General features: G+C 39.5%; 2 protein-coding genes across 3 annotated transcripts in view; one reads left to right on the forward strand and one right to left on the reverse strand.

Moving 5' to 3' along the window:
• EIF2S3 (eukaryotic translation initiation factor 2 subunit gamma) overlaps positions 1–8,496 on the reverse strand; it is a 17,866-nt gene extending 9,370 nt beyond the window's left edge. Inside the window, exons 1-7 of the mRNA XM_019433529.2 lie at positions 8,373–8,496; positions 7,773–7,836; positions 5,769–5,896; positions 5,560–5,681; positions 4,068–4,162; positions 2,623–2,781; positions 1,057–1,191 (exon numbers count right to left, since the gene is read on the reverse strand). Of these exons, the coding sequence (XP_019289074.1) occupies positions 1,057–1,191; positions 2,623–2,781; positions 4,068–4,162; positions 5,560–5,681; positions 5,769–5,896; positions 7,773–7,836; positions 8,373–8,441 (772 nt within the window). The 5' untranslated portion in view covers positions 8,442–8,496. The remainder of the gene's footprint in view (positions 1–1,056; positions 1,192–2,622; positions 2,782–4,067; positions 4,163–5,559; positions 5,682–5,768; positions 5,897–7,772; positions 7,837–8,372) is intronic.
• A 13,055-nt stretch (positions 8,497–21,551) lies between these two features.
• Positions 21,552–57,442, forward strand: KLHL15 (kelch like family member 15). Of its 2 annotated transcripts, XM_019433528.2 has the most exons (4): positions 21,552–21,969; positions 34,429–35,140; positions 52,282–53,373; positions 53,684–57,442. In XM_019433528.2, exons 2-4 carry the CDS (start codon positions 34,436–34,438, stop codon positions 53,693–53,695), a joined length of 1,809 nt encoding a protein of 602 aa, XP_019289073.1. In that variant the 5' UTR covers positions 21,552–21,969; positions 34,429–34,435; the 3' UTR covers positions 53,696–57,442. The 2 variants fall into 2 exon arrangements, with proteins under 2 accessions (XP_019289073.1, XP_019289071.1); XM_019433526.2 differs by having other exon boundaries at positions 21,858–21,969; positions 52,282–57,442.
• Positions 57,443–60,948: the final 3,506 nt, after the last annotated feature.

The following is a 60,948-nucleotide window of genomic DNA, read 5'->3' on the forward strand; positions in this document are numbered from 1 at the left end:
AAAACAAATTAAAGCCAATTCTGCTCGTTTTAACTTTAAAGGAAATGTTCTTTTCTAAGTTAACTTCTACAACAGCAGCCACAGGGATGCCTGGGTGGCTCAGTCACTTAAGCCACCGACTTTAGCTTAGGTCAGGATCTCACCATATATGAGTTCAAGCCCCGCCTCCGGCTCTGTGCTGACAGCTCAGAGCCTGGAGCCTGCTTTGGATTCTGTCTCCCTTTCTCTGCCCCTCCCCCCCCCATTCGCACTCTGCCTCTCTTTCTCAAAAATAAATAAATCTTAAAGAAAAAAAATTAAAAAATAAATAAAACAGCAGCCACATAATTCTTATACACACAGGGGTGACTTTATACAAAATCTATTATTATTACTCCTACATTTATTGCAGCCTTACTTATGATGAAAAAAGGGGAAATAAGTTAAAAGTTAATTGATAGGGGGCATATGATGGTACACCCATACTATGGAATATCACGCAGTTATTAAAAAAAACAATGTTTAAGGAGCTCCTGGGCAGCTCCGTCAGTTAAGCGTCCAACTCTTGATTCTGGCTCAGGTTCTGAGATCCCACGGTTCATGGAATCTAGTTCCATGTTGGGCTCTGTGCTGACAGCGCAGAGCCTGCTTGGGATTCTCTCTCCCCCTCTCTGCTCCTCCCCACTCACGCTCATATTCTCTCTCAAAATAAACTTAAAAAAATTTTTTTATAAGGATGGTAATTTATTATCACCTCTGTAGAAAGAAAAAGTATTAATAAACACCCTTAGAGGAAAATCACTAATGTGAAAAAGATCAAATTAAGAGTTAAAGACAGGGGTGCCTGGGTGGCTGAGTCAGTTAAAGTGTCCGACTTCGGCTCAGTTCATGATCTCACGGTTCATGGGTTCGAGCTTCATGTGGGGATCTGTGCTGACAGCTCAGAGCCTGGAGCCTGCTTCCGATTCTGTGTCTCCCTCTCTGCCTCGCCCTCTTCCGCTGCTCATGCTTTGTCTCTCTCTCTAAAATGAATAAACATCAAAAAAAATAAAAATAAAGACAAATACTGTCACTTACCAATGAGTCGGGGTTCTGAAGTAAAGTCTCTTGGGGGTACTGGAATTTTCTTCACTATGTACTCACAGACAACTTCAATATTGTATTTCAGCTGAGCAGAAATTGGAATAATAGGAGCTCCTTCTGCTACTGTACCTATAGGAAATTCAGATTAAGATTCTTTAGTTTAATAGAACTTCATCTGTGTTACATGAAACACTTAAGATTGCTCAAACAAATGCCTAAACATCCCCCCACAAATGCCAGCAACAGGATAAAAGTGATAATTCTGTTTAGAAAGGTGGCAGTATTGTTTGTTCTATTCCTGAAAATGAACACTAGTTCCTTTACAGAAAAAAACTGCTAAAATATATTAACATATATATTTAATATACTAAAAATGATAACACTGTCTAAAGGAATAAAATACTAACACTCCTGGGAAAGAGCACTTTACTAGTTGAAAGATTTCTAATAATATGTAATTAACCTCCCAATAAATGTCAAAGTAAAATTACAGACTCGGTGCTAATCAAAGACTACTGGCTCATATAATATTTCCTCCTTGTTAATTATATGTCAAACAGGCTGGGCAAAGAAATGAACCAAACATAATTAGATTTTCATCAAAAGGACTTATTCTTTTTCATAACAACAGAACTGAGTTCACAGGAACTCAACCTTTCCACCAACAAGGCTAAGAGAGAATTGTCAACAACATGCATCATGTCTGCTGTGAAATGAAAAACACCATGCTGTTAGAGAAATAGACACTATAAAGGCTAAATAAATCATTGTCAGTTCCAATGATCAAAGTAACTACCTGGTAAGAATAAATAGTATAAGACCTAAGTATAAAAAAAAATGCTTTTGTTCTTTAAAGTGAGTTATTATTTTTTTTAAATCTGATAGTTTCCAGGATACAAACTTCAGCTCTAACTTTCAGTCAGCAGAAATATACTTTGGTTTATCCTTCCAATTATAAAATAAAAAATCACTGGGATGAAATGTACAGCATGGGGAATGTAGTCAGTAATAATGTAAGAACTGTGCGCGAAGACAGTTGGTGACTCCACTTACTACGTGGAGCATTGCATAATGTATAAAATTGTCGAAACTGTTGAATCACTATGTTGTATGCTTGAAACTAATGTAATAGGAGGTCAACTATACTTCAATAAAAAAAATTTTCAGGGGCGCCTGGGTGACGCAGTCAGCTAAGCATCCAACTTCGGCTCAGGTCATGATCTCATGGTTCGTAAGTTCGAGCCCCACATGAGGCTCTCTACTGTCAGCACAGAGTCTGCTTCAGATCCTCTCCTTTTCTCCCTGCCCCTCTCCCGTGCTCACTCGCTTGCTCTCTCTCAAAAATAAACATTAAAACCAAGTTTATTAAATTCAGAAACAAAGATTTCACTAGTTGTGTTAGGTGGCTAACAAATACTAGGGAGAGAAAGAAGGCTTAAAATCCATAAATGTATTCTATTTCAGATAGTCTATTATAGTAAAAGGTAATTTAACATCTGTATCTGGACTATATACGTGTCTAAACAATTCACAGATTTATTAAGTATCACGGCTTCTTACCTTGTACAAATGCAAGGATCTGTTCATACTGCTCTTTAGCCTGACTTTCTTTTACCAAATCAATTTTATTTTGTAGAATCAAAATATGCTTCAGTTTCATGATTTCTATGGCAGCCAGGTGTTCAGATGTCTGAGGTTGAGGACAAGACTCATTACCAGCTAGATGACAAAGAATCAGAAAGATGCCATGAGAATCAGCTGGAAATATTAAGACCAGGCAAATCCACAGGGACAGAAAGCAGATAAATGGTTGCCAGGAGCTAGAGGGAGGGATATGGTACACAGTGACTGTTTAACGGGCATGTGGTTTTCCTTTTGGGGCAATGAAAATATTCTGGAACTAGAAGATGGTGATGCTCATCTAACACTGTGAATGTACTTAATGTCACTGAGTTGTACAGTTTAAACAGCTAAAATGGTAAATTTTATTTTATGTCTATTTTACTACCAAAAAAATTTTTACCTGGCATCTAATAAAGAAAATTTGTCCAGGTCTTATCCTTACTCAAGGCAAAAGTCCTATTATTGCCAGGCGTCCACCTTTTGCCCTTGCTTCACTCTCTGTGCTTGCATTCATTACAGCCTCCAAATCATTTGGCTCTCATCCCTGATCCTAAGCAAGAAGCTTGGAATCAACAAGTTTGGCATTTAGGGTCTGCCCTTAGCTTTTGTTCAAGGGTAAGTCATAGCCCTCTGGCTCTATTCAGTCTTAGAGATGTTTTGGCCCAGTCCAGCTCCTGAGGGGCAGAGAGTAATTCAGAAGGGAAGACGCTTATTACATTCTGTGAATTTCAACTACCATCAAAGGGTACTCTCTAACAAAGGGAGGGAAGAACACTAAATGTGAAGATAACCAACAGTGTATCACATAGAAATGAGCACGTTTTGTTGTGCACTCCAATGATCATTTTCCCTAAGCAGTGATGTTCAGATGTCCTGTACTGTATATACGTGGCATGCTTTTAAAAATTATGTTCCATGTCAATGAAATCTCTTAAGAGCTCACATAAGAAACCCTAGCTTTGAAAACCCCAATGAGGTCTACACTTTAGCACTTATTAGGAGATCTGCATCTAAATAAAACCACTATGTGTCAATGTTGCAGTGGACGACGCACAGACCAAAAAAAAAAAAAAAAAGGCACATTTATAACTAAATTTAAAACTAAAATAAGAAATCATTTCACGTGATCTAGACGGGAAAAACGCACTATCAACTTTTTCAAAATATATACTACTGTAAGGATTCACCTGTCAGCCCCAGATCTTGTTTACTATCGTGTGACAGCTGGTAGGCAGGGATGTCATCCTAGTTGACATGTTACCTCCCGTCGGTGTCACCCTTAGGTAAGGGAAATGGCCCTTAATGGCCTTGGTTCTCGTTTCAATATCCCACCCTGGATTCGTTCCACACTGATCTGTCCAAGGCAGCTTTGATGTATTTACCTATCAGCAGAAGGGCTGCATCCATCACTGCTGCACCGTTCAGCATAGTCGCCATCAAAATATCGTGGCCGGGGCAATCAACAAAGGACACGTGTCTAATAATTAAGAAGTAACAATGAGTCCTAAGATCAATCTGTATTTCCGCAGACAGAAATTCCCAAATCCAATCAAAAGGAATAGGGTATAGAGTATGGTACAGAGTATATGCTGGAAATGTCATTGATTTGAAAGCTAAAACAGTGTTAACAGAACAGGCACTGCCATCTGAAAGAATAACTTGCCAAAAATTCCTCTAACACCTTGAAAAGCTGGAACTGCTAATGTGAAGTAGAGACAGCAGTACTATTTTAATAAAACTATACTACTCATTCAGAATCACTATATCCAAAAAGTGTAGGCTCACAATGACATGATCTCAAACAGAGGTTAGCCGACTAAGGCCCTTAGGCCAAACCTGGCCCATACCCACTCAAGCACATATTATTTGTATTTGCTTTCATAACACAAGAGCAGAGATGAGTAGCCTCTTCACAGAGAACCTATGGTCTGCAAAGCTGTAAATATTTACAATTTGGCCATTTAAAAAAAAACGTGATCTCTGATCAAGGACCAGAACTAGGGTAAGGCCAAGGGAGGAATCTGCCTCAGGTGCAAAGTTTAAGACGGTGCCAAAAAAACCCGCTAATCAAAATAAATAATATTTAAATTTAAGAGTGTTAAAACAAAATTAATGCAAAAAAGTCCATGATGAGCAAAGTATCAAAATTAATAATGCCACAATGAGCCAAAAACAGTGATAATGAAGAGAAAAAAATCTGTAATTGTCTAATTTAAACAAACAACATTCTATTTATTAAGATTTCTTTGCATTAATTTCAAAAAGCACTGTCTCAAAATACTATTTACCCTGATTACTGAGGTGTTCGGGGGGATATTCCCCCTTATATTTGGGGCCCAAAGCAAGAGCCTCACTCTCATCTCTCCTTAGTTCCAGCTTTGCCCCAATCTAAAATTTCTTTGTGGGCCATTCCCAATCCCACATTAACACCACTAGGCAAAAGTCTGTATCCTCTGATAAAAAACTAGGATATGAATCATATTCAGAAAACAGATGGGTAACAAGACCATGTATTTAAGAGAGGTAATTAAATATTGCTTTGTTCATCCACTATCTAAAAAACAGAAACAACATTGTTTAAAAGAAATTTAGGAAGCCTGGCAAAAAGCATCCCCTAAATCCAAACAGCTGTGTTTCCACCTGCTTGCGTGATACCTTTCCTTTGAAGAATTTGCACTCAAGTATCTAAATGGAGGTTGAAATACTTGACTTTTCAAATTACTGTCATAATAGACAACCAAAACAATAAAAAATATAAAAACAAAAACATTCAGCAGTTTCATTATTTAATATCTCAGTTAAATACTTCAAAAAGGATAATTAGAAGACAACAGAATATGACATATAAAGTGTTTTTAGCATGAAAGAGCTCACCTGACTAATTTGAAGTTCCCTTTGGTCCCTGGAATGTCTGTAGGAAACTCATCGGGCGTACTACTTCCACAGGATCTATAACATTCTGGCCGAGGACAACTTGGGTCATCAAGTTTATAAATCTAAAAGTTCCAACAAAAAAAAGATTCAAATTTGTTACGTGCACATTCAACAAAGTTATTTCTAGTTCCACAGTATACACAGCTCACCTTAGCATTAGCATATCCAAGCTTGATCGTAATATTTCTTTCTAGTTCATTTTTGAACCTGACAGTGTGAACTCCAGAAATAGCTTTTACAACTGTGGATTTCCCATGAGCTACGTGACCAATTGTACCTACAGACAAAGTACAAGAAATTAATTCATATGCATTCAATTATACCAAATACTTTTTCAAATAGCATCAGAGGAGAAAACCCAAAGCTGTAACTCCCTATAAATATCAATGTAAAACCAACTGTGACTTCAGTTTTTCCTCCTTCATATTCTTTTCTACCCAAACCTTATGCTGATACAGGTCTGAAGTGAACCTTCCATGTAAAGACAATCTTGTTCAAAAACTACAGTCAGTATAGTAAAAGCTATTCATTTTATGTTTCTAATCACATGAAAGACTGCCTTCATCTGAAATAAACACTCTGGGAATGCAAGCTGGTGCAGCCACTGTGGAAAACAGTACGAAAGTTCCTCAAAAAACTAAAAATAGCACTACCCTACGACCCAGCAATGGCACTACTAGGCATTTATCCACGGGATACAGGTGTGCTGTTTCAAAGGGACACATGCACCCCCGTGTTTACAGCAGCACTATCAATAATAGCCAAAGTATGGAAAGAGCCCAAATGTCCATCGATGGATGAATGGATAAAGATGTGCTATATATACACAATGGAGTATTACTCGACAATCAAAAAGAATGAAATTTTGCCATTTGCAACTATGTGGATAGAACTGGAGGTTATTACGCTAAGTGAAATTAGAGAAAGACAAAAATCGTATGACTTCACTCATAGGAGGACTTTAAGAGACAAAACAGATGAACATAAGGGAAGGGAAACAAAAATAATATAAAAACAAGGAGGGGGACATAACAGAAGAGACTCATAAATATGGAGAACAAACTGAGGTTTACAGGAGGGATTGTGGGAGGGAGGATAGGATAAATGGGTAAGGGGCACTAAGGAATCTACTCCTGAAATCACTGTTTCACTATATGCTAACTAATTTGGATATAAATTTTTAAAATAAATAAATAAATAAAATTAACACTTAAAAAAAATTAGGTTAAATACAAAAATAAACACTCAACAAGAACATAAAATTCTATATACTAAGAAACTTTCCAGTATATCCAGAGTGAAGTAAACAGGTATGAAACAACCTGAAACAACCAAAAAGAATCCATGAAAACAAGCAAACCACCTAGGTTTAATTATGGTAATGCTAGCAAGGGTAACATATATCTTATAATTTCTTAATAACCTGATGGTAGAGCTTTACTTTCAACTAGATTTAATTGTGCTGTTTGTACAGGCTGTCAGATACTCTAACTTGACACTCAGTCAACATACCTTCTCCTCTAAAGTTCTAGATGGCAATGGGCAGGGAGAGAAACTACTTAATAACAGCTTATATACCAAATAAAATTTTTAAAAATTCTGCCCTTGCAATAACCCTGTGTGGCAAATACCACCACATTTTCAACTCCTCTGATACATACGACTACATATTGCCTTATGCTACTAAACTTTTTATATGTATCTTCTCACCTAGTCTGTAAACTAGGCAGGAACAATATGTGCTTCCCACAAAATCTGACAGGTGCTTTGCTCACAAGGGCTCAAAGTCTATTTCTTGAAAGTCTGTGTCCTCATATAATTCAGGTAATCACACAAAGGAAGAGGTTAAAAAATTACTTGTCGAGATCAAACAAGTCAGGTCACGAAAAGACTAAGGCTTTGTTTACTTATTTTGAGAAAGAGAGCACGTGTGAGTGGGGGAGGGGCAGAGAGAGAGAGAGAGAGAGAAGAAGAAGGAGGAGGAGGAGGAGGAGGAGGAGGGAGAATCCCAGGCAGGCTCTGCACTGTAAGCACAGAGCCTGATGCAGGGCTGGAACCCACAAACTGCTAGATCATGACCTGAGCCGAAGTCAAGAGTCGGATGCTTAACCACAGAGCCACCCAAGCACCCCACCAAGTTACTCTTATCTTACCTATATTAATCGTGGCTTGTCTGCTGATAACTTCGTGTGAAAGTGGCGTCAACTTGCTAACATCCTACAACCAAACATTTTTATTTTAAGTCGCTGTACATAAGACCAATCACAACTTTCCTTTGATTTTACATTTGCTCCACAGAGCTTCCAAAGCGCTTTTCCTGAAAAAGCAATCTTCTGTTCTGATGGCTGGGATGCCCTAAGAGTCCTTCATCGTTAGAGAAGACAACTCCACTCACTATGGGAGATGTGAAGGCCCGAGGCCCCCCAAACTTGACAGTATTAGGGCTAAGGACTATGTAGATACTCCCTCCCCAGACCTTCAGAAGCAAAAGCCTTAGTGACATTTAACACCATCACTTTCCAGCCGAATCCTTCGGGGGGCTCGAAATCCCACAATCTTACACGCCCATGCACAGCTCGCAGACTTGCCGGGGTGCAGCCGGCGGCGCGAGCTCAGCTTAGGGCGCCCGACTCCAAGGCTCCCTCCTAATGCATGCTCCCGACATCCCGGCACTGCCTGATCTCAACGCCTCCCGGGAGGCTCTATCACTCACTTCTGAGCTCCCTCCGTATCCCTGCAGCACGAAACCTTACCAAGGTGGCTAGATCCTGGCGAGAAAGATGCGGCTGCCCCAGAGTCACGCCAGCCTCGCCCCCCGCCATCTTGCTCCGAGAGGAAGGAAGTCGCACCAGTGGCTGCCTGACCAAGCGCAGGTCCCCTTGTAAGGGGCGGGGGAAGCGGGGGCGGGAAGGCCGACTAGGGCCCACGCCTGGGAAAGGAGGCTGGCCAGTGCCGCCGGGGCCTCGCTGCTTGGACTTCTCTCCGCTTGGGTTTACACAGTGCCTGCCGGCCGACTGACTATAAACCAGGAGGCAAAGTTTCGGAATCTATTCGTGGCAGACCTGATACATATTTGTGCAGGCAACGCTGAGGGCAGCCCCATAATAAGACACCCCCGCCCCCCTTGCTAGGCGGGTGATGTAACCGCCGCGCGCGCTGGCGAGGGAGAAGCCATTTCCGGTTCCCGGGGGGAGGGCCGGAAGAGTTTCCCGGAGCCTGGGAATGTTCTTTGGGGTGTGGGGACAGACAGTGGGGCTGTCCTTCTTTACCGACTTCCATAATTAAATAAGGCGAGATCGGCTGGGGGTGCGGCTCTACTGTGACGGCCACGCTGGCCACATTTACGGCCCCACGCGTCACCTGGTGGGTGGGGGGAAGGGCGCCCTCGCGCGGAGGTTTGTTGAAATGCTCATGGCACAGGGATGGCAAGAGCAAAGTCCCTAACTTGTTCTCACAGGTTTCTAGGGTCTGGGAGGCGGTCCGTGGTGGCTGTAAACTGCACAGCATTGTAAGGGCGCCCAAAGAGGTTATTTTTTTAAGCTCAAACAGGAAAACCCACTTGCTTAATGGAAAGATTACCACTAAATCGGTGTTTTGAAATGTAAAGACTTTTGGGAGTTTCCTTTTTTTTTTTTTTTTTTTATGGTGTATCAAAAAGTCGAGTAATTGTTTACCTCCATTCATGTCTACACTTTACAAGTTTTCCGTCATGAACAGGTGTTCATGTTTAGCCAGCAAAAAATTTAAGGAGAGGTGAATAAGAATCTAGATTACCTGTGTTCATTGAATACTTAAGATGAAAAGGAATATATGCATTCTATCACATACGTTTTAGGTACAACAGTTTACCTAAAATGGGAAGTTCTATTTCAATAAATGCATTCATTGGTTAAGTGATGGTAGAGACTACAATGTATTATGTTTGAATGGAGGAATTTAGTTCCTACATTTAGAAACTCACACATTTGTAAGTTTATAAATTTAGAATTTCTCTTACATTCTGAATAGTTACATCAGCCAATTAAGAAAACCCATTGAGGTGATAAAAATGTAGAAATATTGAATCACTATGTTGTACACCTAAACTCATTATTATATGCCAACTGTACTTCAATAAAAAACGTTGAACTAGGGGTGATGGTTGCACAATTTTGTAAATATACTAAAAACCAGTGAATTGTATGGTTTAAAAAGGGTGAATCTTATGGTATGTGAATGAAAAATAAAATTAATTGATAATAAATATAATATGCTTCATTGTCAGAAACTTGCACTGGAAGTAGAAATGTCACAAAAAATAATATTCATAAAAAATTACAGTACAGTTAAATATTGGCAATGACTCAACAAGTATTAACTTTATTTAACCTTCACAACAATCTGACGACGTAGATGGTATTATTCCCACTTTACAAGTGAGCAAACTGAGTCCACAAAAGATTAGATAACGGGCCCACAATCCCACAGTTTATAACTAACAGAGCTGGAATTCATAGGCAATTACGAGTATACTCTTTTTAAAAAATCACCTTTGAGGGGTGCCTGGGTGGCTTAGTCCGTCGAGCATCCAACTTCAGCTCATGTCGTGATCTCATGGTTCGTGGGTTCGAGCCCCACGTTGGACTCTATGCTGACAGCTCAGAGCATGGAGTCTCCTTCAGATTCTGTGTCTCCCGCCCTCTGCCCCACCCCCGTTCGACTCTCTCTGTCTCTCTCAAAAATAAAAGAATCAGCTTTGAGATAAAATTTGCATACTATGAAATTCACTCATCTGAAGTATACAATTCAATGGTTTTTAGTAAATTTACAGAGCTGTGCAACCACAACCCAGATTTTTGAATTTTCCGCCACCTCAAAGAAATCCCTCGTATCTATTTACAGTCAATCCCCATTTCCATCTCTGGCTGCTGGCAGCCACTAATGGGCTTTGTCTCTACAGACAATTTCTGGACATTTCATATAAATGAAATCATACAATATGCAGTCTTTCGCATCTGGCTTGTTCGCTGAGCATAGTGGTTTTGAGGTTCTTCCATGTTGTTCATTCTTTTTTATTCCTGGGTAAATTCCATGGTATGGACATAGCACATTTTGTCAATCCCTTCACCAGGTGATGGATAGTTGGGTTGTTTGCATTTTGGGCTACTTTGAATAATACCATGAACACATGTGTACAAGTTTTTGTTGGGAATAATGCTCATATGAACGTTTCTGTACACGTTTTTATGAAAACATGTTTTCATTTCTCTTGGCAAAGATCTAGTTGTGCAATTGCTGAGTCCTACGGTAAATCTATGTTTAACATTTTGTGGAGCAGCCAAACTTTCTTCTAAGATAGCTGCACCATTTTATAGTCTTATCAGCAGTGTGTGAGGGCTCCAGTTTCTCCACATCCTCAACAATACTTGATACTGTCTCTTGTTTTTAGACATTCTAGTAGGTGCGGTTTTCATTTGTATTTCTCTAATAACTAATGAGGCTGAGCATCTTTTCATGTGCTTATTAGCCATTCATATTTCTTCTTTGGTAAAATAGCTATTCCAGTCCATTCTTAAGTTGGGTTGCTTATTTTATTATTGAATTGCGAGAGTTCTTTATATATTCTGGATACAAGTCTGTCTCAGATACATGATTTGCAAACGTTTTCTTCCAGTCTGTTGCTTGTCTTTTCATTTTCTTAATGGTATCTCTGCAGAGCAAAAGTTTTTAACTTTAAGTCCAATTTATTTCTTCTTCCATGAATCATTCAGTGGGTATCATTATTTAAGAACACTTTACCTAACTCAAGTTCACAAAGATTTACTCCTAGGTTTTCTTCTTAAAGGTTAACAGTTTTAGCTCTTATATTTAGCTTATGATATATTTTGAATTAACTTTTGTGTATAGTGTGAGGGAAGGCTTTAACTCCATCTTTTTACATGTGGATATGCAATTGTCCCAGCACTATTTCCCTTCCCTATTGAATTGCCTTAGCATCTTTGTAGAAAATCAATTGACCATCAATTGACCATATTTTTGGACTCTCAACACCTTTCCATTGATCTACATGTCCAAACTTAAGCCAGTACCACACTGTCTTGATTTCTGTAGTTTCATAGTACATTTTGAAACTGGAAAGTATTAAGACTTCTAACTATGTTATTTTTCAAAACTGTTTTGGCCCTTCTAGAGCTTTTGCACTTCCATATAAACTTCAGAAACAGCCTGTCAATTTCTGCCAAGAAGAAGAAGAAGAGAAAAAGAAAAAAGAAAAACAAAGAGCCTGCTGGGTTTTCGATATGGATTGCTTTGAATATGTAGACCAATTTAGGGAGACTCACCATCTTGACGATATCGAGACTTCAATATCACAGGGCTATCCTGCCTCACCTATACTTAGCATTAAATTAATGCCCCTCACCCAAACAGTGCTGCTCTCTTCTCAAGTCCCTGGGAAGCATGAAGCTCAGCCGTGCTTCGGCCTGAGCCCTGTTGCTCACGTAATGCTTTCCCAGCTTCTCCTTCAGCTCCCACCGCCCTGCGCTGTGGCGGCCCGAACTGACTTACCCAAAGTCCCTCTCTGCCCTGTATCGACAAAGACAGCTTGTCCGGAGAGAGCTATGCGATTACTGTTTTTTTTTTCTTTTTTTAAGAACTTCGTTTTAGAACCAATAAATAACCTCAGAGCCTGGCTTCAATCCCGTCTCTATCCTTAACCACACTCAAACCCTAAAGCTGTGCTTCTGGCAACAGTAATTACTGAAGGCGGTTTTTTTTCACTTCTTTCATTGCGCAAACACCATGTAGCAGCTCTTCATGGCTCCCGCTCACCTCAACTCTGGCGCTCACACTTAGGATGTGTGTGTGTGTGTGTGTGTGTGTGTACGCACATCTACTGAAATGCTGTGCTTATGAATATGTGGCTTGTACCTTGAGGCTTCTATAGTATTGCTTTTCATTGGCTCATAAAGAACATAAAAATGATTAACTTTGGGGGGAATTTGTTCTTTCTAGCATTTTCATTTACAAGGAGGCATTGTCTACATTGTTCCCAAGTAGATAAATTTCATTAAAATGATGACATTCGTTTAATCTTTTATAGATAGTGGAATTATAACAACTTACAATAAATACTTTTCTATCTGGCTTGCCATACCACACTCTCTCTTTTACCCTTATCTCACTCGCTACTCCTCAGGCTCCTTGACAGCTCTCCATCTTTTCCTGGATGACTCCCTACTATTGGTATTGCCCCAGGGCCCAGTCCTAGTTCTACTTCTTTCAGCCCTTGGTAATCCCATAAACACTTCATGAAAATGTGGCTTGCAATGTTGAGGCTTCTGAAGCGTAGGGTTATTTTTCATTATTTCAGAAGGAGAACAAAAATGATGAACTTTTTAAACACTTGTTCTTTTTGACATTTTCATTTAAAAATTTTTTAAAGTTTATTTAGAGAGAGAGAGCGAACGAGCAGGGGAGGGGCAGAGAGAGAGAGGGAGAGAGCATCCCAAGCTGGCTCCGCGCTGTCAGTGCAGAGCCCAACTCTGGGCTTGACCTCTTGAACCCTGAGGTCCTGACCTGAGCCAAAACCAAGAGTCGGAAGGTTAACGGACTGAACCATCCAGGCACCCCTGACATTTTCATTTTCAAGGGGACATTGTCTACACTGTATTTCAAGGTAAATATATTCAGTTAAAACAGCAACATTCGGGCCACCTGCGTGGTTCAGTTGGTTAAGCGTCTGACTTCAGCTCAGGTCATGATATCACAGGTCATGAGTTCGAGTCCCACATCACATAGGACTCTCTGCTGTCAGCACAGAGCCCGCTTCAGATCCCCTGTCTCTCTCTCTCTCTCTCTCTCTCTCTCTCTCTCTGCCTCTCCCACACTCAAGGTCTCTCTCAAAAATAAACATTAAAAAAATTAAAAGAAAACAAAATGGCAATGTTCACTGCACCTTTTATTGATGGTGAACATTGAGCAACTTCTACTAGTCTCTCCAGCTTGTAGCATACCATACTCCGGTCTCCTACACCTGCTCCCTGTTCTCTGGACGGCTCCCAGCCCTTGGTGTGCCCCCTTCTCTTTTCACGCCCACTCATTTCAAACCTGCTCCTCTTGAGGTCTTCCCCATGTCAGGAAATGCCAATTCCATCCTTCCAGTCACTCGGGATGGAAACCTAGGCGACTTCCTCATCTCCTCTCTTTCCTTTATTGCTACATCCAGGAAATCCAGTTGGCTCTACCTTCAGAATATTTGCTGAGTCTTGCCACTTCCCACAGTGTCTCCTTTAGCTTCTATTTCATTGTTAGATGAGTCTCCTTATCCCAGGTCCCTGCTTACATGTTCATCCACTTTAATTGTTTAATAGCCTAACTTTTTATTTATTTGTGCGTGCATATTATATTTCCAGTGGTTTTCTTTTCTTCCAATGTTACTGACATACAGCACTGTAGAAGTTTCAGGCATACAGCGTAATGACTTGACATGAATATATTGTGAAACGATTACAGTAAGTTAACATCCATCATCTCATACAGATAGAAGAGGAAAAAAACGTTTTTCCTTGTGATGAGAACTTTTAGGATTTAATCTCTTAGCAACTTTCAAATATCCCATACAGTAGTGTTAACTATAGTCACCATGTTGTCCATTACATTTAGGCCTGAATTCTATCATTTACACGAGCAGCCTTAGTGTTAGTGGTAGTGCTCCTCTTCTCAAGAGCTGCCAATGGTTCCCAATTTCTCAAAGGCCAAGGCCTTACAATGGTCTAAAAAGCTTTACACAGTCTGGTCCTTCACCTCCTTCAAGTCAAAGCTCAAAAGCAACCTCCTGCGTTGATTATCCCAGTTAAAACTGGAACACTCTTACTAATCTTTTACCCTGCTCTGTTATTTCCCACAGCGCTCATCACATTCTAATAGGCCACAGAATTTGCTTATTTATTTTGTTTACTATCTGATTTATGTAATCTTTGAGATGGCAAAGGCTTTTTATATGTTTTGGTCTCTGACAGATTCCCCAATGCTTAGAACAGGACGTGACACACAGTAGGTGTTCATAAATACCGACGGCATGAATAAGTAAATTAGCATAGTAGATTAGGATAAATTAGATTACTATTAGATTACTATAGCAAATAATTTACGGAATTAAGTAGGAGTAAAAATGCAAGATCATTTAATACGTTCATCAGTATGACATCATGGTACAGTGGAAAAAGCATGGCGTGAGAGGCCACACAGGAGGGGAGAAGCCTTTACTGCCTCGGTCTAATACGCAGCAGCCTTGGTGGTTCTTCTTTTCCCTCTCCCCTTCTTGTGTACTATGCTGTCATCCTACAGAATTATCAGCGGTTCTCTAAATAAAGCTGCCTTGCTGTCTCTTCTAGGCCTGGAACGCCCTGCGCTGTGGGGGATCCTTTACTCTCTTCCCTTTCCCCTCTATTCTTCCCTTTGCCCTGAATTTAGAAATTACTGCCTCGGGGCACCTGGGTGGCTCAGTCGGCTAAGCGTCTGACTTCGGCTCAGGGCATGATCTCACGGTTCGTGGGTTCGAGCCTCATGTCGGGTTCTGTGCTGACAGCTCGGAGCCTGGAGCCTGCTTCGGATTCTGTGTCTCCCTCTCTCTCTGCCCCTCCCCCAGTCACACTCTGTCTGTCTCTCTCTAAAAAATAAACATTTAAAAAATTTTTTAAAAGAAAGAAATTACTGCCTCTGAGACTTGTTAGACCCTCTCAAGCCCGAATTACACCCCCCTACCTTTGTGCTGACTCACATAGCACCCCATGTTGTCTAAACCTGTCACCATGTATTGGGGACTCTGAGACCAAACCTGAATGTTTTTAAACACTTGTTAGCTGGCCACAAGCACAAAACAGTTATTCTCACAACTGCCAGCAGACAATTGCTTGCTAGGGCTTTAAGGATGGAAGTGAAATATGAAGAAGCATTTGGTTCCAGAATCACATTGTTGAGTCCTCTTGGCCATACAGAAATAAGTCAGGTTATCAGTTCATTTTCATTGAGGTAACTCCCCACATTGGTGAAATAACAAAACATAAATACAGTAAAACCTTAGTTTGCAACCATAACCCGTTCCGGAAACATGCTTATAATCCAAAGCACTTGTATATCAAAGCAAATTTCCTCCTAAGAAATAATGGAAATTCAGATGATTCATTCCACAACCCAAAAATATTCGTTTAAAATGATTACAATCCTGTAATACAATACAAAATAATAAAGAAAATGCAAAATAAAGAATTTTTTAATGTTTACTTATTTTTTAGAGAGAGACACACAGACTGTGAGCAGGGGAGGGGCAGAGAGCAAGGGAGACACTCTGAGCTATAAGCACAGAGCCTGACGCAGGGGTTGAACTCACAAACCGTGAGATCATGACCTGAGTCGAAGTCAGATGTTTAACGAACTGAGTCACCCAGGCGCCCCAAGAAAACACAAAATATAAAGAAAAACAAATTAACCTGCACTTATCTTTGCAAACTTTCGTGGCTGGTGTGAGGGCAACAAGAGAGAGGAGGGTTATTGTGTAGGATGACTTTCACTGTCACTAACAGATGTTGACTACAGTACAATGTGAATTAACTTGTCATAGACTGTATTTAATGCAACTGGCGATAAGGCAGCAGAGGAAAGTTTCCCTCTCTGCAGGCAGCCTGACCTAGAATGAAGCAAAGCATTCTTAGGCTTACTCTTGTCTGGAAAAGCAAAGGACTGTCCATCAGTGCTTTGAAGTGACAGAAAACACACTAGTGACAGTTGTGGGCACCTTCCAACGTTCTGAAAAATTACTGATTTCTGCCAGACACCGTGGCCAAACACCAAACACCGCATCCGAGCATGGAGATGATCATCCACAATCCCGCAGTGAGAATGAGAGAGAGAGAGAGACAGACAGAGAGAGAGAGAGAGAGAGAGAGAGAGAGAACCATTGGCTCAGTTGTGATCTTGTGACATTTGGCATCATGTACTACTTGTATTGCAAGACATCGCTCGTTTATCAAGTTAAAATTTATTAGAAATGTTTGCTTGTGGGAGCGCCTGGGTGGCTCAGTTGGTTGAGCGTCCGACTTCAGCTCAGGTCATGATCTCACCGCTCCTGAGTTCGAGCCCCGCATGGGGCTCTGTGCTGACAGCTCAGAGCCTGGAGCCTGTTTCGGATTCTGTGTCTCCCTCGCTCTCTGCCCCTCCCCCACTCACGCTCTGTCTTTCTCTCTCTCTCTCAAAAATAAATACATATTAAAATTTTTTTAAATAAATAAAAGTATTAAAAAAGAGAAATGTTTGCTCATCCTGTGGAACACTCGCAAAACAAGTTACTTACAAGGAGTGATGTCTTGAAATATGAGTAGTACGTGATGCCAAACGTCACATAATCACAACTGAGCCAATGGTTCTTGAAATTCACTTTGATACACAAGTGCTTTGGATTATAAGCATGTTTCCCAGAAGGATTATGCTCACAAACCAAGGTTTTACTATATTTCTTTTTTTTTCTAAAATTTTTTAATGTTTATTTTTGAGAGAGAGAGACAGAGTATGAGCAAAGGAGGGGCAGAGAGAGAGAGAGAGACATAGAATCCGAAGCAGGCTCCAGGATCTGAGCTGTCAGCACAGAGCCCGATGCGGGGCTGGAACTCGGGAACACAAGATCATGACCTAGGCCGAAGTCAGACGCTTAATCAATTGGACCACCCAGGCACCTCGGTTTTACTATATTTCAGATACACTGTCTCATGGGGGAAGTGCCCTTTTGAGGGTTTTTGTGTGTGTGTGTGCCCACATTCCTTTTGGATGTTTAGGGACCTGGTACTCTCCTAGCTGAGCCCAAGGCGTGGATTTAAGGACTCATGAGATTGGGGAAGAGAGGAGATGGGACAAGCCCTTTTTTTTTTCTTTTTTTAAAGTCGATTATAATCAATTTACACTTTTTTCAAATGCTTATTTATTTTTGAGAGACAGAGCGCGAGCAGGAGAGGGGCAGAGAGAGAGGGAGACACGGAACCCAAAGCAGGCTTCAGGCTTTGAGCTGTCAGCACAAAACCCAATGTGGGGCTCGAACCCATGGACCGTGAGATCATGACCTGAACTGAAGTCAGACACTTAGCCAAATGAGCCATCCAGGGGCTCCTCTTTTTTTTTTTTTTTTTTAATGTTTATTTATTTTTGACAGAGAGACAGAGCATGAGCAGGGGAGGGGCAGAGAGAGAGGGAGACACAGAATCCGAAGCAGGCTCCAGGCTCCGAGCTGTCAGCACAGAGCCAGACATGGGGCTCGAAACCTCATGCTGTGAAATCACGACCTTAGCTGAAGCCGGACCAACTGAGCTACCCAGGCGCCCCAGGACAAACCCTTTGATATGCTTAGGAGAGGGTTCCCACCTAATGATTACAATTCTGACTTACAGATGGCGAGAGAAGACATCCCTGTTTAGGGATCTCTAGAAGTCATGTCCTGTTTAAAGCGACTGAAGTTTCCTTGTGATGGCTTTAGGTTTTTGCTTTGCTAGAGAATTGGAGGGAGAGTCAAGTTTGTGAGGCAGGAAGTACACAGAAAGAGCTGGAGAAACGTGGAGATGTGATGACACACCAGAAAGCTAGAGATAGATAATAGACAGAAGCTATGAGGAGCCATTCCAAGCAACAGGTGACCAGCAACAACCAAGGTATGTGGGCATTAGCCAGGAAGCCTCCAACATTCACGAAGACACGGATTTCCTGTCAGTCATGCAACATAAAGTCTCAAGTTATTCTACTGGGTTGTAAAAACAACAAAGTTGAAAGGCTGGAAAATTTGGGGACTCTCAGATTGCATTAAAAAAAAAAAAAAAGCTTAGGAGCACCTGGGTGGCTCAGTCAGTTAAGCGTCTGACTCTTGATTTTGGCTCAGGTTGCCATCTCTCAGATCGTGAGATCGAGCCCGGAGTTGGGCTTGGGATTCTCTCTCTCTGCCCCTCTCTGGCTTGCATGTGCACGCTCTCTTTCTCAAAAGAAATAAACTTTAGAAAAATATTATTATTGTAGTAATCTCTATACCCAATATGAGGCTCGAACCCACAACCCCAAGATCAAGAGTAGCATGCTTTTCCGACTGAATCACCCAGGCACTGCTCAGATTGCATTTTGAAGGTTCTGTCTGCAATAGGGACCAGAAAAAATATTTAGGACAACAGCTACCAACCTGTTGGAATGTGTCAGTGTACAGGTCTTGGTGTGTACCAGCGGAAGTTGGTACTGATTTGGGAGGATGCTGGTGCATCCTGAGGGACTGAGATGGACCGGACCCCAACAAGATGCCTTAAAAACCATCAACAGCTATAAAGTCCCTGTCCAAACAGTCTTCAAGAGGAAAGGGAATGCATATGTAACTTTATTAGAGTTCACCGAAAATACAACTCTTTGATTCCCAGAGATTAAAGTGGGAGCTAGTTACATGAAAAGTGACTTATCACAGACGCTAGGCTTCTGAAAAGCCAAAAAAAAAAAAAAAAAAGTGGGCAAGGAAAGGTTATAGAGTATCCTAAATCCTCACAACCCCCTTCCTTGGAACTTCCTTCCAACTCTACCACCATTCTTAGACCCAAGCCTCTAACATGCCTCGGGACATTTCAGACTGCAAGGTAGCAGATTTGAGGAGTATCCTGTAATACTTATGTTAGAGGGCTAGGAAAAGACAGCCTCCCTTTCCCCAGTGGGACTCTACCAGTGTGAAAAGATGCCCTCAAGGTATTTGGGAGCTCCCATTACTTTCCAGTAATTGGTGGGAAAAGTAATTGAATACAGGAATTACCTAGAGGAGTTAGTATAAATGATGTGGTTTCACTTTACTTGGTGTCAGAGAAGCAGAATGCTCCTTACAGCACTAGACCCATCTATACCCTTTTTTTTCTTAAATGAAAGTGAGGGAGGTATCATAGATCACGTATAACTTTTTTTTTTTTTTTTTTTGAGGAATGGACTCTACATAGTAAATATACAGATTGGTGAAAAGACACAGCACACAGAAACAGTACTTTTAAAAAAGACGTTTTGGATATAACGGAATGTCATATATGAGGCCACGTCATGCCATAAGGGGTGTAATGATCACAGTGGTTCATGACATTACTCACTGTAGGTATATATACCAGCTACACACAACACAGACACATTTCAATTCCTGCTTGATTCAAGAACGTAAGTCTCTCTCTGTACAGGTCAGTGCTACACTATGTATACCTCAAAGTGTATGTTTGTTGGCTAATACACAAGAATCAAAATTCACCCATTTTAAATGTTCAAGAATAATGTATGAAAACGCAAATGTTCAAAGTTATATGTATGTCATTTTAAAGTATATTTTATGGCTTACAGTTTTTTAAAGCTTGTTTTATAGTTTAAATCAGAAAAAGTAAGCTTATTTCCCTATTTCCTTAGGATTCAGGTGATTCTTTATTTTTTCCCACGAACTAGTCTACTTCAGCAAAAAAGTACACCGTGTGCTATCTTGGCCTCTTGGGAAACATGACATGTTCAAGTTTGCTAGAAAGAGATAATGATCGCTTTTAGCCACACACCTCACTGTAAATTCATGAGGATATTGGTGTAGAGAGAAAAAATGGCGGTGGGGGGTGGAGTGGGGGTTAGGGTAGGAGATCCTCAGTTTTAGATTAGAAAGGGGCACTGGATGACTTAATTTAAGGTTAGTTGTAGAACCACTGGCCTCCAGCTGTGTATTTCTGTCATTTACATTTTTCTCACAAAGAGGTTTCACAATAATAAATTTACAAAACAGGCTTTAGTATGGTTCTACATTCTTAAATCAAGTACGGCGATATATTTAAAAAACATTAGCTCAAATTCTACAGCTGATTTATTTAAAAAGAACAACCACCCCAAAAATCACTGCTCTCTGAATGTTCGTTCTTGCCATCTTATTTTGACGCAAATAGAACAGCGTTTTTAGATCCGACATTTCTGTGGGGCAGACATGCCGTTTTCTATGAATTTTCCCACCTCTGGGAAATGCATTCCCGAAAGAGTAATTGCTGTGCAATAAGCCAAGTGGAACTATGACGCAATAATCTCCTGCAAGTTGCTTTACAAAAATGATGTCATTTGGCGCAGAAGTAGTCAATTTTATAAAACAGGTAGGTAGGGCAAGGCTTCCTCCACGTCGTCGCAGACTCCCCCACCCCCACCGTGGTATTCAAGATGCAAAAAGACATTTTCCGGGCGCCCCAACCCTCAACTTTGTCGAGGGTGGGCGCACCCGCAGTAGCTTGAGACCACCGCTCATGCAGACTAAGCGAGACCGCTGCGAGGGGATAAGCACCACCCGGCGTTCCCAGCCCCGACGGCGACGCCACGAGGGAAACCGCGTCGAGCCGAGGCCGCAGTGCAGCGCCCGGCCGCCTTATTCTCTCGGTGGGGCCCGCCGGCGTGGCCGGCTTGAACGTGGGGCCCCGCGGGCGTGGGACAGCCCTGCCCCCACCCCGCTCCCACACCCGCTCCCGCTCCCCCGGCGCCGGAAGTGACGCGCGCTGGCTGAAAGATGGCGGCATTGGCGCTCGACCAGGGGGAAGGTAAACACCCTCCGGGCCGTGGCCCGCGCGCGGGCCCCCTCGAGGCGCCGATGGGGGACGAGGGCGCCTCCGAGGCCTGCTTTCCAACTGTTGCCTTCCCACCCTTCGACCTCCCTACCCGCGTGGCAGGCTTCCGCGTTGCGACGACGGCGCATGGAGCCCCCTGCCGGCGGGCCCCGCCTCCCTGGGCCGGCCCCGGGCGGCTCCCGCGGCCCGCAGGGGGCGCGCGGCCCGGAGCGGCCCCTGGCTCGTGGCCCCGCACGCTCCGCCCCTTGCCCGCCCCTTTCCCGCCTTCCTCCACCCCCGGCGTGGGTGATCCTGAGGCTCGGCGCGCTTCGGGGCAGAAGCCCGGAGACGCCGTCGTCGACGCCGCTACCACCCGTGCATCTGCCGCTGCCCGCAGCCCCCCAGCCCCTTTCCCCGCCCGTGGCCCCGAGTCGGCCCTCCAGCCGAGCCCCGCCGGGCGCCGCGAGGCTCCTGGCGTTGGCAAGGCCGGGCCCGGCCCCGACGCCGCGCCGCCTTGCGCCTTGTGCCGAGCCCGACTGTCTCGACTCGCGACTCAGCGCTGTCTTCTTTCCCAGGACTGGTTCCGAGGGGGCCGCAGGCGCGCAGACTCGCCCCCCGCCGGAGCGCGCCGGCCCGGCCCGGGAGCGGCCCCTTGTAGAGGTTCGAGGAGCCTGCCGAGTGCCATCCCGGGGCCCGACCGCCCACCGCCTGGCCCGCCGGCCCGCTTCTTCCTGATGCAGACTGCCGTCCACTAGAGGCTGGACAGACCCCCGAGGTGCGTAGCCGCCCCTGGCCCTCCGGCCTGCAGGAGCCCGGGCTTCGTCCGCGTCCCCGCGCTCGGCACCGATTTGGTAGCCTTTTCTGCACAGACCCGAGTCAAACATTTGGTAGACGCCGGGAACTAATTTGTCTTTGAGTTTACTTAAATTGTTTGAAATCTAATTTTTTTCAGGGGGGGGGGGAGAAGGAAGAAGCATAATTCAGCCATTTTTTGCAGCACACAGCTGCAGGTACCATGATTATTTTCTCCCTAACCCGTTCCTTCCCTTTAAAAATTCTGTTTATGCCTGGAATAGAAGTATGCGAAATGCGAGGCATAAAACGTGGAATCAGAAGGTCTGGGTTCGACCGGGTGACGCTGAGAAAATCGCTTACTGATCCTCGGTTTCTTATCTATGAAATCTAGTCGGTAATAGCCACATCACAGGGTAGTGAGGACTATATGAGGTCATATATATGAAAATAACCTATAGCTGTAAAGTGTTGTAAAAATGCAAAGCAATTTTTTAAGTAACCCTTGCCAGAGTGGTTAACGTTGTAGTGGCTAACTGTTGCTGCCTCTTTTTTTTTTTTTTTTTTTTTCTGTATTATAAGAGTAAGCAATAAGTACGGAATAGCGAAGCAGTGCTGTGAATCGACCAGATATATAATAGTCACGTTGCTTGGCCTTCTTCCTACGAAATGCTAACTGCTTATTTAAATAACGGTATTCTTTAATTCAAATTTAACGTTACTGTAGTGCTTTGCTTTTCATTTTTCTAGGCCGCTTATGCCCGTTTTCTTACTCGGAATATTTATTTAACACTTTGTGTTTAGTCTTCTGTGTTTTCCGAATTTACATTTATTTTTGTTGATCTGATTAAATTGTAACTTAGAAAATGCTTTTAAGGTATATTCTTTAATTTTAATGCTGTTTTTCATATCTAGGGAACAGGATGCCTGGATATCTCTACTAATTTGAAAATTATTTTTGAAGAGCTCACAAATGCATTCAGATTTCTGTAATTCTTAACAGATCTAGAAATGTGTAGAAATTTTCAACTTTTTGGCAATGTACTAGTATTTGTGTAATTTAATTTTCTTTTTAAGTCATCACAACACTTAGTAGGTGCTTAAAACCAGTTTTTCAGTGGTAAAGGGTGTTAATTTGCGCTCTATTGCTGATTTAACTTGGGAGAAATAATAGAATAGTAATATTTGTGGTTTGGACTTATTTGTCAGATTTTATAATACATATGTGTAAAAACAGATCAGTATGGAATAATTCTTACTGGGTACATCAAAAATGTACCATGTAGTATGTTTTGGTTTAAAAATGGCCCACAAAAAGTGAAAGAGAAGCATTTTTCTTAGTATATTGTTATTTTTAGCCAACAAATGGTTTTCTGAGACTTTTTATTTTATAATCTAATCCTGGTTGTTTTTTAGAGTATGCTTTTGTGTTTTGTAAAAAGATCGAGTAATATAAGTGGGTAGGATTAAATTAGATGGTAGAGCCTCTTGTAATGTGCTAGGCTTTTATACATCGGACTTATCGTTTGTCCTGAAGAAAAAATTTTGGTAAATCATTGCTTTATTGGGAATTTCAAGGTTTGACCTTCTCTCTGCCTTGATTTGGGTTATCTGGGGCAAAAATCTTGGAACCAGGGCTGGCTTGGCCTTCATGGGTGTTCAGAAGGGCCTCGAAGTTGGTATAATAATCTGCACATAAAACTGGCATTGTACAATATAAAGGTGAATGATGAAACTCATGCTAATTTAAATTTTTAATTTTTCTTTACTTAGAACGCGTTAAACAGCAAATAAAAAAACACCAATAAGTCGAGAGATACCTCAGAAGAAAGGAGAAAACTTTTTATTTTAGTACCTTTAACGACACTTTTTTCCAGCTTTTGGATAAGGGGGCCCGAATTTTCATTTCAGTTGCGTCCCAAAAATTAGCTGGTCTGCTGTCAGCTCGCCCTTCACTTTGTAAATATTTTAAGAGTAAATAACGTTAACTGTAAGGAGAATTAATATTTAGTTTGAGAGGTTGGATTAATTTATTAGCGTATATTTTCTCTGAACTGGCATGCGGTAGTTTGTGTGGGGTTTTTTTATTGAAAAGAAATTAAGAGTCACTGGTGAAGCCTTGTAGGATACTGATTAAACATAGAGGCTCTGAAGTGGGACGGACCCCAACTCCACCGCTTAAGGATCAGGGCCTCGGGCAGGTTTCTTAACCTCTGTGAGCTTTGATTTTTCTCATTTTTAAATCAGGGGTGGTTACAGAACATGGATCGTTATGCGGTAAATGAACGGATAAATTTATCTGTTCATCCAACAAATATTTATTAAGCACTTATTATGTGCCAAGCGCTGTTATTTCTAGGTTGTGAGGGATACAACAGTCAAAGCAAAACCAGAAAAAAGAAAAACAACCCAAACAGTAAACTAAACAAGGACTCAATTTTAATATACTATAGAGAAAAACTAAGCAGAAAAGTAAAGTGAGGATTTCTGGCAGTGGGTTTTGTTTTTTTGTTTGTTTGTTTGTCTTTAATTTTAAAGATGGGGTTTGGGGAAAGCCTCACTGAGATGACACTGGAGTAAAGGCCTGAAGGGAGCCCTATGTATCTGGAGATATAGTGATCCAGGTAGAGGGAACAGCAAGTGTAGAAGTCTTAGGATGGGTGTATGGCTGGTTTTCAGGAAATAGCAAAAGAGGCCAGTGTATCTGGGGCAAGGGGTACAAGGGGGAGAATAATAGGAGATAATACTATTATTGCTATTTTAAGAATCATTGGAGGGGCTCTTGTGGTTCATTTTTGCTGTGGGTATATGTTGTATTGCCGCTGGTACAAAAGTGGAAGGCCTTTTCAGAATTAGAAATTTTAACTTTGGAAGAAATTAGAAAAGGGGAGGTATTTCCTCAGATACTCTGTTTTTAATATAAGGCCTTTAAAGCTCATCTGGTTGAATCATTGAAGCAAATAAGAACAGATAGAAAATTTATTCTTTGTCTCTGATAAAATCATTGAATTTAGTTAATGATTCTACATCATTTAAAGATTTGCAGGAAATCTGTATCAGGACATCAAGATCCCTTCCAAAAGATTTAGTTTGTTTGTATAATTCTTGTAGAGAACTAAAATGTTAACACTATAATATTGATGTTTTCTTGTTAGGATATAACTTAGAAGATTTGGAGTTTTATTCCCCAGTAGAGGCTTTTCCTAGAATTCTCACTGGATCCAATCTCTAAAGGCTAGGGAAGCTGTTTTCCATGACATCACTCTTGGACTACTACTGCTTGTAGTGAGAAATAGGCAGAGCATTAAATGAAAATCTTCTGATGAAAAAATAGCATTGAAGCAGGAGTGGTTTTTTTTTTTCTTATAAGTTTTCTTGTGGTATAGAATGATTAAATGCTAAACATACCTGAAAAGTGAAGTAATTTGGATAATAGGTGCCAACCTGGCTGGAGGACCCAGAGCCTTCCTAAAAGCTCAGTTAAACGGTCATTTGCAGTTTGGTACTGAGTTGTAAGAACATTTAGATAGATAAGAAAGAATTTCCAGTATTAAGTAAATTAAAGTTATGTTGCCTTGCCTCCCATATTAAACTGAGTTGTCTCTCAATTTGAATAGCGTATCCAAGAATAAAATGACTGCTAATATAGGATGTTTTTACATTTTTCTTGCTTTTAGATTGAGAAGTTAACCACTTTGAGATTGCTGAACTTAAAATTTCTTTTTTATAAGTTAACAGAAATTGTGAGAAACTCCATGATTCTATTTTTGTCTATAGTAAGCCTTGCATTTTCTTTTCAGTGTGCGAGTATGGGATTTTCTGCATTAGGCATCAGCTTTGGTAAGCCACCAGTTTGAGGAAGAAGGTAGTATGAAATAATTTAAATTTTTCGTTGAAAACAAGTGTATCAAGCTTTGAGAATCTAGCTTTTGTTCCGAATGACTTAAGATTTTGTATGAATTTTCAAGGAGCTTTGGGAGGAACGTGAAAGCAGTAAATTATTGCTTAAGGCATAAACATGGAGGTTGATTTTGAAATACCTTCTATTTAAGTGCCTAAAATTTTGCCTTGAGATTGGAATGGCAGCCTTCTAACTGAAAAGGAAGCATTTAATTTCTTTGCGTTTAATTTCCTGTCCAATTTTACCCCCATCAGACTTCTTTCTTTACTGGTCACTAGAGAGTTTGAACTGTTAGAAATTTCTGTGATATAAATAGCAGTAATAGTCTTCCAGGGCAGAGGTAGGAAGAATATGTTTTGTGCATGTGTGTGTTGTCATCAATCTCTTAGACCGTCAGGAGCACTCAAACCTTTTGGTCTCAGGACCTCATTATTCTCTTAAATATTTGGAGGACCCTTAAGAGCTTCTGTTGATGTGGGTTGTATCTATTTATATTTACTAAAATAGAAATTAAAACAGGGAAATTTAAAAAATATTTGTACATACAGTTTATTTAAAAAACCCATTACAGGTTAATCTGAATAACATTTTTTTAATGAAAATTAACTGTCTTCCAAAACCATACTAAACTTGGTGAGAAGAGTGGCATCATTTTGCAGATCTGATTAATGTCTGACTTAAAGACAGTGGGCTTCCTATAGGCTTCTGCATTCAGTCTGTTACCGTATCACACGTGTAGCCTCTGGAAAACAGAGAATGAAAGTTCTGGAAAAGACAGACAACTTTTAAAATTATGACTCTGAAAATAGTTTTGACTTGGTGGATTTCTTTTAGGGGACTAGGACCTCATTTATCCCTGGACTGTACTTTGAAAATCACTATACTAATCATTCTTAGGTGTAGAAAATACGAAGGTTTCTCTTTAATCAGTGCCAAGTTTATGAAACAAGACAAACTCTTCAGTATTTTTTTCCTAGTGAAGTAATTATGTCTTGTCATTTAGTTTTAAGTTGGTTCCCCTTTTGAAAAAAAAAAAAAACCTGCCATTTGAAATTCTGAAGGCCAAGTGTAGAATATTTGTGTGTGTGTGTGTGTGTGTATGTATATATATATATATATATATATATATATATATTTAATCTGATGATCTGTTTTGAAAAGTGAGGATACAGAATTTATGTGCATGGAACATCTTGTAAGTCAGTAAATACCTCTTCTCAAAACCCCTGAATGGATTTTTTTCGCCAGACCTCATTGATTTATAGTCCTTATTTGAGTTTAGTTTTACAGAGATTCATTCTTAAAACTATTTATTCCATGAATTGCTATAATTTTAAAGAAAATTCTTATGCATAAGATTTTGTGGGTTTTTTTTTGTATCCTTATAATTTCCTCTTTGTAGGTATTATTTTTTTTTGTTTGCTTACATGGGTGTTTTGTGTTTTTATTTTAAGCCTCACTTTTTTTTCTTTTCTTTGTAGCTTCCAGGGTATGGATTGTGAACAAGTTGGTTTTGTTTCACATGTTCCTTTGTAAGTTTGGTTGTTTGATGCCTTAAACATGGATGTTGTAGCTCTGTGCTGCCCAATAGAATATAACACAAGACACATGTAATTTAAAATTTTTTACAGCCACAGTTTTTTTTTAAAAGTAAAAAACAGGTGAGGTTACTTTTAGTGCATTTTATTTAACCCATTATATCTAAAGTATTATTTCAATGTGATTAGTACAAAAAATTGTGTAAAGAGATAATTTACAGGGTTTTTTTGTACTAAATCTTCAAAAATCTGGCATTCATTTTATACTGAGAGCACATCTCAATTTGGACGAGCCACATTTCAAGTGCTCTATATCCCCATGTCTAGTGGCTTATATATTGAACAGCACAGATACAGAGAGTGGCTACCCTGGTTAGGGCAGAAAAACTTGAAAAGCCCATAAAAGCTAGAAAATTATACTTGTGTGTTGAGAAAAAGTAGAAAATAATGCCATTGTAAAATGAAGTCCAGTGTTTTGACTACCAGTAAGAGATCTCCTGATCTCTTAGGAATTTTCATTTTAATAAACTTTAGGGAGATGTGGGGTCTGTAGAGGTGATTTTGAGAGGTACCAAGTTCCTATGGTTTTTTGTTTTGTTTTGTTTTGTTTTTTTTTTGGATGGTAAAGGAGCATTAGGCAAGAGTTGAACAATGAAAGCCATCATTGATTGACCTCTGGTGGATGCCTTGCTCTGGGCTAGGCATTGAAGTGACTTTATTTAATCACTACCCCAATTCAATAATAAGGTGGTGGTGATGATAATTCCTAATGTATGAATGGAAACTGAGGTCAGGAAGTTAACTACATTTCTCCAGGTCATGCAGGTGGTGAGTACTAGAAAGCACTCTAATTTCAAAAGTTTTGCTCTTTCTAACAAAACACATTTTTTTTGTAAATTAAATTCTAGTTTTAACTCTATTTCTAACTAGTTGTATGACCTTGAAAAATTTCACCCATAGACCTTAGTTTCTTTATCAAGTTAGAGTTGGCCTGGCTCCTAAGAGACTTCACTGATAAGACAGGTTGGGGTTCTAAGGAAGTGCTGTTGCTAGGGAGAAGGGTTCTCTAGAGACAGCTGGACTTGTTTGTTTGTTTGTTTGTGATCTCTACGTGCTCTGTGGGACTTGAACTCACAACCCCGAGATCCAGTCGCATGCTCTACTGAGTGAGCCACCTAGGCTCCCTGAGGCAACTGGACTTTTAAAGTGGCCGTTTGACTCTCTTGGTTCCACTAGCACCAACTGAAGGGGCCTAATAATGAGCCCTAACATTATGGTGTACTTAAGGGCCATATACTGTCTTTACATGTATTAACTAAGTCTGTACGTGTATTAACTCCTGCAGTCCTCACAGCAACCTGTGAGGAAGGTTCTGTTGATACTGGTGCCTGCTTTTTACAAGTGAGGACATTAGAGCACAGAGAGGCTCAATATCTTGCCCCAAGTTCTCAAAGCTAGGAAGAAGTTAGAACCAGGATTCAAAACAGGCATATGACTCCACACCTGTGCTTTTAACTCAACTATTTCCATTTAGAGATTAAATGTTGGTCAGTTAATCACGGAGTATTTTATTGTTTTCTCCTTATAAAAATAAAAATACAAAATACTGCTGTTGCTCTAAAGCTATTACTTATTAGTCTTATTGATAGATGCACCAAACTTTTTCATGTAGAAGTTACTGATAAGTCCCAGCTATCACAAATTAGTTTTAGAAATCAATTTAGATCAAGTAAACTTCACAAATGAATTGCTAAGGCTTGAAAAATAGCTACAGGTTATTTAGCCTGCACACCTACGTAAGTGCATTATACCTCTGTAAAGTCTTATAAAAAGTAGGAGAATAAATGAGAAATTATCTGACTAAAAATTTTGAGGTCCTCATGGTGAATGTTCTCAATTTTACAGATGCAGAGATAAGACCAAGAAGGTTTGAGTAACTTAAAGTATAGCAGTTTCTGTTCTAAAACCTTATTAGTTAGGGACCATGGTTATGTGAAGGGAAAACACACCTATAGTAGTAAAGTAGGAATTTGTTCCAAGCATGGAAGGATTTCTCTTAGAACCCAAGGGCAGATATAGAGCTGAGCCTAGGAACTGGAAAAATGAAGGTGTTAGGGAGCACTCCCTGTCCTCTTGTCTTGGCTTTATCCTTCTTTCTCAGTTCACTGGCTTTCTCTGATATTCGGCCCACATGGCAGGCAGAAGTTGGTGCCTACAGCTGCTTTTTGACATGTTCCAGTTCCAGTCATACACAGTCAGTGCACGTCTCTCTCTTTTTCCTTTTTCTAAATTCTTGACAAGAGAGTGTTCCTCTTGACTCATATTTCCCACCCCAGTCTGACCGTATGTGACTGGACAGGATCACAGAGTGAAGCCTGCCTGCTTGGAGTCCCCCTTGGTGTGCTGGATCCCAGAGGAGTATGGGTGCTGTCCTTATATTTTTTAGGGTCTTTTGACTCACAGTTTACCAATCATTCTCCTTTTTTTTTTTTTTTTTTTCTTCTTTGCCCTATGATGTTTCTACCATAGTAAGTATCTGGAACCTAGATTGCTTTTTTTTTTTTTTTTTTTGAGAAATCATAGTTTCTCCTTTTATTTTTATTTTAAAAAATTGTACTTTTTAGGGGCGCCTGGGTGGCTCAGTCGGTTAAGCATCTAACTTCAGCTCAGGTCATGATCCTGGGGTTTGTGAGTTCGAGCCCCGCGTCTGGCTCTGTGCTGATAGCCTGGAACCTGCTTCAGATTCTGTGTCTCCCTCTGCACCCCCCCCCCCCCCCCCCCCGGCTCACACTCTGTCTCCCTCTGTCTCTCAATAATAAATGTTAAAAAAATTTTTTAATTGTACTTTTTAAAATTCAAGTATAATTAACATGGTCTTATGTTAGTTTCAGGTGTACAGTATAATGATTCAACAATTTTATGCATTTCTCAGTGCTCATCAGGAGAAGTGTACTCTTAATTCTCTTTATTTTCACCCATTCCCCCTGCCAGCTTCCCCTCTGGCAATCACCAGTTTGTTCTCTGTATTAAGAGTCTGTTTTTCGTCTTTCTTTCCTTGTTCATTTGTTTTTTAAGTTCTACATATGCGTGAAATCATATGGTATTTGTCTTTGACTTATTTCACTTAGCAGTATATTCTCTAGGGCTGTCCCATGTTGTTGCAGATGGCAAGATCTCATTCTTTTTTTAATGGCTGAGTAATATTCTATAGTATGTGTATGTATGTACATACACATACACGTGTTCTTTATCCACTTATTGATCAGTGGACACTTGGGTTGCTTCCATATCTTGGTTACTACAGATTAGTACAGTCACTGTGGAAAACAGTGTGGAGGTTCCTCAAATAATTAAAAATAGAATTACCATATGACCCAGTTATTCCACTTCTTGGTATTTACTCAAAGACGAAAACATGAATTCAAAAAGATATATGCCCCTCTATGTTTATTGCAGCATAGTATCTCCTTTTAAAAATTTCCTTCAGATGAAACCTTTTCCAGAAAGGTGAATAATAGCTGTTGGAGACCTTATCAGATAGTGATAACTGTTGAATAGAGAGTGTTACTTTGACAGGAAGTGAAATATATGGTATTCTAGGCATTGTCAAAATAACAGATGAATAAAACACAAAGAAGCCTATTCTCACGTATACAAACCCTGAGGTCGAGTCTTCTATTACTAAATCTCCATTAAACGTGACCAGTATCTTGACAAGTCACAGTGATAATTGGTGTCCATAATGATCCTGAGAAAGATAATGAAATATCAGACATTTCATCTGGTCCAATTTATTGTATTTTTAAGTTCCAGTTATTTTGAAAACTGATCATTAGTGTGATGTGGGTAGTCTGCTATTAACCATAATGTTTGATTATTCAGATACCACGCCGTGTGACGTTCCTTTTGTTCCCAGTGCGCATTTGTGTATGTATGCCTCATATCACTTGGAAGATTCTAAGCTCATTAATTTTACCTTTAAAAATAATTCACGAAAAAACCCCTCATATCTTACTTTAATCTCGAATGTGTTAGTAAAGTTGTTTTGCCAAGAATTACTTGTAGCGTCTAAATTATTTTATATCTGTTTTCCACATGGTAGACAAACCTCTTGTGTTCTGCCTTCAAAGTGAAAATATAGCTTTTGGAACAATGGAGTACTAATAAAAAACTTGATAGTAATTTCACTGTGTGCATACTTTGCTGTCTTAGGTAAGTGATTGTATATATATATAATTTAATCAGTAAGACTTGCAGGTAAGTTAGGGACAAATTGAGTGAGAGAGTCACCTAGACTGCCTCTTGGTAAGATGAGGAATATGGAAGAAAGAACCGGTTGGGAGAAGGTCATATTACGATTACTTTTAGACATGATGTTTTTGAGATCCCAGTGGGACACAAGAAGAAATGTTTAGCAACCATTCACTATTTGGACAGAGATAGTCAAGGTTTTGGTAAAGGTAGGTGTTAGAAGAAACCATGGGTTTAGATGAGATCATTGAAGGAGATACGGTGTTAAGATGAAAAGAGAAAAGGTCCGAGAACAGAATTCTGGGGAACACCAGTGTTTAAGGAACAACTCAAGAAAAATGAGGCCAGGGAGGAGATTGAGAAATAAACAGCCCAGGAATAGGAAGAGAATCAGGGAAGTAATTTCATGAAACTGAGCCAAGGGAGTAAGTCATGTTGCGGAAGGATTCTGCAAAATAGGGACTAGTCTATAACCATTGGACTTGGCGATTAGTTTTTCTTAATATTTTTAAAAATGAATTTTCAAAACAATCATATACTTTTGCTGCAGATAGATTAGAAAACACAGGTCAGCAAAAGGGAAAAAATTAGAACTTCTTGATACTCTGCCATCCCGAGATAACCATTTTTAACATTTTGGCATATTATTCTTTCAGACTTTTGTCTTGCTGATTAACAAAGGTGTTTTTTTTTTAAGGTGACTTCAGATGGGGGTAACTACTGAATCAATGGGTTAATACATCAAGAAGTTAAATATGGGGTGTCACAGATAACATTGATGAAACAAAGAAAAATACCGTGATAGTCTACTCACAAGATTGGATACGTAGAGCTGTTAGCATGTCCACAGAAGATGCCTTTCACTTTCAGCATCAGAGGCTTCTTCCAAATCCAGGGTGCAGAGGGGATTCCTGAAAGGCACATTCCCCCATGCCTAACATAATGCCTGGCACACAGAAGTACTCTTTTAGCAAGTAAAGGAGGAGGTTTTGGTAATAGAGTGGGGAGATTGGAAAGGAAAGAACTTGGGAGATTGTGTCCAACACCAGAAGATCTAAGCTGGAGAAGGATACAGGTAAAGTTTGGAAACGATAGACCAAGTGAAAAGGGAGGCAAAGATTAAGCCAGAGTGAAGAGTCGACAGTTAAGATTTTAGATGGGGACCAGTTATGGATTGTGTTGACATCTAGCAGGTACAGGAATAAGATTTTAAAATGGAGTAAAGAGGGAGGCCGAAGCAGTTGAGGTGGTCAGGGAAATTTGACTCTTCAGGTTTTGGATGAGTGGTCTTATGTGAACATCGAAGAGGTGGAGAACATGAGTCTTAGCCAGGTGCCAAAGTTGTTGGCAAACGTGCATGAGAGAGTGATCGATCTGGATGTGTGTTTGTGACAAGTGACAAGAAGCAATAGAAGATGAATTTTTATCTGAGCAAAAGGCCGTGTTTTAGAAAAAGGACAGTAGAGAGCTAAAAAGGAGCCTTAGAAAGTAGGTTTATAAGCTATAGAGGAGTATGTTTTCATATTTAAATCAGACTGCGGGAAAAACTTTGTGACCAGCAGGAGGCTGTAGGGGAGTTTGTTTTCACTGAAGCAATATTCCACAGGGCACAGTGGAAAGGGTAGGGAGGGAATTCGGGGAACGGAGGAGGCCCCAAGCTGTGTGAGGTTGAGAGGAGAGGATAGATGGCTGGCGGGCAGGGTATGAGGGAGGGTGCTTGTGTGAAAAGGAGAAAATTGCTTTGCTTCATAAACAGTCTAATAGACTGAATTAGTTGATTTTGCTTCGGAGATCTAATTATCAGTCCACTGTCTCGGCTTCATTTCTCGGATATGCAAAAATGTGGTTTAATTCCCTTTAAAAATTATATATTTATATTTTAAATATATAAGCAATGTGTGATCATTGTTTTCTTAGGATAAGGTTAATGAGGTAAGTAAAAAAGAAAAGGTAAACTTCAACATTTCTTGAAATCCCATTACCCAGGGACATCGTTTTGGTATATATTCCTCCAGACTTTTTCTCATCTAAACATACGTGTGTGTATTTAATTTTGGAAAATGCACCAAGTAAACTGTAGTTGTGTGCTTTTTTGTTTTTTCACATAACAGTACCTAATAAATATCCTTTGTCAGAGTAGGTATATTGCTGCCATCATTTTTAGTTGTTAAAGTTATCCATTATAGAACTGCATGCACCATATTTATTTAATAATCTCTTGTTGGGCTTTTGAATACTTTCCAGTTTTTTTTTATTGTAAGTAAGGCTAGAAAGAAAATCTTGTGTGTGTACAATTTGGCGTATTTATCTCATTATTTCCTTTGGGTAAGTTTCTAAGAGTGTTCAAGGTCAACTGTGGTACTTTTTGGTTTGGTTTCTTTCTTGTTGTTTTTTCTCATAATTTAGCGTTTGGCTGAGAAATTCTTTTTGTGTTGAAAATCTGGGAACATATTGAAATATATTTGGTGAACGGTGTAAAATCAGTGGGATAGGCATATATTGTTTGTAAGTTAACAATTTACCATTGTTTGATAGATACGTGATCATTTAGATATATTTTTCCCCAGGTAGGGAAGCCAAAACATTATCCTGCAAACCTTTAGGTTGTCTTCTCCCAAAGGGCTTGGACATTTATGATTTAGGCAGTGGAATTGAGATGATTATGAAAAATTGTTTAAGCTCTTAAGTTAACAATGTCTTCAGAATGCATGGAAATGATTAACACAGTTTTCTTTGATTACCTTTCTTCCAGGTGATTCATGGCAGGGGACGTGGAAGGATTCTGTTCCTCCATCCATGACACCAGTGTCTCTGCTGGGTTCAGAGCACTGTATGAGGAGGGATTGCTTCTTGATGTCACTCTGGTTATTGAAGATCATCAGTTCCAGGCCCATAAAGCACTCTTGGCCACCCAGAGTGATTACTTCAGAATTATGTTTACTGCAGACATGAGGGAGCGAGATCAGGACAAAATTCATTTAAAAGGTTTAACTGCTACTGGTTTCAGCCACGTGCTTCAATTTATGTACTATGGAACTATAGAACTGAGTATGAATACTGTTCATGAGATCCTTCAGGCTGCCATGTATGTTCAACTTATAGAAGTGGTGAAGTTCTGCTGCTCTTTTCTGTTAGCCAAAATCTGCTTAGAAAATTGTGCAGAAATTATGAGACTCTTAGATGATTTTGGTGTTAACATCGAGGGAGTCAGGGAGAAGTTGGACGCCTTTCTGCTAGACAACTTTGTGCCACTCATGTCCAGGCCTGACTTCCTGTCTTATCTTAGCTTTGAGAAGCTCATGTCTTATTTGGATAATGATCATCTGAGCAGGTTCCCAGAGATAGAGCTGTACGAGGCTGTGCAGTCTTGGCTGCGGCATGATAGAAGACGCTGGAGACATACCGATACCATCATACAGAACATCAGGTTTTGTTTGATGACCCCATCCAGTGTTTTTGAGAAGGTTAGTGCATTTGAAAGCAATAGATAGGACTCATATAGGTGACATTCCCAGGCTTGGTCAGGAGCTAAAAAGAGAATGAATAGTTTATAAGAATAGTTTATGTGTAAGAAGTCTGATTTGTTGTAGCTTGTGCATTTAGGTTTTTAAAAACACATTTTGTGGGTGAAAGATGAACCAGGTAGGTAGTAGAGTAGTTTGTTTTAAGTTGAAGCATAATTACGTAATGCAAAATATTTCAGGTTTGCTTTAGCTCTTCTTTCTTTTCACAAAGTAATTACATCTGAACTGCATCAGGCTAGCTCTGTTTTTAAAAATTAATTTAAGTGATACATGCTGAAATTAGAGTTGAGAGGAGTTTTGTAGTTCTGAATGACGTGCATTAAAGCACTTTGGTGTTCCTCTAAAACGTAGTGAGTAAACATAAAATAGCTTTTGAAAACCAATAGGCCCTAGTGGTGATTCTTCCCTACCCATACCTAGTTGATTTTCTTCCCTGCTCTTCAGTAGTTCTGTTTTTCCCATTTCACTGTGAATACTAACTAAATTTAACCATGAAAACATGTTTATGTCTAAAACCATTGTTTTGGCATTTCTAACTAAATAGGCCATCAGTCATCTATCTACATTGATCAAACATCCCTGTGCACATTTTACCATGTAACAGTTCTCTCTTAAAAATAGTCTTTCTTCAAAACAGCCTTGCCCTTTTTGCATGTAAGCATATTTCATTTTTATGTCAGAGTCTCACTTGTGATCCTTTCTTGCGGAAAGGAGAGAAAGCGGTTTCAGTAATTGCTTAACTTAATTGGTTTCTAATCACATGGTTACCTCTGGGGGTCTGTTTACCCTCTTGCATCTTCTTTCTAGAAAGCGCACTTAAAGCTTTGGTCGACACCCTTCATGTTAAATAGTTACTCAGATTTAGTTACCAGGCCTGACGGTAAAAATATAATATTTGCAAAGGAGAGTTGTTTGCACCATTTGAAAAATAAACAAATTTGCGACTTCAGATAACACTCAGCAGCCTGGCATGTTCCCCCCCCCACCCCAAAATGTTGTGAAATGTCATTAACTTACACTTTTTTTTTATAAATTTTTTTTTAACGTTTATTTATTTTTGAGACAGAGAGAGACAGAGCATGAACAGGGGAGGGGCAGAGAGAGAGGGAGACACAGAAGCAGAAGCAGGCTCCAGGCTCTGAGCTGTCAGCACAGAGCCCGACACGGGGCTCGAACTCACGAACTGTGAGATCATGACCTGAGCTGAAGTCGGATGCTCAACCGACTGAGCCACCCAGGTGCCCCTAACTTACACTTTTAATAGAGAATTCAATTTTATGGGATTTTATCTTTATTCTCAAAATGTACTGATCTAACAGAAATAATTGAGGCTAAGAATACATTTCTTAATCACTTTTTGTTGGATAATAACCACTCCCAACATCAACTATATAAATCATTTGTGTCTGATTTGATTTTTTTTTCCTTACTGTTGTTTTTGTTGCTCTCTTTCCCTGGGGAATCCTGTTTTGTCTTATACATTAAATGCAAATGCTTTCCCACTACTAAAAGAAACAAAAACCCTCCCGACTTCAGTCCAGATGGAAGTACTGGTGAACAAGAAAATAAAATTTTCCTCTTGTGGTGCAATATGATGGATAATTTTTAGCAGTAAGTGATTTTTAAGTGCTAGAGCAGAGCCTTTTTATATTCTAATCACCAGCTCATGATGGTCAATAGTGATTGGCTGAAATGAAAGTTAATACCGTCAGGTAGTTTTGTAAATTATATGAAACATTACTTGTACCTTCTGATGGATTTTGTTTGCTTATGTAGTATAAGAGGTGGTTATTAACCATTGGCCAGGTATTGAGCATCTCATCAGAATAAAAATGTTAGGGCTTCCTACTTGAGTTAATTTCTTAGGAAAACTTCATAAAGCCCTGGCCACAGAGAAATCTTTCAGTTCTTTGTTATATAGTGTAAGTCTTTCACTTTTATTTTAATAATACTGGTAAGACAAATAGAAGGTAGGTGTCTCTGATTCTTACCTTTGCGATATGAGAGTTAATGTTTATCAAAGGAATCTGTGGCTTTCTATTTTATTTTAATTCCAGTAGAGTTAACATACAGTGTTATATTAGTTTCAGTAGGCCTGTATGGCTATCTACATTTTAAGAACCACTAAGTTAGGCAATTTTTTTTTTAAGTTAGGCAAATTTTTGAGAGCTTATCTCTAGAAATAAAACTTCATAAACCAAACTAAAATGGAAAATTGGGTTGGGAAATAAGAATTTGAACTATTTTATACCATACTATTTTGAGCTCCCTTGAAAATAGGGCCCATCTATTTTTCCATAGTATGCTGCAGGTCTCACACAAAGCCATTTTAATATCCATTATATATTCATGGTGCCAGAAAGGGCACAGGAATAAAGACGTGTTACATCTGCGCTGGTCCTTTTTTAGTATGAGAATCTACATGGGGAAAAGCGTAGGCAGTTTTGATTTGTGGTTTTATCCTATTTGCCGAAATTTAGAAAAGTGGAATATTGATACGCACTTCTTATTTTTAGCTTTAAATTTTTAAACGCTTATTATGAGACTTTCTAAACATAAAAAAAAAAAAAAAGTCTGAGGGGCACCTGGGTGACTTCGTCATTTGAGCGTCTGATTCTTGATTTTGGCTCAAGTCATGATCCCAGGGTTATGGGATCCAGCCCTGAACTGAGTGTGGAGCCTGCTTAAAATCCCCCCATCCCTCCCTCTGTCTCCCTCTGTCTCTGCCTGTCTCTCTGTGTCTCTCCCTCTGCCTCTCTCCTCCACTAGCTCCCTCTCTCTCTTTCTCTAAAAAATAAAAAGGGCCGAAAGAATAGTGAAATGATCACCCATAAACATCCTGTAGGTCAGTGTTTTTATCATCTTGTCACATTGGCTTTAGGTATGTGAAACCATTTCAAAGAAAGTTGTAGATACTATTACACTTCATCCCTAACTACTGGAGCAAGCAGCTGATCTCCCAAGAGTAAGGAAATTCTCCTACATAATCATAATACCATTATTGAAGTTAACAATCATTCCTTAATGTCATGTAATACCCACTTCGTTTTCTGGTTTTCTCACTTCTCCCCCAAATGTCTTTTTTAGCTACTTTTTAAGGATTTAATCAAGGTTCATACAGCATATTTGGTTGTTATGTCTCTGTTTTCATCTAGAATTTCTCCTTATGATGAGGATGTTTAAACACAGAAAAAGTTGGAAGAATAGTATAATGGATACCTATATAGCTGTCATCTAGATTCAAGAACTGTTAACATTTTACCATATTTTCTCTGTCTAGATTTTTTCTTTGCTGAACCTTCAAAAATAAGTTGCAAACATCATTAATGCCTCATCCCTAAAAACTTACATGCCTCTTGTACGAATAAGGACTTTATCCTACCCAAGTTCATTGCCATTCCATCTAGGTAAATTAACAATAAGGCCTTAATATCATCTAATAGCTAGTCCATATTCAAATCTTCCCTTTTCTCACAATGCCCTAGAATCCAGTCATTATTTATGCATTGCTTTTGGTTTTCATGTATGTCTAATCTTAACCTAAAACAGTCCCCCATTTTTTTTTTACATTTATTTATTTTTGAGAGAGAGAGAGACAGAGCACAAGTGGGGGAGGGGCAGAGAGAGGAGACACAGAATCCGAAGCAGGCTCCAGACTGAGCTGTCAGCACAGAGCCTGATGCGGGGCTTGAACTCAAAAACTGTGACATCATGACCCGAGCCGAAGTTGGATGCTTAACTGACTGAGCCACCCAGGCGCCCCAGTCCCCTACTTTTTAAAAAGAAAGATCACTGATTGCCTTAGTGTATCCCACATTGTGGATTTATCATCTTTTTTCTTTGTGTTAGTGTTAACTTATATTTCCTCTTTTCTTTATGTGTCCCTGTTAACACATCTCCTTTTCAGTGTTGTGATTTTTCAGTAATGGTTGCAGGAAAATCTTGTAATGCTGAAGAAGTCTTGGAAAAACTACTTAGTAACTCTGATCAAACTTAGAATTTACCTTTCTTTTTTTTTTATATTAGGAAGTCAGGTAGCCCAATCCTCTGACTAAAATAGTCACAAATTTTATTCACACTATTCCATTAGATTTCTTTTAGATTGATGAAATTTCCCTCCTTTAAAAAAAATTTAAATCTAAGTTAGTTAACATAGTGTAATAACGATTTCAGGAATAGAATTTAGTGATTGATCACTTACACATAACACCCAGTGCTCATTCCAACATGTGTCCTCCTTAATGCCCATCACCCATTTAGCCCATTCCCCCTACCCAACACCCTGCCAGCAAAATTGTTCTTTGTATTTAAGAGTCTCTTATGGTTTTTCTCCCTCTCTGTTTTGATCTTATTTTTGCTTCCCTTACGTTCATCTGTTTTGTACCTTAAATTCCACATGAGTGAAATCATCTATTTCTGTCTCTGACTTAATTCGCTTAGCATAATACACTCTAGTTTCATCCATATCGTTGCAAATGGCAAGATTTCATTCTTTTTGATCACTGAGTTATATTCCATTGTATATGTATACCACATCTTTATCCATTCATTCGTCGATGGACATTTGGACTCTTTCCATACTTTGGCTTTTGTCGGTAGTGCTGCTATAAAATCTCCCTTTTAAAAAAATTTAAAGCCTTTCCATTCAATTTACTGGGGTTAAAACTAGCTGAAGTGTCAAAAGATTACTCTTACTGATAAAAATTTTAGTGTATATCTATGACTCTAGAACTGCGCTGTTCGATATGGCCACTGCTTGCGGCTATTGAATACTTGAAATGTGGCAAATCTGAATGGAGATTTCAAAAATTAAGATGACATAGGATGTAAATGACCCCATTACTAATTTTTATATTGATTACAATTTGAAATGATATTTTGGGTATATTGGGCTAAATAAAATACATTATTAAATGTTTTTTACTTTTTTTTTTGTTTGTTTATTTTTGAGAGAGAGAGAGAGAGCAGGGAAGGGGCAGAGAGAGACGGAGACACAGAATCTGAAGCAGGTTCCAGGCTCTGAGCTGTCAGTACACAGCCTGATGCGGGGCTTGAACCCACAAGCTGTGAGATCCTGACCTGAACCGAAGTCAGATGCTTAACTGACTGAGCCACCCAGGTGCCCCAATGTTTTTTACTTTTTTAAATGTACAGAAAATGTAAAATTAATCATTGGCTCACATTTGCGGCTCTTCTGTTGCACAGCGCTGCTCTAGAAGTTCAAGGAGTGAGTTGTTCATTAGAAACTCTGAATCTGCATACAATAAGCAGCTTTTCTCACATATTAAACCCTTCTCCTGGTTTCTCAGCCATTAGAAATGTTCTGTACAGTTCAGTATTAAATGAACTGACCTACCGAACTATTCTGTAGAGTGGCTGATGAAGACAGCTTGAGTATAGCATCTCTTTGTCAGGATCCTTACCCTGGCCTCACGAAAATTAAAAGCTAGTGAGCAAAGCTTGGTGAAACGAACCTGTGGAGATTTTAAGTCTTCTTTGGAAGTAACAAACAGATCTGAGCAGAGGCTTCCTAGTGCGGAAAGGGGATGTTCTGCCTCTCCCCAAGGAATAGCCCTCCTTCACTCCAGGGACCTGAATCATGCTCCGTAGCTATGCTGAAATCTTTAGGTTTATTCTTCTACAATATCTTTCCCCTTAGTCCTCTACTGGATTTTCTCCCCAGCTGAAAACTTTTGTACTGAGTACTCTGTGGGAGCATCACCAAAGAGATCAAGACTTCCAAATTTCCTCCTGGAATTCCTTAGAAGCAGTGATTCTCCTTATTTGAACACCTTATGTGTGTCAGGTCGCGCGTACGCTAAGCGCTCTCCGCGTGGGTAGAATCTATAGGTTATCTCCATTTTATAGATAAGAAAACAGGCTCAGAAAGGTTAGGAATCTTATCCCATGATGAATGACTGAGTGAAACCTAGGTCTGCTTGCTTCCCACTGCAAGGGCTTCCTATTACAGCTGCTGGAGCAGGGAGGGAGAGGCCCCTAAGGTGCAGAAGCATGCACTTGTCTCTGTGGCCCAGCTTGGGTCATTTAGAAGTTGCTGTCTAGAGTCATGAAAATTCCAACGTGTTTGCATGAACAAAATACAGCCTGAGAAGTGTAATGGCACTGAAAAAAGTACAGGGTGTGGGAAAACCTTCAGATGTGAAAGCACAATTCTGGGGATGGCAGTGTATAAGAAAGCTGAAAATAAATATCAGAATCTTGTCCTTTTAACATAGTTGTTGAAGAGTTCTTATGATCCCTTTTATCTGTAGTGGATTCTCAATTTTAAAACTAGACTTCAGTTTCAGTTTTTACTCCTACAAATGTCTGTGGCATGTTTTTTTACTAGCTCCGAGGGTCTTTGCATCTTGGATTTAAATAGTTTACACTTTGCTTTCTTTGGTCCTTTGGTTTTTAAAAAACAATTACTGCCTTACTGAAAACATTGTATGAGGCAAATCTATATTTAGCCAAGTGCATATTATACTTGACTTTTTTGCATGGGAAAGATCTTTTCAGCAAAATTGTTAAATTATTCATTAAAATACCCATATGTTGATTCTTTAGTACAGTGATATTTTAACATTTTGAACCCAGGGTCAGTATGATAAATATGTATATGGTAAGAGCTTACCAATGATCCCCTTAGAAATGGTATCAATCATAAAATCTTCCAATTTTTCACAAGGAAAGAAAATGTATTTTAAATCCTATAAAGATTTACAAAGCAAATTTGTTTGGCTTATAATTAGGCTTTTACAGTTGATTTTTCATTGGCTGTTGACTACGGAAGCAGATTATATACATGTATTCTGCTTCATTCCAAATGTTTTTATAAACTAGCTCATGATATTCAGACTCCCTACTGTGCTTTTTTCCTGATCTATTAAATGTAATTCATCATCTTCCCCCCAAATTTGGATGTATGTAACTTTTAAAGAGCAAAGTTTATGTTTTAATGAGAAAAAAGCTCTTTTACTGAGAATATATTTCGATTTAACAAATCATATCTGCATTTTATGAAAGCTTGTTCTAAGAATAAAACTTTGAGGTAATTTTGATAGTCTGCTGAAAAAAAACTTCATTACTAGTGAAAAGTAATCCTAGGATCAGAATAAAAAATGCTTCAGAAGAGCTTTCCAATACTTTTTTTAAGAAGTGTCTTTTACTTAAAGTACAGAATTTGTGGCTTTAAAAGCTACATCTTAAAATGGGGATAAGTGATCTTGTACTCACCTTGAAACGGATAGAATTCAAGGATTACAAATTAAGCGTCCAAGTATAGTATACCTTGGACGCTTAAGAATACTAGTAGCTCTCAGAATTGGTCTTCACAGAGTGTTCCAAATATTTGCGCTATTAGCATAGTTGATTTAGATAGCATTAACAGTGGACTATATGACACATGAGGAAATCAATTGTTCTTAATGTCCTGCTTGGATGGTGTGATATTTTGGTTAATTGAGGTACAGACCACTTGTAATGACGTTGTATGGATAAGGACGCATCTGTTTAAAGTGCAGGTGCTGTATACCCTTTAGAATTCCTTTACTTAGGAGCTGTGACACGTTTTGACTGATCTAGCACTTGAGCAATCCAAAATTTCTGTCTAGCAACAAGACCATTAACTGTAGTGTTAATTACGGTTTAACGGAAAACTCAAAAAAAGTTTAATTATTTCTAATGACTTCAGCTATAGCCAGACAAATCTAGAGGAGAGAACAGAAGTTTCCTTCTGACCCACACGGAAGTACATGAGAAACACAAGCAGTGCTGTATTTGACAGTACAAATATTTTTTACAAAGACAGTAACCTAGATTTCAAATGTGAAATTTGGTTACAGTTCTTAATGGGTTTGAGTTGTTTTTGAAAAAGTTTAAAACCCCCTTGAATACATTAAATAGTCCTTATACAGCTATAAACTTGAAATTGCTTAACAATCAACTCACTTGCTCCTTGGAGTGAAAGCACAGAGATGACCAGGTTTTCTGTTGGAAATTAGGTCAATAGGGTAAGCGGACTTTCACCGTTCACTTAATGTCTTTTTTACATCCATCTCTTTTACCAGCCCCTCCTCCCCCAGCCCTGGGGACTTGGATGATTGTAATTAACACATGCACAGTTCTTTCAAAATCACCCAAGGTGTTTTTCTTCTCTCAACTCTTCTGCCTTTTATATATAGAAGTAGAGTGCTCTTGTTTTCTATCTTTGACTTGGATTCATCCCAGGTTTACAGGTTCGTGGAGGGTACAGTAATCCAGGGTGTTGACTGCTGTTAGATCCCCTGGGAGAGAGACTGTCCGTAGAGGGTGTATTAAGCAGGCCAGAACCTACTGAAAATGGTAGTTCACAAATTTAGTCTTACTTGCTGATTTTCCTTTTAAGTAAAATAAATGGGAGATGAAAACAAAAGTCTAGAATTGGAAATTAACTGTGGAGTGAAAGGGAAGGAGGAGATGGAGTGGAGACAGCTGTTTTCTTATAAAAGGAGAAAAATGTTTTAATGAACGAGGGAACAAGGAGGGAGAGAAACCAAATGAGAAGCCGAAATCAAAAAAGATCAGAGAAGTCAGAAAATGGAGGCAAGGTTAGAAGCAGGAAAGGAACAAGAGCAAATACTAAGATTGTAGGCTTTAGAGTTTTAATTCTCTAATATTTACTCAAAATGTTACATGAGTCATAGGTAAGCCTTGCTTATTCAGAAGTTAATTGTAGGATTAAACCTTTTATTTGGCTTTCCTTCTCTTTTAGCATATTTTTCAATAAAATTAAAACATTTACACAGTTGAGAATATTTCCATAAGTAGGAAAAAGTCCTCCTAAGTTGTGAATTGTAGAATACAGTTGTACTATCTAAATATTAGTATAACCAGATAATAAGATGGTCCTAAGGCTTTCTAGAAATTACATAAATTTTTACCTTTTAGGCTTGTGCACGCTTATTTAATTTCTAGTGATGTTCAATGACTACTGCACTGGAATTGGAAGCAAATTAGACTTTCTGAGCATATTTATTTTTTGAGTTACATATTTTTCATCCTAGGAAAGTTGAAGGGATAGAGGACTAACCAAATTGTGCTCAATCTCTTATTAGATTATTGTCTTGAGGAGGGTCTTCTCCCTCACCCCCATTTATGCTGGTCACTTGGCTTTTGAAGTTCTATTCGATAATTTAGATTGTTGCCTGCTTGAAGAAGAGAGGATAGGTAAATCCTTACTAAAATTTGTCTTTACTGTTTGGTGTTTGACTGCAGTTACAGTATTACTGAGAGGATTTGTACTTAGCAGGAACTGATTTTTTTTTTCTTATAGCTTTATCCTTGGTCATTAACTCAGTTTTTCAGGACAAAGGGATTAATTAAAGGTATCTTGCACCTAGCTTTTTGTAATTTTAACATAAATAAGTATGAGCTTCAGTTCTGAGCATGAATTTATAAATAGACTTCTCATACCAAGGTGGATGCTTTTGTAATATGGCACATAAAGACTGCTCCACATTTTGCTGAATATCAAAAATAATACTAGATGTAGCTGTGGTTCCCAAAGGTATAATTCGTTTTAGTAACTGCTTTATTTCTGGATATTTCTTTTGAGCAGATTGGATCATAGAGAAGGGATGATAAAACTGATAGCTAGGACTCTGTCTTCCTTCCACATGATCCCTTATACTCATCATTCTGAAAATTAGGGTATCATTTTTGGATGTAGGAAGGGCCAGAGGTGTCTTCATGCAACTGACTCCTATCGTAAGGAGAAAATGTCTCAACTAGAGGCTTGTCCATGGTCATACAGTGACTTAGGGATGGCATCAAGCCCAAGACCTAGGATCTTTAGTTCAGGGAATATTTCAGTCCCCAGTGGCACCTCCAACCCCCACTGATGGATAAGCTAATAAAAGACGGGGTTTTTTTGTTTTTTGTGGGGTTTTTGTGTGTGTGTGTGTGTGTGTGTGTGGTTTTTTTTTGTTTGGTTTTGGTTTAGTAGAAGTATATTGGGCATTTAAAAACATTTTGAAAGGTGAAATAGCTGTTAATATCTTAAATTGGCTAAAGGCCTAAAATAATTTTAGATTGTAGCCAGTTTTTTTTAAAGTGACCTCTACACCCAGTGTAGTGCTCAGACTTAAAACCCCAAGATCAAGGGGCGCCTGGGTGGCTCAGTCGGTTGAGCGTCCGACTTCGGCCCAGGTCATGATCTCACGTCCGTGAGTTCGAGCCCCGCGTCGGGCTCTGTGCTGACAGCTCGGAGCCTGGAGCCTATTTCAGATTCTGTGTCTCCCTCCTCTCTGACCCTCCCGCATTCATGCTCTGTCTCTCTCTGTCTCAAAAATAAATAAACGTTAAAAAAAAAAAATTTAAAATCAAACAAAAAAACCCCAAGATCAAGAGTCACATGCTCTACCAGCTGAGCCAGTTAGGCACCCCAGACTAGCCAGTTATAGTAGATTTTTTTAAATTGCAGATTTTTAATCACGTGAAGTTATGTAGTAATAAGCTCTGTAGAAATGCTTGTTTTATTTATATTGCCAGTTTCACTTTAATTCTTTAAAACAATTTTTTTAGTGTTTATTTATTTTTGAGAGAGACAGAGTGCAAGCTGGGGAGGGGTAGAGAGAGGGAGACACAGAATCTGAAGCAGGCTCCAGGCTTTGAGCTGTCAGGACAGAGCCCAACGTGGGGCTCGAACTCCCAAACCATGAGATCGTGACCTGAGCTGAAGTCGGACGTTTAACCAACTGAGCCACCCAGGTGCCCCAGTTTCACTTTAATTCTTAAAATTAAGAATGATCTATACGAATTACCTTTACAATTAAAAAATTGAATGAATGGATTATGTAACGTTTTGACAGCAACAGGAGAAACCTGGAATATTTGCCCAGTGGTAATGGCTAGCTCCTGTTTGTTCCACTTAATACACATTTCCAGGAGCCTCATTCAGAATTAATAGTACCTCACATTTTCTCCTGTACATGCATGTGTGCACACAGTTACATGAAACTAAAGATCAGAGGAAATGGCCAATTTAAATTTTCAGATCACTGTTTTTAGGAGGTATCATACTTTTATTTTTTATGCAGCATAAGACAAAATACTTTTCATAATAAAATTTTTAAGTATCAAGAAAAGCGATAATGAATATATTCTTTCTAAGTGTTAAAACAAGACCGCTTTTTTAATCCTGTGAAAGGATAAGGAAAGTGGTTCTTCAGAACATGAAAGAAATGTCATTTTTCCCCCATATCTTTCTTTTGGAAGTAACTGATCTAGAGATAAACTGTTATGTGAGCGAATGATGGGAGAAATGCTTTCTCTATGAAAAGATGAGCCACATGTTTCTTTTTTGATAGCTTTCTTCATTAATGTATTTAAATGATTCCATTCACATAGAAGGTTTTAGCCCTACGCTTTTTGTTTTAAAGCAGAGTATATCTGTAATTACTTTGTCCAGGATTATCAGAGAGGCATTAATTCCCCATTTCTATAATGAAAGAAGAAACTAATTATGCTTATTGATATTATGTAGTTGTAGAGGAAAATTGTAGTTCTGGGGAAAGAGCATGGTAGATCTAGAACTTCTAGCTGTGGCAGAGAGTAGGAGCTGAATTTCTTAGGTTAGAAGACATTTTACAGTATAACCAACTATCTCAGAGGCACAACTTCCATTGTTGGGGGCTTACGGTTAGAACAAGCTGGATAAAGATATGTGGCTATGATAAGGACTTTTAACATAGAGTTGAAGTAACTCTTTAAACTCTTTGGAACCCTGGTTTCAAAGGAACACAATAGAATGAATGGAGAAGAGGACAAAGGGACCGAAACACTGGGTAGGAAACAGACAGGAAAATGACTTTAAGAAGCACTTAAGCTGGTTCAGGTTGATGGGATTTGCAAGAGACTGGGGTTGGAAGGTGGAGGGCTGTCACAGGCCATTGTGCCTAGTCCTCATGTGACACCAGAACCCTCTCCACTCCTGACAGGCAGTCACACATGGACTACCTGAAGTGACAGGATTGCTCACTGACTCCGGAGGTAAACAGTCCTGACTTGGGGCAAATATGTACCCATACCCTTTTTACTGTAGTCCTTGTGAAAAAGCCAGATACAGACCTGTATAGATCCTGAAAAGGGGCAAGTCCCCCAAAAGTTCACTGGTAACCATATGTTGTATGTGTATACATGTTTTCCTCTGAATACACTACCAGCTGTTCAAAGCAGGCCACTTTTATTTTTTGAGATATTGTATATATTCTTCAGTTATCATTTGACACTTTGAACATCTGTGTTAGTGCATGTGGATTAACTTCATTCTCTTCATGACTGCATATGGTAAAGTCTGCATACCACAGTTTATCCAACTGACGTCATTGATATTTGAGTTGTTCCTGGTTTCTGTGCTCTTTTACTAATGTGATGGATATCCATTATCTTGGTAGGTCTAATTACAAAGCTTTTCTCTTTGTTGGCCTAAAATCTTCCTCCAGACTTCCGCTTACTGGTCCTGAAAATGGTTGCCATCTTTCTCCTGAGTCTTCTCTTGAACGTAAACATTGCTGATCACTTTTACCATTCTTCCTATGGTTTAGATCCCTTCGCTGTCTTCAGACTGTGGTCCACTTTGTATTGTCTAAATTGTAGCGATGGAACTAAACGCTCTGAGCTGTGGTTTCATCTGATGGAGAGGGTGGGATTGTCTAATTTAATTAGGTCCATGATATGACTCTGCTCTATCACATTGTACTGAGGATAGTCAGTTACAGCTTTACATTTAGAGTTCATGGATCGTTGGAGCATTTGATAAAAGCTGTGGACTTCCCACCATCTAGCCTTACCCCAGGAATGCATTAACACAATTATTGCTACAATTGCAACTAGTTCATGGATCCCTGGTACTTCTCTTGATGATTAGACTTATTGATTACTTTGCCAAAGCCATAGGTTCTCTCATTGTCTACCGGTTCTGTTACATCCTCGGACATTAAACTGGAAGTGTCAAGTTTTGGCATTATTTGGTGGGTCTGCTGCCTCCCAGTGTGTAACACTTTCTTATTTGCAAGTGGTATTTTTTAACAATTCAGGATCAGCCTCTGGCTAACTAGTCTAGTTTGGAAGTCTGGCTTCTAGTCGTTTTCCATTCTTCATGATTCCGCACAGATTACGGAAAGCAGTTAAGCAACCTTATATGTGAAGCCTCTCAGGATCCCAGAATGTGATCTTGAGATGAAATGACTTGAACTTAGTGACAATATCTTATCTAGTTTTTCTTTTTTTTTTTTTTTCCTTAGCCATCTTGGATTTAAGTTTCTTTGTCATTGTGTTTGATCTTCAGATTGGACAGAATAAAACATTGTTAGCTGAGAATGGAAATAAAATAGAAGACTATTTGTCTTTGCTAATATTACATTAACCACCCCATCCGGGAGGGGCTTCACTTTTGCCTCCACTTCTTTTTACTTTAACCTCCAAGATGCCACTTAATTCAATACCTGGCACTTTGCTAAGTCACAGTTCATCCTGAGGCGTTAGCCTTGTTCACAGTATTCTTACAGCTCCATCTCACCCTTTGTAATACTTGTTTTATGCGCCTGTTTTGTTTTGTTTTGGCCATCTGTTGTAAGTGGTTTTTTAACATCTGAATTCCAGAAATCTCTCTGTGCAGCACACCAGATTTTTTAGATACTTTCCCCTTTTCTTCCCCTCATCAGTGTGTTTTGCAATTATGCAGTCAGCATTATGCTTTTGAGAGCCTCCAAGCCTTCTTGAGCTTCTTTACACAGTTTCCGATCTTGGAATTGGTCCTAATTTTCCTTTAAAACACTTGAAATCTGCCTGTCCAATATGTGCAGTGTTCCCCTTCCTTTTTCCATCTCCAAGTGACATGGCTGCTTTTGGGAAAGCTTCCTTCTCTTCGAATCTTACCAGTCAGGTTTTACTGGGGAGGATTAGGTCCAGGGTAAGTTTGACTCATTACTCCTCTCGTTTCTAAAAGACTGAATTTTTACACAGACCAAAAACACACCATCAGATGCATTGACTTAAGCTGACGGACACTTCCACAGATGTCCACTGGTGAGTAATAATAGCTAATAACTGCTATTATTTGTTGTACACTGCCACATGACAGGCACCGTAGTAAGTCTTTTTCACTTGGATTATCATGCTTATCTCCTACCTTAGGGTTATGAGGCATAGGTGCTATTGTTATCTCAATGATACAGGTGAGGAAACGGCTGTAAAGATGTTGAGTTACTTGCCCAAGATCCCACAGCTTGTTGAATGTGAGTCGGATATTTTCTAAATTGGATTCTTAGTTGTCTTACCAGGCTGCTTGGCGTGGTGCTTAATTACGGTGCTAGACCAGATTCTGTTACTTCAAAACCTGTGTAGCTCTCAGGCCACTGGCTGTGCACAGTAGGCACTTAAATACTTAATTTGAGGTTTATGTTTCTTGTTGATTTCCAGGGTAGTGCCTTTTAGTCTTGCACATATGAAAAAGATGAGAAAAATGGGCGAGGTACACTATTAGGCAATTCATAGTAGAAATGAATGGAAAATGAAAAGATACGTATTTTTACTAAGCAAATATATTTTTGATGGTTTTAGGAGACCCATTTTTTTAATGGCAAGATTCTTCTTGTTTATAAATAATGATACATTAAAAACAAAGAATGCAAAGATGTTTGTGAAGTTTTAGAGACAATCACTATTAACACAGCAAACGTACACAAAATCTTCTTTAATTGGGATACCAGTTTACTATTGCTTTTTAAAAACTGAATATATTGTGAACATCATTGCATATTGATAAATACTCCGTGAAAATGGCTTTACAGGTTTCCATTGTTTCTCATAAGAGATTGAGGCTCGTTTCATTTCCTTTATTCTTCTATATGTGAAGTGAAAGTAGTAGAGAATGAGAGTTCATCTCATATTTTTATCATATTAGTACTCTCTTTATTGAAATTACTTGTTTACCATTACTCATTATTTTGCTGTGATTTCTTCCACACTTAATATTTTGCTAGGAAGAATTGGGTTGGATGCCCAGTCATTTGTGATCCATGTGATTGATTCTTTAAGAACCATTATATTATCTTTTCTTTGAGAAGGGTCATTAGGCTAATTCATTAAATATGTTAAGTGTTCTAAGAATTGAGTTTGTCGTTTGAAGAGTTTTCTAAAGACTAAAGGAAGCTGTGCTGTAACCTATTGGAAATTGATCTTCGGAGCAAGACTGTCCTGGTTCAAGGTTCAGATCCCAGCTCTCCTGGTTTTAGTCATGTAAACAATTTGGGCAAGTCACTTAAGATTCTAAGCCTTAGTTTTTTCATCAGGAAAACAGGGATGATTATTAGTCTCTCGCAGGAGGAATAATTTAGCTTGAGATGTTGCACATAAGGCCCCCAGTGAAGTAATGACGTCCGTTTGTTCTCTTTTATGTAGTAAGACCAGGAATTCTCTGCTGGCCTGGTTAAATCCACCGAAGGACCCCTTCTCAGAATAATGATTTTAAATCCATAAAATTAACTGCTTGGGGTCACAAAGGAAGCCAATCGTATTGAAACGCAGTTAACAAAATACTTAAAAACACATTTGCGGTGCTTTCTGTTTCAAACTTTTTGGACCAAGGTGGGCGTGAATGAGAAAACTAGGGAGGAGGAAGGAAAAAGGAGAAGAAGGAAAGAAAGCTCCTAAACATTTATGTGTAGTTCTGGCTCCCTCCCACACAGCCACGCTGGGTTCCCTGTACACTCCTAGACGTCCCCGCCTCAGCATCCTCCCACCAGTGCAGACTGATCACCAGCGAAGTGGAATGCCTCTTCAGAGTCCCTTAGTGATCCCGCTCTCACGAGCGCCTCAAGTCTAAATCCTCAGATCAGTTCAAGTCATCGCCTTTGCTCCCTGTCTCTACTTCACATCAGTCGTACTCTTCTGCCCGTCTTCTGTCTACAATAGCTGATTTTCCCCCTTGAAATTGAAGATTCTTGTCTCATTCTTGCCACTACGATACAAGCTTTTTCTTCACGGATTCCAGCTTCCTACCTCTTCCACGAGGTAACCCGTGAGTGTTTTGGGCCAGTTTGGTGTATGTTCCATGTCCTAAGTTCTACAGAACTCCCATATTACACCCTCATTCCCAACTGTCAACTGCCTTGTTTATTTACTTACTGGCAACTCTATCTATTTTCATTTCCCCAGACACAGATTCGAAGTTCTTTGAGGAAAGAGACCCCATCTTAACATTTTTATGTCCCTATAGAACTTAGCACAGTACTTAAAAGTGCTTCATAAAATCTTGATAATCGTCACAATGAGGTAGTTCCAGCTCCAAAAAAAAGAAAAGAAAAAGAAAAAAAAAGTTGGGGCACCAGGTGGCTCAGTCGGTTGAACATCTCACTTTGGCTCAGGTCATGATCTCATGTTTGTGAGCTCAAGCCCTGCATTGGGCTCTCTGCTGTCAGCGCAGAGCCCTCTTTGGATCCTCTGTCTGTCTGTCTCTCTGCCCCTTGCCCTCTCTCTCTCAGAAATAAACAAATGTTTTTTTTTTAAAAAGGAAAAAAACTTGACCTTTCCTTGTCAACTGGGTTATGATTGTAGGAGTTGATGATATCAAACCAATTCTTTATATCAAAAACCTACTGAGAATTTTATATATATTTAAATTTTTACTAACTCACTAACTTGATTGCCCAAGTTTTTCAGTCATGGCTGTTCTTACAGTGTTCCTTGTGGTTAAGAAAACCATGGCCATGATTTCCTCTACTGTGAAACCTCTGTCCTCATAGCCACCACTTGTATCCCAGGGCCTGACATACAGTAGATGAATGATTAGTACATTTTGTTAGAGGAATGTAGCTTGTGCCTGGAAAATAAATATTTACTTTAAAAGGCTTGGGGATGTGCATAGATTATTATGAAAACAAATATGATAAAACTTAAAAAATAGTATGTGATCTTAACAGGAGAAACAGTTTTAGCAAAGTAAGCCTCAAATCGTACACTAATCATCTTAGTTGGCTTTGATATCTTGTTTGCCATTGATGTTCTTTCTTTTGGTTAAATTCTTTTACTTGTATTCTTAGGTTAAGACATCCGAATTTTATAGATACTCCCGACAGCTGCGCTATGAAGTTGACCAAGCACTGAATTACTTTCAGAACGTTCACCAGCAGCCTTTGTTGGACATGAAGTCAAGCCGCATCCGTTCTGCCAAACCCCAAACTACAGTATTCCGAGGCATGATTGGACATAGCATGGTTAATAGTAAAATTCTTCTCTTAAAGAAACCAAGAGTCTGGTGGGAACTGGAGGGCCCACAAGTTCCTCTGCGCCCGGATTGCCTTGCTATCGTCAATAACTTTGTGTTCTTGTTGGGCGGGGAAGAACTGGGCCCGGATGGCGAATTCCATGCTTCTTCCAAAGTGTTCAGGTATGACCCCAGGCAAAACTCTTGGCTCCGGATGGCAGACATGTCTGTGCCACGTTCAGAGTTTGCAGTTGGTGTCATTGGAAAGTTTATTTACGCTGTGGCAGGCAGAACCAGAGATGAGACTTTCTATTCAACTGAGAGGTATGACATCACCAATGATAAATGGGAATTTGTGGATCCTTATCCAGTTAACAAATATGGACATGAAGGGACAGTGCTCAATAACAAGTTGTTCATCACTGGTGGAATTACCTCGTCTTCCACCTCCAAACAGGTGTGTGTGTTTGACCCCAGTAAAGAAGGGACCATAGAACAGCGGACCAGGAGAACTCAAGTGGTTACCAACTGTTGGGAGAATAAGAGCAAAATGAATTACGCAAGATGCTTTCACAAGATGATTTCTTACAACGGCAAGCTTTATGTCTTCGGTGGCGTCTGTGTGATCTTGAGAGCCTCTTTTGAGTCTCAGGGATGCCCTTCCACAGAAGTGTACAACCCAGAGACTGATCAGTGGACCATTCTGGCATCCATGCCAATTGGCAGAAGTGGTCATGGTGTGACTGTGCTGGACAAACAGATAATGGTTCTCGGAGGCCTTTGCTACAATGGTCATTACAGCGATTCCATTCTCACTTTTGATCCAGAAGAAAACAAGTGGAAGGAAGACGAGTACCCGCGGATGCCCTGCAAGCTAGATGGTTTACAAGTATGCAACCTGCATTTTCCGGAATATATACTGGACGAGGTCAGACGTTGCAACTAATGACATCTTTCTCCCTTTAAATAAGCCAAACAAAAAATTTGTTTGTGACAGAGTAGTTAATTAAAAAACATAAAGAAAAACCTCACCAGTTTTACTATCAAAGCCATTGGTCTAATATCGTAAAAAATTCTTCATTCTGTGCTAGCATCCTTTTTTTTTCTTTTTAGTGGCCTCAAACTCATGCAATAAGTTAATTCGAAGCGCTAGCTCTTGAAACTACTTCCAGAAGCAGTTTAATAGAGTGATCCACTTATCTGGGAAGTTGATTTTATGCTTTAAACATTTCTTTCAGATGTCAGCGTAGGAGTCATGCCTCTTCTAAGAGAAGACCTGATAAGTGTCACTGGATGTAATTTCGGTTCCTATCTCAATCTGAAATCTTTTGGAACATTTATTTCAGTGTATTTCAGTCTGTTAGACCTTTTGGTTTTATTATTTACGTTAAAACTCTTGACCTTTTTGCATGGCTTTTTGCTGAAAATGCAAAAATATAAATTTTCTACAAAGTTAACTTTTTTATATTCAAAACACTATTTCTAAGCTGCCTTCTCTTCTCTGCATTGTGTTAGCGAAAGCATACCCATACTTGCGTACATCTTAGGAACATACAAGGCACATCTCCTTTTATGCGTGGTTAGGATTCTATATTTTTAAGCTAGTGCACTTGCACACACGGTTTGCCATACTTGTTGAATTTTAGATGTAACGTCTTTTCATGTACTAACATTTTTAGAAAGTTAAAATAACTGGAGTCCTCATTTGGTATCAAAGTAGCCTATCTTCAGTCCATACTGATTCAGTAATATTTGAGCTCCTTGTATTCCTGAAACATGTATGGATTTCTGAAAACTAACATTTTGTATTTTATTTTCAAAAGTAAACGTTTAGTGTTCCTTATCAATGTATGTCTTCTTTTTGAAAATGTTTTTCTTTGCAGTCTGTTTAACGTTACCCTGTTTTTAGTGAGAATCGGAGTGGTATATGCAGTCCTGGCCCTGCAGCGTGCAAGCACTTTTAAAGAGAATTTAGGTAATACCAGACTCCTAAATAAAGGCCCCCTAAAAGTAAGTGCAACTCCCGTTCTTTACATTCAAGAAGGCTGCTGCATCTGTTGTTGAATGGAAAGTAGCATCTCGTGGAAAATTTGAGTTCATTTTTGACTTAGAGGTAAGAAATAGAATTACAGTCTTACTGGTTATATCTACTTGTTTATTTAGTACAAAATATTTAGTGGCACTGGGGATGTAAGCCCTCAGCCTTTGTTTTATTTACTGAAAGCTACTAGCATGAAGGATAGTAACCTCAAAATTCAGAATGCATCAAAGTTAACTGTTTAAAAGCATTTATAAAAGTGTTGTAGGATTAGCTGTGCACCTTTCAAGTCTTTCAACTCGAAGGAAAAACATGTAGTTGACAAAATTAAGCAAGAATAACCAGGGAGTGGATCGTTCAAATTGATGCCATTTTCTCTTGAGTAAAGTCTATATCTGATACAGACTAGATCTACACTGGCAAAACTTGCCAGAGCTTAGGATATTGGTGCAATATTGCAATGCCTTCTTCTATGGCTGTTGTATAAATTTTCTAGTTTCACTTTTTTGGTTTTGTTTTTTGTTTTTTATTTTTTGTTTTCATTTTTGTTTTTTTGTTTTTTTGTTTTTTTGGTTTTTTTTTTTTTTTTTTTGCTGCTGCCACCACTGAACACAAAATGGAAGAGTGAAGTCATGATCTTGTTTCCCATGGTAATATGGGTAAAAGTCTTTTTCTACCTTTTAAAAATCATTTTTTAATCATTTTATTTTTGAAAACTAGGAATTAGATTAGCCATTTAATTCTTTTTCTAATATATTAGTTGGTTTAGTGCTTTGTGTGCTTTCTTGCTTTAAAGAAAATAATGATAATGTCTTCATTATTTTCCTCATTGTTGTCTTTTGCTGGAAAAGACCGAGACAGGGTACCCCTATCAGGCTTTTACACTTTTACACACCAGTGGTGGTTCTTGTTAATTGCTTAGATACGACTTCATAGTCCTAGTTAGTGTAAGATCTGGGCAAACTGTTGACTATTCTTGGTCTTCCACTCTCAAGACACAAGACCAAGATCACAGTTCGTGTTTTGGAAAATTTGTGAAATCTTAACTTGAACTAACTGTGGGTTCAGCTTCACACGTGAGTCATGTCTGACCTGATGTTAGCTGTAGTCAGTTTTGAGCTTTAAGAACAGTTGGTATTGCTTGGGTTCTGAATGTATGAGAAAATTCATCCGTTTATATGTAATGCTAATATAGGTTATTTTAAATCCACGATTAACCTACATTCCCTTTTAAAATTACGGTTTCATTGCTGAAAGAGATTTATTTTTGTTATACTAAACTATGGAAAATTTTTCCATAGAATTTTTTTCACGTTTATTTTTTGTGTGCTTCATTTGGAACCATTTTTTGTTTAGATACATTGTATGTGCTCAAGGTAGTGGTTTTTAAAAATTCAGTAAGAGATTGGAAACTACAGTGTAACTGTTGTGATCTTTGTGTGTTAATTTTCACCTTACATTTTAAACACCAGACTTGACAAAGATAGCTGATCTTCAGTAATTGCATCTTAATTAGAAATGTTTGTTCTGTTCCCTATCTTTGACCTTGAATTTCAGTTTTGACTTTAATCTGCTTAAAGAAAATCCTTGCACTACAGCCATTTCACAAAATTCAAGATTCTCACATTGAAGGTTTTGTATTGGAAGAAGTACTACTGGTTTTTATAAAAGCAAAGCGTAATTAATAGAATTACTAGCTTTTCTTGAGACAACATTCTCTGTGTCCTCATTGCTCTGCTCTGTGTGTGCGTGTTACTCTAATTTGTGAAATATTGACTGAGCCCTTCACTTATCTTTTCTAAAGCAGCACCTTTGGACACCTCATTCTGGGAAGCCTGCTCGAGTCATAGTAAAGGACACACACATTTGTGTGGGGAGAAGTGGTAAAAATGGAGAGTTTTGTCTTAATTACATGAAACTAAGCTTTAAAATATTTTATAACAAATTATTTGAGCTGCATAACCTAAACATGTCAAACGTTCAGTGGGACTATTTTTATATATGTATATGTGGTTGTAGGTCATAACATTTCAGTTTATAATATAAATTGATATTTCAGTTTATAAGCTATCTCTCAGAAAAGACTAGCTCTTTTGAGAATACATAATTTAAAGTTTTAGACTGAAGTAAAACACAACATAGATAATAGTGTAAATTAGCTGTAACTGAGGGCTATATGGCAGTAAAACTGCCAGTGCCATTTTTCTTGTTTGCCTATTATACGTTTTTGATTTTTTTTTTTGTACTCAACATTTTTAGGGATCATACGTTTATTCAATCAGATTAGAGTTGGTTTGGGAATAAATATCTTCTAAAAGAGATTTATCTTCAAAACGAAAGTCCTGAGAAATTAGTTTATCGAGAGTTTATAAAGTCAAATATTCAATAGACACAGACCAGAATAGGTAAGCTCATGCAAGTCCTACCCTTGCAGTACATACACCCGTGTGACTTCACTGGTACACGGGCGACGCTGAGAGAATGCCCTCAGCGTGGTTTGTTCCCCCTTCATAATCTGGGATTTTCTTTTTTTACATCTTTGGGAACAGCTACATTAAAAACCTTATTAATCAGTATATCAGTAAGGGTTAGGTGTTTGCTTTCTGAAGGAATGTTCCAGTGAGATAGTCAGAGAGGTTATTTTCTACCTAACTTGTATATGCCCTGTACCTCTTGGGCATACTTTGTCTATAGAAAAATATTTTGACCTTTAGGTACATTTTGGGCCAGTAGTCAAATAATCCTAAGGCCGATTTAAAAATCTTAGAATAATTTAAGGTTTGCCTTTTATACCTGTTTTGAAAGCCTTTACATTTTTGTCAGGTAATTTTTCCCAAGCCGTGAATATAATCTATTCAAACATGTTTATGCTATCCATTCTGTTTTTAAATTGAAAAAAAATGTTAAAAGTGTTTATGAAGAAAAGTTTAAATAAAATATTTTTAATCTTTAAAATCTATTTATCTCTTATTATTTGCTATCTTTATGCAACCCATCACTTTCCAAGTCACTCATGACCTGATTAACAGCATACATTTTGTTTCCCTTCGGCATGCCAAGGAAGTACCATAAAAACGTGATTTCTCCCACTGCTTTCAGTCACAGATTCAAATGAGTGCATTGGAGTGAAATTACTTACACTTACATGCAATGGAAATTTTATAACGAAGCCAAGTAATTAAAGTTCCACTAACACAGAGTTTTGCAGAATGGAAATACGGAATTGAGAAAGAGCATTTACAAGCCATAAGCCTTAGTGTGGTGATTTTTAGGTTTCCTTTAGCATTTATTTCTGAACTTAGCGGCGAGGCAGAAATGAAGCTGCTGCGTCACAAGCGCTTGGATATCCATAGGCTCCTCCTCTGTGCCTTCTTTAAAATGGACGCCTGAGAAAGGATTCCCTGGGCCCTGGCCTCAAGCCACCTTCCCAGCCTCTTTTTGTTGCTTCGCCCACTTCATTCTGTTGTGATCTTTGTTAGTTTCCAGCTTCTGATTACCTGCCTCCTTTCCCCTTCCCTGCTTGCAAAATCCACTTTCCACCCCAACTCGAATGCTCTCCTCCCTTCCTGAAACCTGTGTTCTCTCTTCCATTGAATTAATTGCCTCTTCAACATTCAGCATATTTGTAGCTCTTGATTTCATTTTGCATAATAGGTGGGTATAATTCTTTCTCCACGACTACATCCTAGTCCCCTTGGATGAAAGGACCTTCTTGTATTCCTCTTTGTACCCTCATATCAAGCATGGTACTTTTTGTGCACAAGTAGGCACTGAGCTAGATGTTGCAGCACGTAACACATTCTGTAAGTTATAGGCAGAGGCTATAGGCGTTCAGAAGAGGAAGATAGAGTTCCCCATGGTTTTGTCTGCTTCTCAGTCTACACATTCCCTGCCCGATTTCACCACACCTGTGGCTCCCGCAGCTTTTATTCTGAGTTCTGACACCTGTCAAATCTGGGTACATCTCAACCCAGAGTTCCAACCGTCTCCTTAATGTCTCACACGTGTTTTATCAGAATTTCAAACCGAACAAGTGCAAGGCTGAGTATATTCTCTCCTTCCCAAATACCTGCCCCTCATCCCGAGTTCCCTCTGTTATGTGGCTGGACCATTGTTGAAGTTGGAAACCTGGGAGTGGTCTACCACTGCCTCTCTCCCCTGCCCCCCCAGCATCTCGGTTCGTCTAGCCCTCACAATTTCACCTCTCAGCTGCCCCTCTCCGTCTTTACTGCCCTTGTTCAGATCCTCATTATTCTTGCTGGCCTCCTGGAGCTTGCTTTCTGATCTACCTCCGCAGTCTGTTTTCTACACTGCTGCCAGAGGGAGCTTTCAGAAGGTAAATCATCCTGAGGTTCAACAGCCTTTCATAATCTCCCTTCACTCTGAGAGTAAGAGCCAAACTCCCTAGCTAGCCTGCCACACAGAGCCCTTCATCTTTTGCTACCTTTGTACCTGTTCCGTCTTTTATACCCCATGCTCTAGCTAGGCAAACTACTTGGAACTCCCTGAATATACCATGTTTTCTCCAGCCTCTTGGACTTTGCACATGCTCCTCCCCTCTTCCTTGCCCGGCTAAGCCTTCCTTGGCCTTCAAGAACCAGCCTGGACATGATGGCCTTTGTCAAGTCTTCTTTCACACCTTGGGCCGGGTTAACTGTGCCGTTGGTCTTCCTACAGCACCTTGTGGATGCCTGCATGCCGCCACCTCTGACGCTCAGTTATAACTCTTCTCCGTCGTGCCCTTAACTGTACTCCTTGAGGGCAAATACTGTGTCTTTATTTACCAAGAGCCTTACTTAAGCCAGGCACATGGGAAGTCCTCCTTAAAGAAACACAGAACCCAGAAACTTGGAAGGTTACCAATGAAATGCTCCCGGTGAGGACGGGCAGCTGTATTAGCTTGATTGTCCACAGAAATTGACCTCACTGAGGGATTTCCCTCCATTCATTTCCACTACCACCATTCCCATGTCTAGAAGGTTGATGCATCCAGCTGTCATAGTTGTGAACATACTTCTTCCCCTAACATCTCCGTATTTCTTATCCAGGCAGAAAATTTCAAGTAAAACACACCGAAGGGTATTTTGAAGATCGGCAATCCCTTGAAGTGTGGGGGGGGGGGGGGGGAAGTTCATTGGTCGCAGTGTTGAGAAAACACTACCTATTTTCTTTCCTAGAGAATCTCAACAAACAGCATATTAAAAGGCTCTGAGAAGTCCTGATGTTGACTCCTTTTGATTTTGTTTAGCTTAACGTAAATCAAATGTTGACCATAGAGCTTTTTTTCTTTTCTTGGAATGTAATGATCCTTGAATGCTAAGGAATAAGTGGAAGAAAACAAGTACGGAGGACCACTAATCCAGGTGCTCTGGTCTGCACAGTTGGACTTTCTCCTGCAGATCCCGTTAGTTTCCAGGCTGGAGACACTTTGCCAAGGTGACATTACCCTGGGGATTTCATGTCCCAAGGAAGGTCCCACTTTCTCCCTCAAGAAGAAGGATGAATTTGTATAATTTGTACAACTTGTGTGGTTTACAGAGCAGGACTTCCAGAGTGGCCAGTTAAGGAGCCCAGCCAATCCTCTCCCTTAAAAGCAATGGTAAAGTTAAGCAAACTTGTCCAAAAAATGTAGACTCTGGAAATTGACCAAAGGCATACAACAAATCAGAGAAGCATTTATTCAAGATGTGCTGAACCTCTAAGAACAGTGGGAGTCGGGGATGTTTCAGCCAGGGGCTGTTCCCATCTCAGCTCCCCTTCCCCCAGCCATGTGGCACAGAGGTTCTACCAGGCCCTCAGAGGGGCCTGCCTTTATTTGGTATGGACAATCCCATGTCATTGTTGCCAACTCTGCAGCTAGCCTGGGGTCTCAGTAGGGATTGGTTTTGAAGAGTGGCAGAGAGACCAGCCAGAAATTTAACAGACCTCGGGAATGAGACAGCCTACTTTATCCCTGGTGGTCCAGAGAAGGCTGTGTTCACGGACAAGGCTGTGTGCACCTAACGGGAGACTGAAGAGGGCCCTAGCGAGCTACTGGTCCGCGAATGGATGTGAAACCTTGCAAACCCAAAACAAAGGCTGGAATAGGGTTGGAAACTACTCAGAGTTTGAGTGCATTCCCCAGGCCACACACAAATTCATTAGCAAAAGATGGGAGCCTTACTGGCTCAAGGTGTTGAAGTGTAGCTTCTGCTTAACCGCTGGCTGACCACTAAGCTATGCAAACTCGGGCGGTGCGTGGGAATCCAGGCTTAAAAATAAAAAATTTAAAAACCCAAACTGAGCAGACATAAATCAATGGCCATACACCGTAGGGGAGGGGAAGGGGTGGGGAAAAGACCACAGAATTCGTCGAGGCAAATCACAAAACACACTACAAACCAAAAAATAGCAAAAACACCACACACAATCCAGAGTTGCTACGATACATTATCTAAAATGTCAAGTTTCCAACAAAAAATTATG

Source organism: Panthera pardus, unplaced genomic scaffold, assembly GCF_024362965.1.
Source record: "Panthera pardus isolate Hobbes unplaced genomic scaffold, ASM2436296v1 HiC_scaffold_27, whole genome shotgun sequence".
In the NCBI taxonomy this organism is placed as follows: domain Eukaryota; kingdom Metazoa; phylum Chordata; class Mammalia; order Carnivora; family Felidae; genus Panthera; species Panthera pardus.

Excerpts from the sequence above, each read along its gene's own strand:
- KLHL15 (XM_019433526.2), top strand. The coding sequence starts at position 34,436 with ATGGCAGGGGACGTGGAAGGATTCTGTTCCTCCATCCATGACACCAGT. Across the intron at positions 35,141-52,281 it reads CATCCAGTGTTTTTGAGAAG|GTTAAGACATCCGAATTTTA; the intron begins GTTAGTGCATTT and ends TTGTATTCTTAG.